The sequence below is a fragment of the Petromyzon marinus genome, unplaced genomic scaffold (assembly GCF_048934315.1).
Source record: "Petromyzon marinus isolate PM22_M1 ecotype Great Lakes invasive population unplaced genomic scaffold, UKy_Petmar_22M1.pri1.0 PM_Scaffold_221, whole genome shotgun sequence".
Classification (NCBI taxonomy): Eukaryota; Metazoa; Chordata; class Hyperoartia; order Petromyzontiformes; family Petromyzontidae; genus Petromyzon; species Petromyzon marinus.
In genome coordinates this window covers 5,821-77,909 of record NW_027423193.1, presented here as the reverse complement: position 1 = coordinate 77,909, position 72,089 = coordinate 5,821, and the positions used below count along the sequence as shown (strand labels likewise).

At 45.3% G+C, this 72,089-nt stretch overlaps 1 protein-coding gene across 1 annotated transcript in view; it reads right to left on the bottom strand.

The window, feature by feature from the left end:
• Positions 1 to 261, bottom strand: part of LOC142922934 (uncharacterized) — a 3,349-nt gene extending 3,088 nt beyond the window's left edge. Inside the window, exon 1 of the mRNA XM_076063872.1 lies at positions 1 to 261. This exon is cut by the window's left edge and continues 6 nt beyond it. The gene's annotated coding sequence lies outside the window, so the exon portion shown is untranslated.
• Between the last annotated feature and the right edge of the window lie 71,828 nt (positions 262 to 72,089).

Below are 72,089 nucleotides of genomic sequence, written 5' to 3'. Positions count from 1 at the left end.
CTACTACTACACTACTACTACTACACTCACTACTACTACTACACTCACTACTACTACTACACTCACTACTACTACTACACTCACTACTACTACTACACTCACTACTACTACACTCACTACTACTACTACACTCACTACTACTACTACACTCACTACTACTACTACACTCACTACTACTACTACACTCACTACTACTACTACACTCACTACTACTACTACACTCACTACTACTACTACACTCACTACTACTACTACACTCACTACACTACTACTACTACTACACTCACTACTACTACTACACTCACTACTACTACTACACTCACTACTATTACTACACTCACTACTACTACTACTACACTCACTACTACTACTACACTCACTACTACTACACTCACTACTACTACTACCGCTGAGCCTTACTACTACACTACTACTACTACACTCACTACTACTACTACACTCACTACTACTACTACACTCACTACTACTACTACTACACTCACTACTACTACACTCACTACTACACTCACTACTACTACTACACTCACTACTACTACACTCACTACTACTACTACTACACTCACTACTACTACTACACTCACTACTACTACTACACTCACTACTACTACTACACTCACTACTACTACTACACTCACTACTACTACTACACTCACTACTACTACTACACTCACTACTACACTCACTACTACTACTACACTCACTACTACTACTACACTCACTACTACTACTACACTCACTACTACTACTACACTCACTACTACTACTACACTCACTACTACTACACTCACTACTACTACTACTACACTCACTACTACTACACTACTACTACTACTACACTCACTACTACTACTACACTCACTACTACTACACTCACTACTACTACACTCACTACTACTACACTCACTACTACTACTACACTCACCACTACTACTACACTCACTACTACTACACTCACTACTACTACTACACTCACTACTACTACACTCACTACTACTACTACTACACTCACTACTACTACTACACTCAATACTACTACTGCTACACTCACTACTACTACTACACTCACTACTACTACTACACTCACTACTACTACACTCACCACTACTACTACACTCACTACTACTACTACACTCACTACTACTACTACACTCACTACTACTACTACACTCACTACTACTACTACACTCACTACTACTACTACACTCACTACTACTACTACACTCACTACTACTACTACACTCACTACTACTACTACACTCACTACTACTACTACACTCACTACTACTACTACACTCACTACTACTACACTCACTACTACTACTTACACTCACTACTACTGACTACTAACTCACTACTACTACTACACTCACTACTACTACTACACTCACTACTACTACTACACTCACTACTACTACACTCACTACTACACTACTACTCACTACTACTACTACACTCACTACTACACTACACTCACTACTACTACTACACTCACTACTACTACTACACTCACTACTACTACACTCACTACTACTACACTCACTACTACTACACTCACTACTGACTACTACACTCACTACTACTACTACACTCACTACTACTACTACTACACTCACTACACTCACTACTTCTACACTCACTACTACTACTACACTCACTACTACTACACTCACTACTACTACTACACTCACTACTACTACTACACTCACTACTACTACTACACTCACTACTACTACTACACTCACTACTACTACTACACTCACTACTACTACTCACTACACTCACTACTACTACTACACTCACTACTACACTCACTACTACTACTACACTCACTACTACTACTCACTCTACTACTACTACACTCACTACTACACTACTACTAACACTCACTACTACTACTACACTCACTACTACTACACTCACTACTACTACTACTACACACACACTACTACTCACGACACTCACTACTACTACCACTCACTACTACTACTACACTCACTACTACTACTACTACACTACTACTACTACCACACTCACTACTACTACACACTACTACTACTACACTCACTACTACTAACTCACTACACTACTACACTCACTACTACTACCTCACTACTACTACTACACTCACTACTACTACTACACTCACTACTACTACACCTCACTACTACACTACACTCACTACTACTACTACTCACTACTACTACTACACTCACTACTACTACTACACTCACTACTACTACTACACTCACTACTACTACTACACTCACTACTACTACTACACTCACTACTACTACTACACTCACTACTACTACTACACTCACTACTACTACTACACTCACTACTACTACTACACTCACTACTACTACTACTACTCACTACTACTACTACACTCACTACTACTACACTCACTACTACTACTACACTCACTACTACTACTACACTCACTACTACTACTACACTCACTACTACTACTACACTCACCTACTACACTCACTACTACTACTACACTCACTACTACTACTACACTCACTACTCACTACTACACCACTACTACTACTACACACTACTACACTCACTACTACTACTACACTCACTACTACTACACTCACTACTACTACACTCCTACTACTACACACTCACTACTCACTCACTACTACTACTACACTCACTACTACTACACTACTACTACTACTACACTCACTACTACTACTACACTCACTACTACTACTACACTCACTACTACTACTACCACACTCACTACTACTACCTCACTACTACTACTACACTCACTACTACTACAACTCACTACTACTACTACACTCATACTACTACACTCACTACTACTACACTCCTACTACTACACTCACTACTACTACTACTACCTCACTACTACTACTACACTCACTACTACTACTACACTCACTACTACACTACACTCACTACTACTACTACACTCACTACTCTACTACACTCACTACTACTACTACACTCACTCTACTACTACACTCACTACTACTACTACACTCACTACTACTACTACACTCACTACTACACTCACTACTACTACACTCACTACTACTACTACACTCACTACTACACTCACTACTACTACTACACTCACTACTACTACTACACTCACTACTACTACTACACTCACTACTACTACTACTACACTCACTACTACTACTACACTCACTACTACTACTACACTCACTACTACTACTACACTCACTACTACTACTACACTCAACTACTACTACACTCACTATACTACTACACTCACTACTACTACCTCACTACACTACACTCACTACTACTACTACACTCACTACTACTACTACACTCACTACTACTACTACACTCACTACTACTACTACACTCACTACTACTACTACACACTCACTACTACTTACTACACTCACTACTACTCACACTCACTACTACTACTACACTCACTAACTACACTCCTACTACTACTACACTCACTACTACTACTCACTCACTACTACTACTACTCACTCACTACTACTACTACACTCACTACTACTACTACACTCACTACTACTACTACACTCACTACACTACTACACACTACTACACTACTACACTCACTCACTACTACACTACTACACTACTACTACACTCACTACTACACTCACTACTACTACTACACTCACTACTACTACTACACTCACTACTACTACTACACTCACTACTACTACTACACTCACTACTACTACTACACTCACTACTACTACTACACTCACTACTACTACTACACTCACTACTACTACACTCACTACTACACTACACTCACTACTACTACCTACACTCACTTACTACTACACTCACTACTACTACTACACTCACTACTACTACTACCCCTCACTACTACTACTACACTCACTACTACTACTACACTCACTACTACTACTACACTCACTACTACTACTACACTCACCACTACTACTACACTCACTACTACTACTACACTCACTACTACTACTACACTCACTACTACTACTACACTCACACTACTACACTCCTACTACTACTACACTCACTACTACTACTACACTCACCACTACTACACTCACCACTACACTCACCACTCCTCACCACTCCTCACCACTCCTCACCACTTCTCTCACCACCGCTGCCTCTCCCAGGGTAAGAAGAAGAAGAGAAAACGGACAAACAACAGGGAGACGCCTCTGGTGAGTACACAACATCATCAACAACTCTACTACTACAACAACTACAACTACAACAACTACTACAACAACATTAACAACTACAACATTAACAACATCATCAACATCAACTACTACTACAACAACATTAACTACATTAACAACAACAACATCAACTACTACTACTACAACATCAACTACTACTACAACATTAACTACATTAACAACAACAACATCAACTACTACTACTACAACATCAACTACTACTACAACAACATTAACTACATTAACAAACAACAACATCAACTACTACTACAACAACATCAACTACTACTACAACAACATTAACTACATTAACAACAACAACATCAACTACTACTACACAACATCAACTACTACTACAACAACATTAACTACATTAACAACAACATCAACACTACTCTACTACAACATCAACTACTACTACTACAACAACATTAACTACATTAACAAACAACAACAACATCAACTACTACTACTACAACATCAACTACTACTACAACAACATTAACTACATTTAACAACAACAACATCAACTACTACTACTACAACATCAACTACTACTACAACAACATTAACTACATTAACAACAACAACATCAACTACTACTACTACAACATCAACTACTACTACAACAACATTAACTACATTAACAACAACAACATCAACTACTACTACAACAACATCAACTACTACAACAACATTAACTACATTAACAACAACAACATCAACTACTACTACTACAACATCAACTACTACTACAAACATTAACTACATTAACAACAACAACATCAACTACTACTACTACAACATCAACTACTACTACAACAACATTAACTACATTAACAACAACAACAACATCAACTACTACTACTACAACATCAACTACTACTACAACATTAACTACATTAACAACAACAACATCAACTACTACTACTACAACATCAACTACTACTACAACAACATTAACTACATTAACAACAACAACATCAACTACTACTACAACAACATCAACTACTACAACAACATTAACTACATTAACAACAACAACATCAACTACTACTACTACAACATCAACTACTACTACAACAACATTAACTACTACTACAACATTAACTACATTAACAACAACAACATCAACTACTACTACTACAACATCAACTACTACTACAACAACATTAACTACATTAACAACAACATCAACTACTACTACAACAACATTAACTACATTAACAACAACATCAACTACTACTACTAAACATCAACTACTACTACTACAACAACATTAACTACATTAACAACAACAACAACATCAACTACTACTACTACAACATCAACTACTACTACAACAACATTAACTACATTAACAACAACAACAACATCAACTACTACTACAACAACATCAACTACTACAACAACATTAACTACATTAACAACAACAACATCAACTACTACTACTACAACATCAACTACTACTACAACAACATTAACTACATTAACAACAACAACAACATCAACTACTACTACAACAACATCAACAACATCAACAACAACATCATCAACATCAACAACATCAACAACATCAACAACAACATCATCAACAACATCAACAACAACATCAACATCATCAACAACAACTACAACATTAACAACAACAACATCAACAACAACAACATCAACAACATCAACAACAACATCATCAACAACAACAACAACAACAACATCATCAACATCAACAACAACATTAACAACAACAACTACTACAACAACAACATCAACAACAACAACATCAACTACAACAACTACTACAACAACAACATCAACAACAACATCAACAACATCAACAACATCAACAACAACATCAACAACAACATCAACAACATCAAACAACAACAACAACAACAACATCAACAACAACATCACAAACACACAAACAACAACATCAACAACAACATCAACATCATCAACATCATCAACATCAATCAATAACATCAACAACATCAACAACAACATCAACAACAACATCAACAACATCAACAACAACAACATCATCAACAACATCAACAACAACATCATCAACAACATCATCAACAACATCAACATCAACATCATCAACAACATCATCAACAACATCAACATCATCAACATCAACAACATCAACATCATCAATAACATCAACAACATCAACAACAACATCAACAACAACATCAACAACATCAACAACAACAACATCAACAACATCATCAACAACAACATCATCAACAACATCATCAACAACATCAACATCAACATCATCAATAACATCAACAACAACATTAACTACAACAACAACAACTTAAACATCAACAACTACAACATTAACTACAACAACAACAATAATAACAACAACATTAACAACTACAACATTAAAAACAACAACATCAACAACAACAACATCAACATCATCATCAACATCAACAACAACATCAACAACAACAACATCAACAACATCAACAACAACAACAACACTCACAACAACACGTAGTGTGTGTCACTGTGTGTGTGTGTCTCTGTGTGTATGTGTGTATCACTGTGTGTGTATCACTGTGTGTGTATCACTGTGTGTGTATCACTGTGTGTGTATGTGTCACTGTGTGTGTGTGTCACTGTGTGTATCACTGTGTGTGTCTCTGTGTGTGTGTCACTGTGTGTGTCTCTGTGTGTCTGTGTGTATCACTGTGTGTGTGTGTCACTGTGTGTGTGTATCACTGTGTGTGTATCACTGTGTGTGTATCACTGTGTGTGTGTCACTGTGTGTGTGTATCACTGTGTGTATCACTGTGTGTGTATCACTGTGTGTATGACTGTCTGTGTGTGTCTCTGTGTGTGTGTGTGTGTGTCTCTGTGTGTCTGTGTGGATCACTGTGTTTGTATCACTGTGTGTGTGTGTCACTGTGTGTGTATCACTGTGTGTGTGTCTCTGTGTGTCTGTGTGTATCACTGTGTGTGTATCACTGTGTGTGTGTGTCACTGTGTGTGTGTCACTGTGTGTGTGTCTCTGTGTGTCTGTGTGTATCACTGTGTGTGTATCACTGTGTGTGTGTGTCACTGTCTCTGTGTGTGTGTATCTCTGTGTGTGTATCACTGTGTGTGTATCACTGTGTGTGTGTCACTGTGTGTGTCTCTCTGTGTGTGTATCTCTGTGTGTGTATCTCTGTGTGTGTGTATCACTGTGTGTGTCTCTGTGTGTGTATCACTGTATGTGTATCACTGTGTGTGTATCACTGTGTGTGTCACTGTGTGTATCACTGTGTGTATCACTGTGTGTGTATGACAGTCTGTGTGTGTCACTGTGTGTGTGTATCACTGTGTGTGTATCACTGTGTGTATCACTGTGTGTGTGTGTATCACTGTGTGTGTATCACTGTGTGTGTGTGTGTTACTGTGTGTATCACTGTGTGTATCTCTGTGTGTGTATCACTGTATGTGTGTATCACTGTGTGTGTATCTCTGTGTGTGTATCACTGTGTGTGTATCACTGTGTGTGTCACTGTGTGTATCACTGTGTGTATCACTGTGTGTGTATCACTGTGTGTGTATCACTGTGTGTGTATCACTGTGTGTGTGTCACTGTGTGTGTATCACTGTCTGTGTATCACTGTGTGTATCACTGTGTGTGTGTATCACTATGTGTGTGTCACTGTGTGTGTGTATCACTGTGTGTGTATCACTGTGTGTGTATCACTGTGTGTGTATCTCTGTGTGTGTATCACTGTGTGTGTATCTCTGTGTGTGTATCACTGTGTGTGTATCTCTGTGTGTGTATCACTGTGTGTGTATCACTGTGTATGTGTCACTGTGTGTGTATCTCTGTGTGTGTATCACTGTGTGTGTATCTCTGTGTGTGTATCACTGTGTGTGTATCTCTGTGTGTGTATCACTGTGTGTGTATCACTGTGTATGTGTCACTGTGTGTGTATCTCTGTGTGTGTATCACTGTGTGTGTATCTCTGTGTGTGTATCACTGTGTGTGTATCACTGTGTGTGTATCTCTGTGTGTGTATCACTGTGTGTGTGTGTCACTGTGTGTGTATCACTGTGTGTGTGTGTATCACTGTGTGTGTGTATCACTGTGTGTGTATGACTGTGTGTGTATCACTGTGTGTGTATCACTGTGTGTGTCTCTGTTTGTCTGTGTGTATCACTGTGTGTATCACTGTGTGTGTGTGTGTGTTACTGTGTGTATCACTGTGTGTATCACTGTGTGTGTATCACTGTGTGTGTATGACTGTCTGTGTGTGTATCACTGTGTGTGTATCTCTGTGTGTCTATCACTGTGTGTGTATCACTGTGTATGTGTCACTGTGTGTGTATCTCTGTGTGTGTATCACTGTGTGTGTATCTCTGTGTGTGTATCACTGTGTGTGTATCACTGTGTGTGTATCTCTGTGTGTGTATCACTGTGTGTGTGTGTCACTGTGTGTGTATCACTGTGTGTGTGTGTATCACTGTGTGTGTGTATCACTGTGTGTGTATGACTGTGTGTGTATCACTGTGTGTGTATCACTGTGTGTGTCTCTGTTTGTCTGTGTGTATCACTGTGTGTGTATCACTGTGTGTGTGTGTGTGTTACTGTGTGTATCACTGTGTGTATCACTGTGTGTGTATCACTGTGTGTGTATGACTGTCTGTGTGTGTATCACTGTGTGTGTATCACTGTGTATGTGTCACTGTGTGTGTATCTCTGTGTGTGTATCACTGTGTGTGTATCTCTGTGTGTGTATCACTGTGTGTGTATCACTGTGTGTGTATCTCTGTGTGTGTATCACTGTGTGTGTGTGTCACTGTGTGTGTATCACTGTGTGTGTGTGTATCACTGTGTGTGTGTATCACTGTGTGTGTATGACTGTGTGTGTATCACTGTGTGTGTATCACTGTGTGTGTCTCTGTTTGTCTGTGTGTATCACTGTGTGTGTATCACTGTGTGTGTGTGTGTTACTGTGTGTATCACTGTGTGTATCACTGTGTGTGTATCACTGTGTGTGTATGACTGTCTGTGTGTGTATCACTGTGTGTGTATCTCTGTGTGTGTATCACTGTGTGTGTATCACTGTGTATGTGTCACTGTGTGTGTATCTCTGTGTGTGTATCACTGTGTGTGTATCTCTGTGTGTGTATCACTGTGTGTGTATCACTGTGTGTGTATCTCTGTGTGTGTATCACTGTGTGTGTGTGTCACTGTGTGTGTATCACTGTGTGTGTGTGTATCACTGTGTGTGTATCACTGTGTGTGTATCACTGTGTGTGTCACTGTGTGTATCACTGTCTGTGTGTATCTCTGTGTGTTGCAGACGATTCCAATTTGGCTAAGAAGTGCCGGGCGATGTTCGGCTTGGAACAGCAAACCATGTGGTGTAACCCTTGCAGGTACCTGGTCTCTGTGAGTCTCTGTGGGTCTCTGTGAGTCTCTGTGAGTCTCTGTGGGTCTCTGGAGTGTCTGTGAGTCTCTGTGAGTGTCTGTGAGTCTCTGGGAGTGTCTGTGGGTCTCTGTGAGTCTCTGTGGGTCTCTGTGTGTCTCTGGAGTGTCTGTGAGTCTCTGTGTGTCTCTGTGGGTCTCTGGAGTGTCTGTGGGTCTCTGTGTGTCTCTGGGAGTGTCTGTGGTGTAACCCTTGCAGGTACCTGGTCTCTGTGAGTCTCTGTGAGTCTCTGTGAGTCTCTGTGGGTCTCTGTGAGTCTCTGTGAGTCTCTGTGAGTCTCTGTGGGTCTCTGTGGGTCTCTGTGGGTCTCTGTGAGTCTCTGGAGTGTCTGTGAGTCTCTGTGGGTCTCTGTGAGTCTCTGTGGGTGTCTGTGAGTCTCTGGGAGTGTCTGTGAGTCTCTGTGTGTCTCTGTGTGTCTCTGTGGGTCTCTGTGAGTCTCTGTGGGTGTCTGTGAGTCTCTGGGAGTGTCTGTGAGTCTCTGTGTGTCTCTGTGAGTCTCTGTGTGTCTCTGTGTGTCTCTGTGTGTCTCTGTGTGTCTCTGTGTGTCTCTGTGGGTCTCTGTGAGTCTCTGTGGGTCTCTGTGGTGTAACCCTTGCAGGTACCTGGTCTCTGTGGGTCTCTGTGGGTCTCTGTGGGTCTCTGTGGGTCTCTGTGAGTCTCTGGAGTGTCTGTGGGTCTCTGTGTGTCTCTGGGAGTGTCTGTGGTGTAACCCTTGCAGGTACCTGGTCTCTGTGGGTCTCTGTGGGTCTCTGTGGGTCTCTGTGGGTCTCTGGAGTGTCTGTGAGTCTCTGTGAGTCTCTGTGTGTCTCTGTGGGTCTCTGTGAGTCTCTGTGGGTCTCTGTGAGTCTCTGTGTGTCTCTGTGGGTCTCTGTGGGTCTCTGTGAGTCTCTGTGAGTCTCTGTGAGTCTCTGTGGGTCTCTGTGAGTCTCTGTGAGTCTCTGTGAGTCTCTGTGGGTCTCTGTGAGTCTCTGTGGGTCTCTGTGAGTCTCTGTGGGTCTCTGTGAGTCTCTGTGGGTCTCTGTGAGTCTCTGTGAGTCTCTGTGGGTCTATGTGAGTCTCTGTGGGTCTCTGTGGGTCTCTGTGAGTCTCTGTGGGTCTCTGTGAGTCTCTGTGGGTCTCTGTGAGTCTCTGGGAGTGTCTGTGTGTCTCTGTGAGTCTCTGTGGGTCTCTGTGGGTGTCTGTGAGTCTCTGTGTGTCTCTGTGTGTCTCTGTGGTGTAACCCTTGCAGGTACCTGGTCTCTGTGGGTCTCTGTGGGTCTCTGTGAGTCTCTGTGTGTCTCTGTGAGTCTCTGTGAGTCTCTGTGAGTCTCTGTGGGTCTCTGTGTGTCTCTGTGGTGTAACCCTTGCAGGTACCTGGTCTCTGTGGGTCTCTGTGGGTCTCTGTGGGTCTCTGTGAGTCTCTGTGGGTCTCTGTGGGTCTCTGTGAGTCTCTGTGAGTCTCTGTGAGTCTCTGTGGGTCTCTGTGAGTCTCTGTGAGTCTCTGTGGGTCTCTGTGAGTCTCTGTGGGTCTCTGTGAGTCTCTGTGGGTCTCTGTGAGTCTCTGTGGGTCTCTGTGAGTCTCTGTGAGTCTCTGTGGGTCTATGTGAGTCTCTGTGGGTCTCTGTGGGTCTCTGTGAGTCTCTGTGAGTCTCTGTGGGTCTCTGTGAGTCTCTGTGGGTCTCTGTGAGTCTCTGGGAGTGTCTGTGTGTCTCTGTGAGTCTCTGTGGGTCTCTGTGGGTGTCTGTGAGTCTCTGTGTGTCTCTGTGTGTCTCTGTGGTGTAACCCTTGCAGGTACCTGGTCTCTGTGGGTCTCTGTGGGTCTCTGTGAGTCTCTGTGTGTCTCTGTGAGTCTCTGTGAGTCTCTGTGGGTCTCTGTGTGTCTCTGTGGTGTAACCCTTGCAGGTACCTGGTCTCTGTGGGTCTATGTGGGTCTCTGTGGGTCTCTGTGAGTCTCTGGAGTGTCTGTGGGTCTCTGTGTGTCTCTGGGAGTGTCTGTGGTGTAACCCTTGCAGGTACCTGGTCTCTGTGGGTCTCTGTGAGTCTCTGTGGGTCTCTGTGAGTCTCTGTGGGTCTCTGTGAGTCTCTGTGGGTCTCTGTGAGTCTCTGTGAGTCTCTGTGTGTCTCTGTGAGTCTCTGGAGTGTCTGTGGGTCTCTGTGAGTCTCTGTGGGTCTCTGTGAGTCTCTGTGGGTCTCTGGAGTGTCTGTGAGTCTCTGTGGGTCTCTGTGAGTCTCTGTGGGTCTCTGTGAGTCTCTGTGGGTCTCTGTGAGTCTCTGTGTGTCTCTGTGGGTCTCTGTGAGTGTTTGTGAGTTTCTGTGGGTCTCTGTGTGTCTCTGTGGGTCTCTGTGAGTGTTTGTGAGTTTCTGTGGGTCTCTGTGGGTCTCTGTGAGTGTTTGTGAGTTTCTGTGGGTCTCTGTGGGTCTCTGTGAGTCTCTGTGTGTCTCTGTGTGTCTCTGTGAGTCTCTGTGGGTCTCTGTGGGTCTCTGTGAGTGTCTGTGAGTCTCTGTGAGTCTCTGTGGGTGTCTGTGAGTCTCTGTGTGTCTCTGTGGGTCTCTGTGAGTCTCTGTGGGTCTCTGTGGGTCTCTGTGAGTCTCTGTGGGTCTCTGTGAGTCTCTGTGGGTCTCTGGAGTGTCTGTGAGTCTCTGTGGGTCTCTGTGAGTCTCTGTGGGTCTCTGTGAGTCTCTGTGGGTCTCTGTGAGTCTCTGTGTGTCTCTGTGGGTCTCTGTGTGTCTCTGTGGGTCTCTGTGAGTCTCTGTGGGTCTCTGTGGGTCTCTGGGAGTATCTGTGAGTCTCTGTGAGTCTCTGTGAGTCTCTGTGGGTCTCTGTGAGTCTCTGTGGGTCTCTGTGAGTCTTTGTGGGTCTCTGTGAGTCTCTGTGGGTCTCTGTGGGTGTCTGTGGGTCTCTGTGAGTCTCTGTGAGTCTCTGTGGGTCTCTGTGAGTCTCTGTGTGTCTCTGTGGGTCTCTGTGAGTCTCTGTGTGTCTCTGTGGGTCTCTGTGGGTCTCTGTGAGTCTCTGTGGGTCTCTGTGAGTCTCTGTGTGTCTCTGTGGGTCTCTGTGAGTCTCTGTGGGTCTCTGTGTGTCTCTGTGGGTCTCTGTGAGTCTCTGTGGGTCTCTGTGAGTCTCTGTGTGTCTCTGTGAGTCTCTGTGAGTCTCTGTGGGTCTCTGTGGGTCTCTGTGGGTCTCTGTGAGTCTCTGTGGTGTAACCCTTGCAGGTACCTGGTCTCTGTGAGTCTCTGTGGGTCTCTGTGAGTCTCTGTGGGTCTCTGTGGTGTAACCCTTGCAGGTACCTGGTCTCTGTGAGTCTCTGTGGGTCTCTGTGAGTCTCTGTGGGTCTCTGTGGTGTAACCCTTGCAGGTACCTGGTCTCTGTGAGTCTCTGTGGGTCTCTGTGAGTCTCTGTGGGTCTCTGTGGTGTAACCCTTGCAGGTACCTGGTCTCTGTGAGTCTCTGTGGGTCTCTGTGGGTCTCTGTGAGTCTCTGTGAGTCTCTGTGTGTCTCTGTGTGTCTCTGTGGGTCTCTGTGAGTCTCTGTGAGTCTCTGTTGGTCTCTGTGAGTCTCTGTGGGTCTCTGTGAGTCTCTGTGTGTCTCTGTGTGTCTCTGTGGGTCTCTGTGGGTCTATGTGAGTCTCTGTGAGTCTCTGTGAGTCTCTGTGGGTCTCTGTGAGTCTCTGTGTGTCTCTGTGAGTCTCTGTGGGTCTCTGTGAGTCTCTGTGTGTCTCTGTGTGTCTCTGTGAGTCTCTGTGGGTCTATGTGAGTCTCTGTGAGTCTCTGTGGGTCTCTGTGAGTCTCTGTGGGTCTCTGTGAGTCTCTGTGTGTCTCTGTGGGTCTCTGTGGGTCTCTGTGAGTCTCTGTGGGTCTCTGTGAGTCTCTGTGAGTCTCTGTGAGTCTCTGTGGGTCTCTGTGAGTCTCTGTGGGTCTCTGTGGGTCTCTGTGTGTCTCTGTGGGTCTCTGTGAGTCTCTGTGGGTCTCTGTGAGTCTCTGTGGGTCTCTGTGAGTCTCTGTGAGTCTCTGTGTGTCTCTGTGAGTCTCTGGAGTGTCTGTGAGTCTCTGTGAGTCTCTGTGGGTGTCTGTGGGTCTCTGGAGTGTCTGTGAGTCTCTGTGGGTCTCTGTGAGTCTCTGTGAGTCTATGTGGGTGTCTGTGGGCCTCTGTGAGTCTCTGTGGGTCTCTGTGAGTCTCTGTGGGTCTCTGTGAGTCTCTGTGAGTCTCTGTGGGTGTCTGTGGGTCTCTGGGAGTCTCTGTGGGTCTCTGTGAGTCTCTGTGGGTCTCTGTGAGTCTCTGTGAGTCTATGTGGGTGTCTGTGGGTCTCTGTGAGTCTCTGTGGGTCTCTGTGAGTCTCTGTGGGTCTCTGTGAGTCTCTGTGAGTCTCTGTGGGTCTCTGTGAGTCTCTGTGGGTCTCTGTGAGTCTCTGTGGGTCTATGTGTGTCTCTATGAGTCTCTGTAGGTCTCTATGGGTCTCTGTGAGTCTCTGTGAGTATCTGTGGGTCTCTGTAGGTCTCTGTGGGTCTCAGTGAGTGTCTGTGAGTCTCTGTGAGTGTCTGTGAGTCTCTGTGTGTCTCTGTGTGTCTCTGTGGGTCTCTGTGAGTGTCTATGAGTCTCTGTGGGTCTCTGTGGGTCTCTGTGAGTCTCTGTGTGTCTCTGTGAGTCTCTGTGTGTCTCTGTGAGTCTCTGTGAGTCTCTGTGGGTCTCTGTGGGTCTCTGGGAGTCTCTGTGAGTCTCTGTGGGTCTCTGTGTGTCTCTGTGAGTCTCTGTGAGTCTCTGTGTGTCTCTGTGAGTCTCTGTGTGTCTCTGTGTGTCTCTGTGGGTGTCTGTGAGTCTCTGTGGGTCTCTGTGGGTCTCTGTGAGTGTCTGTGAGTCTCTGGGAGTGTCTGTGAGTCTCTGTGTGTCTCTGTGAGTCTCTGTGGGTCTCTGTGAGTCTCTGTGTGTCTCTGTGGGTCTCTGTGAGTCTCTGTGTGTCTCTGTGTGTCTCTGTGGGTGTCTGTGAGTCTCTGTGGGTCTCTGTGGGTCTCTGTGAGTGTCTGTGAGTCTCTGTGAGTGTCTGTGAGTCTCTGTGTGTCTCTGTGAGTCTCTGTGAGTCTCTGTGGGTCTCTGTGAGTCTCTGTGGGTCTCTGTGAGTCTCTGTGTGTCTCTGTGGGTCTCTGTGAGTCTCTGTGGGTCTCTGTGGGTCTCTGGGAGTGTCTGTGGGTCTCTGTGAGTCTCTGTGGGTGTCTGTGAGTCTCTGTGTGTCTCTGTGGGTCTATGTGGGTGTCTGTGGGTCTCTGTGTGAGTCTCTGTGGGTCTCTGTGAGTCTCTGTGGGTCTCTGTGAGTCTCTGTGAGTCTCTGTGGGTCTCTGTGAGTCTCTGTGGGTCTCTGTGAGTCTCTGTGGGTCTATGTCTGTCTCTATGAGTCTCTGTAGGTCTCTATGGGTCTCTGTGAGTCTCTGTGATTATCTGTGGGTCTCTGTAGGTCTCTGTGGGTCTCTATGAGTCTCTGTAGGTCTCTGTGGGTCTCTGTGGGTCTCTGGGAGTCTCTGTGAGTCTCTGTGGGTCTCTGTGTGTCTCTGTGAGTCTCTGTGAGTCTCTGTGTGTCTCTGTGAGTCTCTGTGTGTCTCTGTGTGTCTCTGTGGGTGTCTGTGAGTCTCTGTGGGTCTCTGTGGGTCTCTGTGAGTGTCTGTGAGTCTCTGGGAGTGTCTGTGAGTCTCTGTGTGTCTCTGTGAGTCTCTGTGGGTCTCTGTGAGTCTCTGTGTGTCTCTGTGGGTCTCTGTGAGTCTCTGTGTGTCTCTGTGTGTCTCTGTGGGTGTCTGTGAGTCTCTGTGGGTCTCTGTGGGTCTCTGTGAGTGTCTGTGAGTCTCTGTGAGTGTCTGTGAGTCTCTGTGAGTCTCTGTGGGTCTCTGTGAGTCTCTGTGGGTCTCTGTGAGTCTCTGTGTGTCTCTGTGGGTCTCTGTGAGTCTCTGTGGGTCTCTGTGGGTCTCTGGGAGTGTCTGTGGGTCTCTGTGAGTCTCTGTGGGTGTCTGTGAGTCTCTGTGTGTCTCTGTGGGTCTATGTGGGTGTCTGTGGGTCTCTGTGAGTCTCTGTGGGTCTCTGTGAGTCTCTGTGGGTCTCTGTGAGTCTCTGTGGGTCTCTGTGAGTCTCTGTGGGTCTATGTCTGTCTCTATGAGTCTCTGTAGGTCTCTATGGGTCTCTGTGAGTCTCTGTGATTATCTGTGGGTCTCTGTAGGTCTCTGTGGGTCTCAGTGCGTTACTATGGGTCTAGCACTTTCATCGTGTAGAGTATAGTGTAGTGTATAGTGTAGTGTATAGTGTAGTGTATAGTGTAGTGTATAGTGTAGCGTATAGTGTAGTGTATAGTGTAGTGTATAGTGTATAGTAGTGTAGTGTATAGTGTAATGTATAGTAGTGTAGTGTATAATGTAACGTATAGTAGTGTAGTGTATAGTAGTGTAGTGTTTAGTGCAGTGTATAGTGTAGTGTATAATGTAGTGTATAGAAGTGTAGTGTGTAGTAGTGTAGTCTATAGTGTAGTGTATAGTGTAGTGTATAGTAGTGTAGTGTATAGTAGTGTTGTCTATAGTGTAGTGTATAGTAGTGTAGTGTATAGTAGTGTAGTGTATAGTAGTGTATAGTGTAGTGTATAGTAGTGTAGTGTATAGTAGTGTTGTCTATAGTGTAGTGTATAGTAGTGTAGTGTATAGTAGTGTAGTGTATAGTAGTGTATAGTGTAGTGTATAGTAGTGTAGTGTATAGTGTAGTGTAGTCTATAGTGTAGTGTATAGTAGTGTAGTGTATAGTAGTGTAGTCTATAGTGTAGTGTATAGTAGTGTAGTGTATAGTAGTGTAGTGTATAGTATAGTGTAGTGTATAGTAGTGTAGTGTATAGTAGTGTAGTCTATAGTGTAGTGTATAGTAGTGTAGTGTATAGTAGTGTAGTGTATAGTGTAGTATATATTAGTGTAGTGTATAGCGTATTGTATAGTAGTGTAGTGTATAGCAGTGTAGTGTATAGTGTAGTATATAGTAGTGTAGTGTATAGCGTATTGTATAGTAGTGTAATGTATAATGTAGTGTATAGTAGTGTAGTGTATAATGTAGTGTATAGTGTAGTGTATAGTAGTGTAGTGTATAATGTAGTGTATAGTGTAGTGTATAGTAGTGTAGTGTATAGTGTAGTGTATAATGTAGTGTATAATGTAGTGTATAGTGTAGTGTATAGTAGTGTAGTGTATAATGTTGTTTATAATGTAGTGTATATTGTAGTGTATAGTAGTGTAGTGTATAATGTAGTGTATAGTAGTGTAGTGTATAATGTAGTGTATAGTGTAGTGTATAGTAGTGTCGTGTATAGTAGTGTAGTGTATAGTGTAGTGTATAGTGTAGTGTATAGTAGTGTAGTGTATAGTGTAGTGTATAATGTAGTGTATAATGTAGTGTATAGTGTAGTGTATAGTAGTGTATACTAGTGCAGTGTATAGTGTAGTGTATAGTAGTATAGTGTATAATGTAGTGTATAGTGTAGTATATAGTAGTGTAGTGTATAGTAGTGTATAATGTAGTGTATAATGTAGTGTATAGTAGTGTAGTGTATAGTAGTGTAGTGTATAGTGTATAGTAGTGTATAATGTAGTGTATAGTGTAGTGTATAGTAGTGTATAATGTAGTGTATAATGAAGTGTATAGTGTATAGTAGTGTAGTGTATAATGTAGTGTATATTAGTGTAGTGTAGTGTATAATGTAGTGTATAATGTAGTGTATAGTGTAGTGTATACTGTAGTGTATAGTAGTGTAGTGTATAGTAGTGTAGTGTATAAAGTAGTGTATAATGTAGTGTATAATGTAGTGTATAATGTAGTGTATAGTAGTGTAGTGCATAATGTAGTGTATAATGTAGTGTATAATGTAGTGTATAGTGTAGTGTATAATGTAGTGTAGTGTATAGTGTTGTTTATAATGTAGTGTATATTGTAGTGTATAGTAGTGTAGTGTATAATGTAGTGTATAGTAGTGTAGTGTATAATGTAGTGTATAGTGTAGTGTATAGTAGTGTCGTGTATAGTAGTGTAGTGTATAGTGTAGTGTATAGTGTAGTGTATAGTAGTGTAGTGTATAGTGTAGTGTATAATGTAGTGTATAATGTAGTGTATAGTGTAGTGTATAGTAGTGTATAGTAGTGCAGTGTATAGTGTAGTGTATAGTAGTATAGTGTATAATGTAGTGTATAGTGTAGTATATAGTAGTGTAGTGTATAGTAGTGTATAATGTAGTGTATAATGTAGTGTATAGTAGTGTAGTGTATAGTAGTGTAGTGTATAGTGTATAGTAGTGTATAATGTAGTGTATAGTGTAGTGTATAGTAGTGTATAATGTAGTGTATAATGAAGTGTATAGTGTATAGTAGTGTAGTGTATAATGTAGTGTATATTAGTGTAGTGTAGTGTATAATGTAGTGTATAATGTAGTGTATAGTGTAGTGTATACTGTAGTGTATAGTAGTGTAGTGTATAGTAGTGTAGTGTATAAAGTAGTGTATAATGTAGTGTATAATGTAGTGTATAATGTAGTGTATAGTAGTGTAGTGCATAATGTAGTGTATAATGTAGTGTATAATGTAGTGTATAGTGTAATGTATAATGTAGTGTATAGTGTAGTGTATAATGTAGTGTATAATGTAGTGTATAATGTAGTGTATAATGTAGTGTATAATGTAGTGTAGTGTATAGTGTAGTGTATAATGTAGTGTATAATGTAGTGTATAGTAGTGTAGTGCATAGCAGTGTAGTGTATAATGTAGTGTACGGTTGTAGGATTCATGCCCACACGCTTTTCACGCGATGTCTGTGTCTCCCTCTTGGTTAGCAGCGCCAGAGTTTACACACTTCACTACGAAGGCAACGACCTCAGTTCAATTCCCGGCCAGGGCTAATAGAAGTGGTGAGTGAGACTCAAACCGGGCCTGGCATTGAGCACAAACCTTGTCACACTGCATCCCTCACGTCCACTCCATTCAACCCACCCAAAGAGATGTTGACCACCTCGCCTGGTCTACAGGAGGTCGTGGGTTCAATACCAGACCCTGGGAGATGTTGACCACCTCGCCTGGTCTACAGGAGGTCGTGGGTTCGATCCCCAGACACTGGAAGAGATGTTGACTACCTCGCCTGGTCTACAGGAGGTCGTGGATTCAATCCCAGACCCTAAAGAGATGTTGACTACCTCGCCTGGTATACAGGAGGTCGTGGGTTCGATCCCCAGACACTGGAAGATGTTGACCACCTCGCCTGGTCTACAGGAGGTCGTGGATTCAATCCCAGACCCTAAAGAGATGTTGACTACCTCGCCTGGTATACAGGAGGTCGTGGGTTCAATCCCAGACCGTAAAGAGATGTTGACCACCTCGCCTGGTCTACAGGAGGTCGTGGGTTCAATCCAATACCCTGTGAGATGTTGACCACCTCGCCTGGTCTACAGGACGTCGTGGGTTCGATCCCCAGACACTGGGAGATGTTGACTACCTCGCCTGGTATACAGGAGGTCGTGGGTTCATTCCCCAGACACTGGAAGATGTTGACCACCTCGCCTGGTCTACAGGAGGTCGTGGGTTCGATCCCAGACCCTGGGAGATGTTGACTATCTCGCCTGGTCTACAGGAGGTCGTGGGTTCAATCCCAGTCCCTGTGAGATGTTGACTACCTCGCCTGGTCTACAGGAGGTCGTGGGTTCAATCCCAGACCCTAAAAAGATGTTGACTACCCCGCTTGGTCTACAGGAGGTCGTGGGTTAATTCCCCAGACACTGGGAGATGTTGACTACCTCGCCTGGTCTACATGAGGTCGTGGGTTCAATCCCAGACACTGGGAGATGTTGACTACCTCGCCTGGTCTACAGGAGGTCGTGCGTTCGATCCCAGTCCCTGTGAGATGTTGACTACCTCGCCTGGTCTACTGGAGGGCGTGGGTTCAATCCCAGACCCTAAAGAGATGTTGACTACCTCGCTAGGTATACAGGAGGTCGTGGGTTCAATCCCAGACCCTAAAGAGATGTTGACTACGTCGCCTGGTCTACAGGAGGTCGTGGGTTCGATCCCAGACCCTGGGAGATGTTGACTACCTCGCCTGGTATACAGGAGGTCGTGGGTTCAATCCCAGACCCTAAAGAGATGTTGACTACCTCGCTAGGTCTACAGGAGGTCGTGGGTTCATTCCCAGACCCTGGGAGATGTTGACCACCTCGCCTGGTCTACAGGAGGTCGTGGGTTCGATCCCAGACCCTGGGAGATGTTGACTACCTCGCCTGGTATACAGGAGGTCGTGGGTTCAATCCCCAGACACTGGAAGATGTTGACTACCTCGCCTGGCTACAGGAGGTCTTGGGTTCAATCCCAGACCATAATGAGATGTTGACCACCTCGCCTGGTCTAGAGGAGGGCGTGGGTTCGATCCCAGACCCTCTGAGATGTTGACCACCTCGCCTGGCTACAGGAGGTCGTGGGTTCAATCCCCAGACACTAAAGAGATGTTGACCACCTCGCCAGGTCTACAGGAGGTCGTGGGTTCATTCCCCAGACCATTAGAGATGTTGACTACCTCGCCTGGTCTACAGGAGGTCGTGGGTTCAATCCCCAGACACTGGGAGATGTTAACTACCTCGCCTGGTATACAGGAGGTCGTGGGTTCATTCCCCAGACACTGGTAGATGTTGACTACCTCGGCTGGTCTACAGGAGGTCGTGGGTTCATTCCCAGACCCTGTGAGATGTTGACTACCTCGCCTGGTCTACAGGAGGTCGTGGGTTCAATCCCCAGACACTGGGAGATGTTAACTACCTCGCCTGGTATACAGGAGGTCGTGGGTTCATTCCCCAGACACTGGTAGATGTTGACTACCTCGGCTGGTCTACAGGAGGTCGTGGGTTCAATCCCAGTCCCTGTGAGATGTTGACCACCTCGCCTGGTCTACAGGAGGTCGTGGGTTCGATCCTAGACCCTGGGAGATGTTGACTACCTCGCCTGGTCTACAGGAGGTCGTGGGTTCAATCCCCAGACACTGGTAGATGTTGACTACCTCGCCTGGTCTACAGGAGGTCGTGGGTTCAATCCCCAGACACTGGAAGATGTTGACTACCTCGCCTGGTCTACAGGAGGTCGTGGGTTCAATCCCCAGACACTGGAAGATGTTGACTACCTCGCCTGGCTACAGGAGGTCTTGGGTTCAATCCCAGACCATAATGAGATGTTGACCACCTCGCCTGGTCTACAGGAGGTCGTGGATTCGATCCCAGACCCTGTGAGATGTTGACCACCTCGCCTGGTATACAGGAGGTCGTAGGTTCAATCCCAGAACCTAATGAGATGTTGACTACCTCGCCTGGTCTACAGGAGGTCGTGGGTTCGATCCCCAGACACTGGAAGATGTTGACCACCTCGCCTGGTCTACTGGAGGTCGTGAGTTCAATCCCCAGACCATTAGAGATGTTGACTACCTCGCCTGGTCTACTGGAGGTCGTGGGTTCAATTCCAGACCCTAAAGAGATGTTGACCACCTCGCCTGGTGTACTGGAGGTCGTGGGTTCAATCCCAGACCCTGGGAGATGTTGACTACCTCGCCTGGTGTACAGGAGGTCGTGGGTTCAATCCCCAGACACTGGGAGATGTTAACTACCTCGCCTGGTATACAGGAGGTCGTGGGTTCATTCCCCAGACACTGGTAGATGTTGACTACCTCGGCTGGTCTACAGGAGGTCGTGGGTTCATTCCCAGACCCTGTGAGATGTTGACTACCTCGCCTGGCCTACAGGAGGTCGTGGGTTCGATCCCAGTCCCTGTGAGATGTTGACCACCTCGCCTGGTATACAGGAGGTCGTAGGTTCAATCCCAGAACCTAATGAGATGTTGACTACCTCGCCTGGTCTACAGGAGGTCGTGGGTTCGATCCCAGACCCTGTGAGATTTTGACTACCTCGCCTGGTCTAGAGGAGGGCGTGGGTTCGATCCCAGACCCTGTGAGATGTTGACTACCTCGCCTGGTCTACAGGAGGTCGTGGGTTCGATCCCAGACCCTGTGAGATGTTGACTACCTCGCCTGGTCTACAGGAGGTCGTGGGTTCGATCCCAGACCCTGTGAGATGTTGACTATTTCGCCTGGTCTACAGGAGGCCGTGGGTTCGTATTTGACACCCTGTGAGATGTTGACTACCTCGCTTGGTCTACAGGAGGTCGTGTGAATCCACCACCTCCTGTAGACCAGGCGAGGTAGGTAACATTTCCCAGCCAGTGCTATGGGTCTCTTTGAGTATGGGTCTTTATGGGTCTCTATGGGTCTCTGTGGGTTTCGATGTCATCTCTGTGGTTATATGGGTCTCTGTGGGTCTCTGTGAGTCTATGTGGGTCTCTGTGGGTATCTGTGAGTCTCTGTGGGTCTCTGTGAGTCTATGTGGGTCTCTGTGGGTCTCTGTGGGTCGCTGTGCGTCTCTGTGAGTCTCTGTGAGTCTGTGTGAGTCTCTTTGGGTCTCTGTGGGTGTCTGTGTGTCTCTGTGAGTCTCTGTGGGTCTCTGTGAGTCTCTGTGTGTCTCTGTGGATCTCTGTGAGTCTCTGTGAGTCTCTGTGTGTCTCTGTGTGTCTCTGTGAGTCTCTGTGTGTCTCTGTGTGTCTCTGTGAGTCTCTGTGTGTCTCTGTGGGTCTCTGTGAGTCTCTGTGGGTCTATGTCTGTCTCTATGAGTCTATGTAGGTCTCTATTGGTCTCTGTGAGTCTCTGGGAGTGTCTGTGGGTGTCTGTGAGTCTCTGTGAGTATCTGTGGGTCTCTTTGGGTCTCTGTCTGTCTCTGTGAGTCTTTGTGGGTCTCTGTGAGTGTCTGTGAGTCTCTGTGGGTCTCTGTGGGTCTCTGTGAGTCTCTGTGGGTCTCTGTGAGTCTCTGTGTGTCTCTGTGGGTCTCTGTGAGTCTCTGTGGGTGTCTGTGAGTCTCTGTGGGTCTCTGTGGGTCTCTGTGAGTCTCTGTGTGTCTCTGTGGGTCTCTGGGAGTGTCTGTGAGTCTCTGTGAGTGTCTGTGAGTCTCTGTGTGTCTCTGTGGGTCTCTGTGTGTCTCTGTGGGTCTCTGTGGGTCTCTGTGGGTCTCTGTGAGTCTCTGTGAGTCTCTGTGGGTCTCTGTGTGTCTCTGTGGGTCTCTGTGAGTCTCTGTGAGTCTCTGTGGGTCTCTGTGGGTCTCTGTGGGTCTATGTCTGTCTCTATGAGTCTATGTCGGTCTCTATTGGTCTCTGTGAGTCTCTGGGAGTGTCTGTGGGTGTCTGTGAGTCTCTGTGAGTATCTGTGGGTCTCTTTGGGTCTCTGTCTGTCTCTGTGAGTCTTTGTGGGTCTCTGTGGGTCTCTGTGAGTCTCTGTGGGTCTCTGTAGGTCTCTGTGAGTGTCTGTGAGTCTCTGGGAGTGTCTGTGAGTCTCTGTGGGTGTCTGTGAGTCTCTATGTGTCTCTGTGGGTCTTTGTAGGTCTCTATGGGTCTCTGTGAGTCTCTGGGAGTATCTGTGAGTCTCTGTGGGTCTCTGTGGGTCTTTGGGAGTCTCTGTGTGTCTATGTGTGTCTCTGTGAGTTTCTGTGTGTCTCTGTGGGTGTCTGTGAGTCTCTGTGGGTCTCTGTGGGTCTCTGTGAGTGTCTGTGAGTCTCTGGGAGTGTCTGTGAGTCTCTGTGAGTCTCTGTGAGTCTCTGTGAGTCTCTGTGGGTCTCTGTGGGTCTCTGTGAGTCTCTGTGGGTCTCTGTGTGTCTCTGTGGGTCTCTGTGAGTGTCTATGAGTCTCTGTGGGTCTCTGTGGGTCTCTGTGAGTTTCTGTGTGTCTCTGTGAGTCTCTGTGAGTCTCTGTGGGTCTCTGTGAGTCTCTGTGTGTCTCTGTGGGTCTCTGGGAGTGTCTGTGAGTCTCTGTGAGTCTCTGTGGGTCTCTGTGGGTCTCTCTGAGTCTCTGTGGGTCTCTGTGGGTCTCTGTGAGTGTCTGTGAGTCTCTGGGAGTGTCTGTGAATCTCTGTGGGTCTCTGGGAGTGTCTGTGAGTCTCTGTGGGTCTCTGTGTGTCTCTGTGTGTCTCTGTGGGTGTCTGTGAGTCTCTGGGAGTGTCTGTGAGTCTCTGTGGGTCTCTGGGAGTGTCTGTGAGTCTCTGTGGGTCTCTGTGTGTCTCTGTGTGTCTCTCTGAGTCTCTGTGAGTCTCTGTGAGTCTCTGTGGGTCTCTATGAGTCTCTGTGAGTCTCTGTGTGTCTCTGTGAGTCTTTGTGTGTCTCTGTGGGTCTCTGTGGGTCTCTGTGGGTGTCTGTGAGTCTCTGGGAGTGTCTGTGAGTCTATGTGAGTCTCTGTGAGTCTCTGTGAGTCTCTGTGGGTCTCTGTGAGTCTCTGTGAGTCTCTGTGGGTCTTTGGGAGTCTCTGTGGGTCTCTGTGGGTCTCTGTGTGTCTCTGTGGGTCTCTGTGAGTCTCTGTGAGTCTCTGTGGGTCTCTGTGGGTCTCTGTGAGTCTCTGTGGGTCTCTGTGAGTGTTTGAGTGTCTGTGAGTCTCTGGGAGTGTCTGTGAGTCTCTGTGTGTCTCTGTGAGTCTCTGTGGGTCTCTGTGAGTCTCTGTGTGTCTCTGTGGGTCTCTGTGAGTCTCTGTGTGTCTCTGTGTGTCTCTGTGGGTGTCTGTGAGTCTCTGTGGGTCTCTGTGGGTCTCTGTGAGTGTCTGTGAGTCTCTGTGAGTGTCTGTGAGTCTCTGTGTGTCTCTGTGAGTCTCTGTGAGTCTCTGTGGGTCTCTGTGAGTCTCTGTGGGTCTCTGTGAGTCTCTGTGTGTCTCTGTGGGTCTCTGTGAGTCTCTGTGGGTCTCTGTGGGTCTCTGGGAGTGTCTGTGGGTCTCTGTGAGTCTCTGTGGGTCTCTGTGAGTCTCTGTGGGTCTCTGTGAGTCTCTGTGGGTCTCTGTGAGTCTCTGTGAGTCTCTGTGGGTCTCTGTCAGTCTCTGTGGGTCTCTGTGAGTCTCTGTGGGTCTATGTCTGTCTCTATGAGTCTCTGTAGGTCTCTATGGGTCTTTGTGAGTCTCTGTGATTATCTGTGGGTCTCTGTAGGTCTCTGTGGGTCTCAGTGCGTTACTATGGGTCTAGCACTTTCATCGTGTAGAGTATAGTGTAGTGTATAGTGTAGCGTATAGTGTAGTGTATAGTGTAGTGTATAGTGTAGCGTATAGTGTAGTGTATAGTGTAGTGTATAGTGTATAGTAGTGTAGTGTATAGTGTAATGTATAGTAGTGTAGTGTATAATGTAACGTATAGTAGTGTAGTGTATAGTAGTGTAGTGTTTAGTGCAGTGTATAGTGTAGTGTATAATGTAGTGTATAGAAGTGTAGTGTGTAGTAGTGTAGTCTATAGTGTAGTGTATAGTGTAGTGTATAGTAGTGTAGTGTATAGTAGTGTTGTCTATAGTGTAGTGTATAGTAGTGTAGTGTATAGTAGTGTAGTGTATAGTAGTGTATAGTGTAGTGTATAGTAGTGTAGTGTATAGTAGTGTTGTCTATAGTGTAGTGTATAGTAGTGTAGTGTATAGTAGTGTAGTGTATAGTGTAGTGTATAGTAGTGTAGTGTATAGTGTAGTGTAGTCTATAGTGTAGTGTATAGTAGTGTAGTGTATAGTAGTGTAGTCTATAGTGTAGTGTATAGTAGTGTAGTGTATAGTAGTGTAGTGTATAGTATAGTGTAGTGTATAGTAGTGTAGTGTATAGTAGTGTAGTCTATAGTGTAGTGTATAGTAGTGTAGTGTATAGTAGTGTAGTGTATAGTGTAGTATTTAGTAGTGTAGTGTATAGCGTATTGTATAGTAGTGTAGTGTATAGCAGTGTAGTGTATAGTGTAGTATATAGTAGTGTAGTGTATAGCGTATTGTATAGTAGTGTAGTGTATAATGTAGTGTATAGTGTAGTGTATAGTAGTGTAGTGTATAATGTAGTGTATAGTGTAGTGTATAGTAGTGTAGTGTATAGTGTAGTGTATAATGTAGTGTATAATGTAGTGTATAGTGTAGTGTATAGTAGTGTAGTGTATAGTAGTGCAGTGTATAGTGTAGTGTATAGTAGTATAGTGTATAATGTAGTGTATAGTGTAGTATATAGTAGTGTAGTGTATAGTAGTGTATAATGTAGTGTATAGTAGTGTAGTGTATAGTAGTGTAGTGTATAGTGTATAGTAGTGTATAATGTAGTGTATAGTGTAGTGTATAGTAGTGTATAATGTAGTGTATAATGAAGTGTATAGTGTATAGTAGTGTAGTGTATAATGTAGTGTATATTAGTGTAGTGTAGTAGTGTAGTGTATAAAGTAGTGTATAATGTAGTGTATAATGTAGTGTATAATGTAGTGTATAGTAGTGTAGTGTATAATGTAGTGTATAATGTAGTGTATAATGTAGTGTATAGTGTAGTGTATAATGTAGTGTAGTGTATAGTGTAGTGTATAATGTAGTGTATAATGTAGTGTATAGTAGTGTAGTGTATAGCAGTGTAGTGTATAATGTAGTGTATAGTGTAGTGTATAATGTAGTGTATAATGTAGTGTATAGTAGTGTAGTGTATAGCAGTGTAGTGCATAATGTAGTGTACGGTTGTAGGATTCATGCCCACACGCTTTTCACGCGATGTCTGTGTCTCCCTCTTGGTTAGCAGCGCCAGAGTTTACACACTTCACTACGAAGGCAACGACCTCAGTTCAATTCCCGGCCAGGGCTAATAGAAGTGGTGAGTGAGACTCAAACCGGGCCTGGCATTGAGCACAAACCTTGTCACACTGCATCCCTCATGTCCACTCCATTCAACCCACCCAAAGAGATGTTGACTACCTCGCCTGGTATACAGGAGGTCGTGGGTTCGATCCCCAGACACTGGAAGAGATGTTGACTACCTCGCCTGGTCTACAGGAGGTCGTGGGTTCAATCCCAGACCCTGGGAGATGTTGACCACCTCGCCAGGTGTACTGGAGGTCGTGGGTTCAATCCCAGACCCTGGGAGATGTTGACTACCTCGCCTGGTGTACTGGAGGTCGTGGGTTCAATCCCAGACCCTGGGAGATGTTGACTACCTCGGCTGGTCTACAGGAGGTCGTGGGTTCAATCCCAGACCCTGGGAGATGTTGACCACCTCGCCTGGTATACAGGAGGTCGTGGGTTCAATCCCCAGACCCTGGGAGATGTTGACTACCTCGCCTGGTCTACTGGAGGTCGTGGGTTCAATTCCAGACCCTGAAGAGATGTTGACTACCTCGCCTGGTGTACTGGAGGTCGTGGGTTCAATCCCAGACACTGGAAGATGTTGACTACCTCGGCTGGTCTACAGGAGGTTGTGGGTTCGATCCCAGACCCTGGGAGATGTTGACTACGTCGCCTGGTCTACAGGAGGTCGTGGGTTCGATCCCAGACACTGGGAGATGTTGACTACATCGCCTGGTATACAGGAGGTCGTGGGTTTAATCCCAGACCCTAAAGAGATGTTGACCACCTCGCCTGGTCTACAGGAGGTCGTGGGTTCAATCCAATACCCTGTGAGATGTTGACCACCTCGCCTGGTCTACAGGACGTCGTGGGTTCGATCCCCAGACACTGGGAGATGTTGACTACCTCGCCTGGTATACAGGAGGTCGTGGGTTCATTCCCCAGACACTGGAAGATGTTGACCACCTCGCCTGGTCTACAGGAGGTCGTGGGTTCGATCCCAGACCCTGGGAGATGTTGACTATCTCGCCTGGTCTACAGGAGGTCGTGGGTTCAATCCCAGTCCCTGTGAGATGTTGACTACCTCGCCTGGTATACAGGAGGTCGTGGGTTCAATCCCAGAACCTGTGAGATGTTGACCACCTCGCCTGGTCTACAGGAGGACGTGGGTTCAATCCCCAGACACTGGAAGATGTTGACTACCTCGCCTGGTCTACAGGAGGTCGTGGGTTCAATCCCCAGACACTGGAAGAGATGTTGACTACCTCGCCTGGTCTACAGGAGGTCGTGGGTTCAATCCCCAGACCCTAAAGAGATGTTGACTACCTCGCCTGGTCTACAGGAGGTCGTGGTTTCATTCCCCAGACCATTAGAGATGTTGACCACCTCGCCTGGTCTACAGGAGGTCGTGGGTTTATTCCCCAGACACTGGGAGATGTTGACTACCTCGCCTGGTCTACATGAGGTCGTGGGTTCAATCCCCAGACACTGGAATATGTTGACTACCTCGCCTGGTCTACAGGAGGTCGTGGGTTCATTCCCCAGACACTGGAAAATGTTGACCACCTCGCCTGGTCTACAGGAAGTCGTGGGTTCAATCCCAGACCCTGTGAGATGTTGACCACCTCGCCTGGTCTACAGGAGGTCGTGGGTTCGATCTCCAGACACTGGAAGATGTTGACCACCTCGCCTGGTATACAGGACGTCGTGGGTTCGATCCCAGACCCTAAAGAGATGTTGACCACCTCGCCTGGTCTACATGAGGTCGTGGGTTCAATCCCTAGACACTGGAAGATGTTGACCACCTCGCCTGGTCTACAGGAGGTCGTGGGTTCAATCCCCAGAAACTGGTAGATGTTGACTACCTCGCCTGGTATACTGGAAGTCGTGGGTTCAATCCCAGTCCCTGTGAGATGTTGACCACCTCGGCTGGTCTATAGGAGGTCCTGGGTTCAATCCCAGACCCTAAAGAGATGTTGACTACCTCGCCAGGTACACAGGAGGTCGTGGGTTCATTCCCAGACCCTATGAGATGTTGACCACCTCGCCTGGTCTACAGGAGGTCGTGGGTTCGATTCCCAGACCCAGTGAGATGTTGACTACCTCGCCTGGTATACAGGAGGTCGTGGGTTCAATCCCAGACCCTGTGAGATGTTGACCACCTCGGCTGGTCTACAGGAGGTCGTGGGTTCAATCCCAGACCCTGTGAGATGTTGACCACCTCGCCTGGTCTACAGGAGGTCGTGGGTTCAATCCCAGACCCTGTGAGATGTTGACCACCTCGCCTGGTCTACAGGAGGTCGTGGGTTCAATCCCCAGACACTGGAAGATATTGACCACCTCGCCTGGCCTACAGGAGGTCGTGGGTTCAATCCCCAGACACTGGAAGATATTGACCACCTCGCCTGGTCTACAGGAGGTCGTGGGTTCATTCCCCAGACACTGGAAAATGTTGACTACCTCGCCTGGTCTACAGGAGGTCGTGGGTTCAATCCCAGACCCTGTGAGATGTTAACTACCTCGCCTGGTATACAGGAGGTCGTGGGTTCATTCCCCAGACACTGGTAGATGTTGACTACCTCGGCTGGTCTACAGGAGGTCGTGGGTTCATTCCCAGACCCTGTGAGATGTTGACTACCTCGCCTGGTCTACAGGAGGTCGTGGGTTCGATCCCAGTCCCTGTGAGATGTTGACCACCTCGCCTGGTCTACAGGAGGTCGTGGGTTCGATCCTAGACCCTGGGAGATGTTGACTACCTCGCCTGGTCTACAGGAGGTCGTGGGTTCAATCCCCAGACACTGGAAGATGTTGACTACCTCGCCTGGCTACAGGAGGTCTTGGGTTCAATCCCAGACCATAATGAGATGTTGACCACCTCGCCTGGTCTACAGGAGGTCGTGGGTTCGATCCCAGACCCTGTGAGATGTTGACCACCTCGCCTGGTATACAGGAGGTCGTAGGTTCAATGCCAGAACCTAATGAGATGTTGACTACCTCGCCTGGTCTACAGGAGGTCGTGGGTTCGATCCCAGACCCTGTGAGATGTTGACTACCTCGCCTGGTCTAGAGGAGGGCGTGGGTTCGATCCCAGACCCTGTGAGATGTTGACTACCTCGCCTGGTCTACAGGAGGTCGTGGGTTCGATCCCAGACCCTGTGAGATGTTGACTACCTCGCCTGGTCTACAGGTGGTCGTGGGTTCGATCCCAGACCCTGTGAGATGTTGACTATTTCGCCTGGTCTACAGGAGGTCGTGGGTTCGATCCCAGACCCTGTGAGATGTTGACTATTTCGCCTGGTCTACAGGAGGCCGTGGGTTCGTATTTGACACCCTGTGAGATGTTGACTACCTCGCCTGGTCTACAGGAGGTCGTGTGAATCCACCACCTCCTGTAGACCAGGCGAGGTAGGTAACATTTCCCAGCCAGTGCTATGGGTCTCTTTGAGTATGGGTCTTTATGGGTCTCTATGGGTCTCTGTGGGTCTCGATGTCATCTCTGTGGTTATATGGGTCTCTGTGGGTCTCTGTGAGTCTATGTGGGTCTCTGTGGGTATCTGTGAGTCTCTGTGGGTCTCTGTGAGTCTATGTGGGTCTCTGTGGGTCTCTGTGGGTCGCTGTGCGTCTCTGTGAGTCTCTGTGAGTCTCTTTGGGTCTCTGTGGGTGTCTGTGTGTCTCTGTGAGTCTCTGTGGGTCTCTGTGAGTCTCTGTGTGTCTCTGTGGATCTCTGTGAGTCTCTGTGAGTCTCTGTGTGTCTCTGTGAGTCTCTGTGAGTCTCTGTGCGTCTCTGTGGGTCTCTGTGCGTCTCTGTGGGTCTCTCTTGAGTCTCTGTTGGTCTCTGTGGGTCTCTGTGAGTCTCTTTGTGTCTCTGTGTGTCTCTGTAAGTCTCTGTGAGTTTCTGTGAGTCTCTGTGTGTGAGTCTCTGTGAGTCTCTGTGTGTGAGTCTCTGTGAGTCTCTGTGTGTCTCTGTGTGTCTCTGTGAGTCTCTGTGTGTCTCTGTGTGTCTCTGTGTGTCTCTTTGTGTCTCTGCAGGTCTCTGTGAGTCTCTGTGGGCTCTATAAGTCAATAACAAATGCAATGTATACTCAGCGTCTGTGTGTGTCTGTGTGTGTGTGTCTGTCTGTGTGTCTGTGTGTGTGTCTGTGTGTGTCTGTGTGTGTGTGTCTGTGTGTCTGTGTGTGTGTCTGTGTGTGTGTCTGTGTCTGTGTGTGTCTGTCTGTGTCTGTCTGTGTGTGTCTCTCACTGTGCAGTCTTTGAATCTGGAAGGTTTGGAATTGATGGTAAATACTCACACAGACACACACACAGACACACAGACAGACACACACACACACACAGACACATACATACACAACAACAACCGCCATTCACCGCTAACTGGCGGTGACGTCACCACGACGCTTGTGCCAGGCTATGTGCACCCTGAGGCCACGTGAAGTGTCGAACGCCCGCTGGCAGGAGGTCACTGGGCAGACCCAGGTGCCACGGGTCGACTGACTGAGATGACTGGCTGATGCACCACCTGTGCCCCCTACTGTGCCAACCTGCTGTGCTTTAGCCACCCGGCGCTCCGCTCGTTGTTGTGAGCGTCGCTCCTCCGCCCTCCGTTGTTGTTGGAGGGCGACTGCCTCCAACTGCCCAGTAGCGTCCTTCACGAGCCTCCTCCACAGAGGCCGATCTTGACACCGCTGGTACCAGTCATCGGCAAGTCCGCTCAGCTCCACGTCCTCCTGTACCACATCACTCCATCTCTTCTCTAGCCCGTGCCGCGCCCGTTTAGCCCCCTCGATCCGGCCGAACAAAAGCTGTTTCGGCATGCGGTGGCTGGGCATGCGGGCTACATGACCCAGCCATCGCAGCCTTGCCTGCCGGAGGAGCTCACCGATGGGACTGTGCCCAGATCTTTCAAGGATTTGTGAGCTCCTCACACATTCCAGCCTGGTTAAACCCAGGATAGATCGTAGGCAGGCCAGCCTAAATGTTTCTAAACGGCGAAGATGTTCCATTAGGGGGGTCCACGTTTCGCAAGCATAGAGAAGGGAGGGAATGACCGTGGCCGAGAAGACCTGAAGCTTAGTGCGGAGCGACAGACCAGGTAGCTTCCACACAGCGTTATGCAACCGATGAAAAGATATTGCCGCTCGACTGATTCGGAGTGAGACCTCTGCTGTTAAACTGGAGCCGGTAATAAGCACACTGCCCAGGTATGGGAAACTCTCCACTCTCTCCACAACTGCCCCATCACCGATTGGGAGTTGTGGGGGTGGAGTGTCCGATGGTACAAAATACCCAGGCAGGTGCTTAGTTTTGGTGGGGCTGATGGTAAGGCCCCATCTCTTAGTGGCACGCTCCAGTCTCAGCAGCAGCGTCTCCAACTCCTCCTCTGAATGAGCAGCTATTATCAAATCATCGGCATACATAACGTGGTTGAGCAATAGGGAGCCATCCCTTGACCGCACCCAGGCATCGATCAGCCTCCCATTGTATCTGTACCAGATGGAGATTCCCCCGGTACAGCTATTGAAGGCTTCACGAACTACGTGGTCAAAATAGATGTTAAATAATGTGGGAGCCAGAGGACATCCCTGTCGCACCCCAAGGTGAACAGGGAATGGCTCTGACTCCCGGCCACGTAGTTTTACCCGGGCCCGCTCACCCTTCATGAAGGTCCTTAATGATCGTGAGCAGAGGGTCAGGTACTCCAAAAGCACGAAGAACAACCCAGAGCCCAGGCCTAGTGATGGTATCATAGGCCTTGACCAGGTCAATAAAGCAGAGATGTAGGTTGCTGAGGAGATGGAGTCTGCCTCAGTGGCCCGTGATCACAAATCTCTATTTAACTCCATCAAAAAAGTAACCTGCAGCGCCACACCTATTACCATCATTAGGGGGAAAAACGGTGATCCAATCTCCGACCCCCAGGAACAGGTTCGCAGATTTGCTGAGCATTTCTGTGAGGTCCTGGGGGAGGGGAAATCCCTCAGCCAGGAAAACATCGTGGCACAAAGTGAGGATGACCCTGCTGAGGCTGCGGTGCCTCAAATATTGGAAGAAGTCACCCCCTGTGAGTGGCTGGCTGAGGTGCCATCTGCTGAGGAAGTACTGAAGGCGATCCGGAGTCTGAGACCAGGAAAGGCACCGGGCTAGAGATGATCTCCCAAGCGAAATCCTGAGGGAGGGTGGCGTTTGTGCACAGACTGCCCTATATGACATCATAACAACAGTCTGGACCACTGGACGGGTTCCGCAGGATTGGAAGGATGCCCTGGTGGTCCCCCTTTTTAAGAAGGGGGACCGCACAGACTGTAACAACTACAGGGGCATCTCACTCCTCAGTGTGCCGGGAAAGGTCCTGGCAAGGATTATTCAGCATCGCCTTGCCAGGCACGCTGAGGAGAGGCTTGCGGAGCCCCAATGCGGTTTCAGGAAAGGGCGGTCCTGCACAGATGCCATATTCTCTGTCCGTCTGCTACAGCAGAGGTGTAGGGAATTCCAACAGACACACCCAGATAAACACACACGGACACACAGACAGACACAAAGACACACACACAGACACACACACAGACACACACAAAGACGCACACACAGACACACACCCAGATACACACAGAAACACACACACACAGACACACCCAGATACATACACAGACACACACACAAAGACAAAGATCCCCTGTATAGCCTTAACAGACTGTAGGGGCAAGTGCTGTTAGCGAGCACCTATGAAGGCCAGAACGGTACACGAGGGGGTGGGTGGCCAGCACCACGCCCGACCGCCTTTGTCTCCCCAGTGGCAATGTTTACACACCGCACCAGGTACTCGTTTGAGGCTGAGTCGACCTAGGGGAGGCCCGGGACCGGTTCAGATAATCGTCACTGGTGTTGGCCGTGAGCGGGAATCGAACCCGGGTCGCCAGGTTCATAGCACAGCGTAGCGCTAACCACTACACACACACACACACAGACACACACACACACACAAAGACACACACAGACACACCCAGATACACACACAGACAGACACACAGACACACACACACAGACACACAAAGACACACAAAGATACACACAGACACACATACAGACACACACTCAGACACACACACAGACAAACCCAGATACACACAGACACACAGACACACATACAGACACACACACAGTCACACAGACACACATACAGACAAACACAGACACACACAAAGACACACAAAGACACACACAAAGACACACAGACACACACAGACACACACAAAGACACACACACAAAGACACACAAAAACACAAACACACAGACACACACAGACAGACACACCCAGATACACACACAGACAGACACACAGACACACACACACAGACACACAAAGACACACAAAGACACACAAAGACACACACACAGACACACATACAGACACACACACAGACACACACACAGACAAACCCAGATACACACAGACACACAGACAGACACAAAGACACACACACAGACACACACACAGATACACACACAGACACACACACAGACACACACAAAGACACACACACAGACACACACACACAGACACACACACAGACACACAGACACAAAGACACACAAACAGACACACAGACACACACACACAGATACACACACAGACACACACACACAAAGACACACAAAGACACACACACAGACACACCCAGATACACACACAGACAGACACACAGACACACACACAGACACACAGACACAGACACACACACAGATACACACACAGACACACATACAGACACACACACAGACACACACACAGACACACACAGACACACATACAGACACACACACACAGACACACACACACAGACACACACACAGACACACACACACAGACACACACACACACAGACACACACATACAGACACACACACAGACACACATACAGACACACACACACAGACACACATACAGACACACACACACAGACACACATACAGACACACACACAGATACACACACAGACACACACACACACAAAGACACACACACACACAAAGACACACACACAGACACACACACACACACAGACAGATACACACACAAAGACACACACACAGACACACACACAGACACACAGACACACACAAAGACACACACAGAGACACACACAGACAGACAAACCCAGATACACACACAGACACAAAGACACACACAGACACACACAAAGACACACACACACAGACACACACAGACACACACACAGACAAACCCAGATACACACACACAGACAGACACAAAGACACACACACAGACACACACATACACGGACACACACAGATACCACCATCACAACCATCACCACCACCATCATCACCATCACTACCATCACCATCATTATTATGATGGACAGAACTTAAACTGTCTCTGTGTCTCTGTCTCTGTGTATCTGTGTCTCTCTGTGTCTCTCTGTGTCTCTCTGTCTCTCTGTGTGTCTCTCTGTGTCTCTCTGTGTCTCTCTGTCTCTCTCTGTCTCTCTGTGTCTCTCTGTGTCTCTCTGTGTCTCTGTGTATCTGTGTCTCTCTCTGTCTCTCTGTGTCTCTGTGTCTCTGTGTCTCTCTGTGTCTCTCTGTCTCTCTGTGTCTCTGTGTCTCTCTGTGTCTATCTGTCTCTGTGTCTCTGTGACTCTGTGTGTGTGTCTCTGTCTCTGTGTCTCTCTCTGTCTCTCTGTCTCTCTGCGTCTCTGTGTCTCTGTGTCTGTCTCTCTGTGTCTCTGTGTGTCTGTGTCTCTGTCTCTGTGTCTCTGTCTCTGTGTCTCTCTCTGTCTCTCTGTCTCTCTGCGTCTCTGTGTCTCTGTGTCTGTCTCTCTGTATCTCTGTGTGTCTGTGTCTCTGTCTCTGTGTCTCTGTGTCTCTCTGTCTCTCTGTGTCTGTGTCTCTGTCTCTCTGTGTCTCTGTGTCTCTGTGTCTCTGTGTCTCTCTGTCTCTCTGTGTCTGTGTCTCTGTCTCTCTGTGTCTCTGTGTGTCTGTGTCTCTGTCTCTGTCTCTGTGTCTCTGTGTCTCTGTGTCTCTGTGTCTGTGTCTCTGTGTCTCTGTCTCTGTGTCTCTGTGTGTCTGTGTCTCTGTGTCTCTCTGTCTCTCTGTGTCTCTGTCTCTGTGTCTCTCTGTGTCTGTGTCTCTGTGTCTCTGTGTCTCTCTGTCTCTCTGTGTCTCTGTGTCTGTGTCTCTCTGTGTCTCTGTGTCTGTGTCTCTCTGTGTCTGTGTCTCTCTGTCTCTGTGTCTCTCTGTCTCTCTGTGTCTCTGTGTCTGTGTCTCTCTGTGTCTCTGTGTCTGTGTCTCTCTGTGTCTGTGTCTCTCTCTGTCTCTGTGTCTCTGTGTCTCTGTGTCTCTGTCTCTGTCTCTGTGTCTCTGTGTCTGTCTCTGTCTCTCTCTCTCTCTGTGTCTGTGTCTCTGTGTCTGTGTCTCTGTGTCTCTCTGTGTCTCTGTGTCTCTGTCTCTGTGTCTCTGTGTCTCTCTGTGTCTCTCTGTGTCTGTGTCTCTGTGTCTGTGTCTCTGTCTCTGTCTCTGTGTCTCTCTGTGTCTCTCTCTGTGTCTCTGTCTCTGTGTCTCTGTCTCTCTCTGTGTCTCTGTCTCTGTGTCTCTCTGTGTCTCTCTGTGTCTCTGTGTCTCTGTCTGTGTCTCTCTGTCTCTGTCTCTGTGTGTCTCTGTGTCTATGTCTCTGTCTCTGTCTCTCTCTGTGTCTCTGTCTCTGTGTCTCTGTGTCTCTGTCTCTGTCTCTGTGTCTCTCTCTGTGTCTCTCTGTGTCTCTGTCTGTGTCTCTATGTCTCTCTGTCTCTGTCTCTCTGTGTCTCTGTCTCTGTGTCTCTGTCTCTGTGTGTCTCTGTCTCTCTCTCTCTCTCTGTCTCTGTGTCTCTCTCTCTGTCTCTCTCTGTGTCTGTGTCTCTGTGTCTCTGTCTCTGTCTGTGTCTCTGTCTCTGTGTCTCTGTGTCTCTCTCTCTGTCTCTGTGTCTGTGTCTCTGTGTCTCTCTCTCTGTCTCTGTGTCTCTCTCTGTGTCTCTGTCTCTGTGTCTCTGTCTCTGTGTCTCTCCAGTGTCTCTCTCTCTGTCTCTGTGTCTCTCTCTGTGTCTCTGTCTCTCTGTCTCTGTCTCTGTGTCTCTGTGTCTATGTCTCTGTCTCTGTGTCTCTCTGTCTGCAGGCAGTAAATCCCTCAACCTGTGCACGATGACCCCCTAGCCCGCGACGAGAGAACCTCAGAATCCCTCCACAACCCCCTACCATCACACACAGCACATACACACAGCACACACAGTATACACACATAGCTTACACACACACACAGCACACACACAGCACACACACATAGCTTACACACACACACAGCACACACACAGCACACACACATAGCTTACACACACACACAGCACACACACACAGCACACACATACATAGCTTACACACAGCTTATACACACAGCACACACACAGCACACACACATAGCTTACACATAGCACACACATAGCATACACATACATAGCTTACACATAGCACACACATACAGCACACACACACATAGCTTATACACACAGCACACACACATAGCTTATACACACACACACAGCACACACATAGCTTATACACACACACACAGCACACACACATAGCTTACACACACATAGCACACACACACATAGCTTATACACACAGCACACACACATAGCTTATACACACACACACAGCACACACATAGCTTATACACACACACACAGCACACACATAGCTTATACACACACACACAGCACACACACACATAGCTTATACACACAGCACACACACACACAGCACACACACACATAGCACACACAGTATACACACAGCACACACACACAGCACACACACATAGCTTATACACACAGCACACACACACAGCTTACACTCAGCACAAACACACAGCACACATACACACACACAGCTTACACACACAGCTTATACATACAGCACACACACCACACACACATAGAACACACACAGTACTATCGGTCTCTGTGTAGTGGTGAGTCTTTGGGTTTCTGTGTAGTGGTGAGTCTTTGGGTTTCTGTGTAGTGGTGAGTCTATGGGTCTCTGTGTAGTGGTGGTGAGTCTATGGGTCTCTGTGTGGTGGTGGTGGTGAGTCTATGGGTCTCTGTGTAGTGGTGAGTCTATGGGTCTCTGTGTAGTGGTGGTGAGTCTATGGGTCTCTGTGTAGTGGTGGTGAGTCTATGGGTCTCTGTGTAGTGGTGGTGAGTCTATGGGTCTCTGTGTAGTGGTGGTGAGTCTATGGGTCTCTGTGTGGTGGTGGTGGTGAGTCTATGGGTCTCTGTGTAGTGGTGAGTCTATGGGTCTCTGTGTAGTGGTGGTGAGTCTATGGGTCTCTGTGTAGTGGTGAGTCTATGGGTCTCTATGTAGTGGTGAGTCTATGGGTCTCTGTGTGGTGGTGGTGAGTCTATGGGTCTCTGTGTAGTGGGTCTATGGGTCTCTGTGTAGTGGTGAGTCTATGGGTCTCTGTGTAGTGGTGAGTCTATGGGTCTCTGTGTAGCAGTGGTGAGTCTATGGATCTCTGTGTAGTGGTGGTGAGTCTATGGGGCTCTGTGTAGTGGTGAGTCTATGGGTCTCTGTGTAGTGGTGGTGAGTCTGTGGGTCTCTGTATGGTGGTGAGTCTATGGGTCTCTGTGTAATGGTGAGTCTATGGGTCTCTGTGTAATGGTGAGTCTATGGGTCTCTGTGTAGTGGTGAGTCTATGGGTCTCTGTGTGGTGGTGGTGAGTCTATGGGTCTCTGTGTAGTGGGTCTATGGGTCTCTGTGTAGTGGTGAGTCTATGGGTCTCTGTGTAGTGGTGAGTCTATGGGTCTCTGTGTGGTGGTGGTGAGTCTATGGGTCTCTGTGTAGTAGTGGTGAGTCTATGGGTCTCTGTGTAGTGGTGAGTCTATGGGTCTCTGTGTAGTGGTGAGTCTATGGGTCTCTGTGTGGTGGTGGTGACACTATGGTTCTACCCATAGACTCACCACACAGAGACCCACAGACTCACCACACAGAGACCCTTAGACTCACCACTATACAGATACCCATAGACTCAGCACTGCACCATAGACTTAGCACTGAGACCCATAGATTCACCACACAGAGACCCATAGACTCACCACACAGAGACCCATAGAATCACCACATCGAGACCCATAGACTCACCACCCAGAGACCCATAGACTCACCACACAGAGACCCATAGACTCACAACACAGAGACCCATAGACTCACCACACAGAGACCCATAGACTCACCACACAGAGAGCCATAGACTCACCACACAGACCCATAGACTCACCACACAGAGACCCATAGACTCACCACTACACAGAGACCCATAGCCTCACCACAACACAGAAACCCATAGACTCACCACACAGAGACCCATAGACTCACCACACAGAGACCCATAGACTCACCACACAGAGACCCATAGACTCACCAGACAGAGACCCATAGACTCACCACACAGAGAGCCATAGACTCACCACTACACAGAGACCCATAGCCTCACCACCACACAGAAACCCATAGACTCACCACACAGAGACCCATAGACTCACCACACAGAGACGCATAGACTCACCACACAGAGACCCATAGACTCACCATACAGAGACCCATAGACTCACCATACAGAGACCCATAGATTCACCAGTGCACAGAGACCCATAGATTCACCACACAGAGACCCATAGACTCACCACACAGAGACCCATAGATTCACCACACAGAGACCCATAGATTCACCACACAGAGACCCACAGACTCACCACACAGAGACCCATAGACTCACCACACAGAGAGCCATAGACTCACCACACAGAGACCCATAGACTCACCATACAGAGACCCATAGATTCACCAGTGCACAGAGACCCATAGACTCACCACACAGAGACCCATAGACTCACCACACAGAGACCCATAGATTCACCACACAGAGACCCATAGATTCACCACACAGAGACCCACAGACTCACCACACAGAGACCCATAGACTCACCACACAGAGAGCCATAGACTCACCACACAGAGACCCATAGACTCACCATACAGAGACCCATAGATTCACCACACAGAGACCCATAGACTCACCACACAGAGACCCATAGATTCACCACACAGAGACCCATAGACTCACCACTACACAGAGACCCATAGATTAACCACACAGAGACCCATAGACTCACCATACAGAGACCCATAGATTCACCACACAGAGACCCATAGACTCACCACACAGAGACCCATAGATTCACCACACAGAGACCCATAGACTCACCACTACACAGAGACCCTTAGATTCACCACACAGAGACCCATAGACTCACCACTACACAGAGACCCATAGACTCACAACACAGAGACCCATAGACTCACCACACAGAGACCCATAGACTCACCACACAGAGACCCATAGATTCACCACACAGAGACCCATAGACTCACCACTACACAGAGACCCATAGATTCACCACACAGAGACCCATAGACTCACCACTACACAGAGACCCATAGACTCACAACACAGAGACCCATAGACTCACCACACAGAGACCCATAGACTCACCACACAGACCCACAGACTCACCACACAGAGACCCATAGACTCAGCACTGCACCATAGACTTAGCATTGAGACCCAAAGACTCACCACACAGAGACCCATAGACTCACCACACAGAGACCCATAGACTCACCACTACACAGAGACCCATAGACTCACAACACAGAGACCCATAGACTCACCACACAGAGACCCATAGACTCAGCACTGCACCATAGACTTAGCATTGAGACCCAAAGACTCACCACTATACAGACCCCCATAGACTCACAACACAGAGACCCATAGACTCACCACAACACAGAGACCCATAGACTCACCACACAGAGACCCATAGATTCACCACTACACAGAGACCCATAGACTCACAACACAGAGACCCATAGACTCACCACACAGAGACCCATAGATTCACCACACAGAGACCCATAGATTCACCACACAGAGACCCATAGACTCACCACACAGAGACCCATAGACTCACCACTACACAGAGACCCATAGACTCACAACATATAGACTCACAACACAGAGACCCATAGACTCACCACATAGAGACCCATAGACTCACCACACAGAGACCCATAGACTCACCACACAGAGACCCATAGACTCACCACACAGAGACCCATAGACTCACCACACAGAGACCCATAGACTCACCACACAGATACCCATAGATTCACCACTACACAGAGACCCATAGACTCACAACACAGAGACCCATAGACTCACCACACAGAGACCCATTAGACTCACCACACAGAGACCCATAGACTCACCACACAGAGACCCACAGACTCATCACACAGAGACCCATAGACTCACCACTACACAGAGACCCATAGACTCACAACACAGAGACCCATAGACTCACCACACAGAGACCCATAGACTCACCACTACACAGAGACCCATAGACTCACAACACAGAGACCCATAGATTCACAACACAGAGACCCATAGACTCACCACTACACAGAGACCCATAGACTCACCACACAGAGACCCATAGACTCACCACTACACAGAGACCCATAGACTCACCACACAGAGACCCATAGATTCACCACACAGAGACCCATAGACTCACCACTACACAGAGACCCTTAGATTCACCACACAGAGACCCATAGACTCACCACTACACAGAGACCCATAGACTCACAACACAGAGACCCATAGACTCACCACACAGAGACCCATAGACTCACCACACAGAGACCCATAGATTCACCACACAGAGACCCATAGACTCACCACTACACAGAGACCCATAGATTCACCACACAGAGACCCATAGACTCACCACTACACAGAGACCCATAGACTCACAACACAGAGACCCATAGACTCACCACACAGAGACCCATAGACTCACCACACAGAGACCCACAGACTCACCACACAGAGACCCATAGACTCAGCACTGCACCATAGACTTAGCATTGAGACCCAAAGACTCACCACACAGAGACCCATAGACTCACCACACAGAGACCCATAGACTCACCACTACACAGAGACCCATAGACTCACAACACAGAGACCCATAGACTCACCACACAGAGACCCATAGACTCAGCACTGCACCATAGACTTAGCATTGAGACCCAAAGACTCACCACTATACAGACCCCCATAGACTCACAACACAGAGACCCATAGACTCACCACAACACAGAGACCCATAGACTCACCACACAGAGACCCATAGATTCACCACTACACAGAGACCCATAGACTCACAACACAGAGACCCATAGACTCACCACACAGAGACCCATAGATTCACCACACAGAGACCCATAGATTCACCACACAGAGACCCATAGACTCACCACACAGAGACCCATAGACTCACCACTACACAGAGACCCATAGACTCACAACATATAGACTCACAACACAGAGACCCATAGACTCACCACATAGAGACCCATAGACTCACCACACAGAGACCCATAGACTCACCACACAGAGACCCATAGACTCACCACACAGAGACCCATAGACTCACCACACAGAGACCCATAGACTCACCACACAGATACCCATAGATTCACCACTACACAGAGACCCATAGACTCACAACACAGAGACCCATAGACTCACCACACAGAGACCCATTAGACTCACCACACAGAGACCCATAGACTCACCACACAGAGACCCACAGACTCATCACACAGAGACCCATAGACTCACCACTACACAGAGACCCATAGACTCACAACACAGAGACCCATAGACTCACCACACAGAGACCCATAGACTCACCACTACACAGAGACCCATAGACTCACAACACAGAGACCCATAGATTCACAACACAGAGACCCATAGACTCACCACTACACAGAGACCCATAGACTCACCACACAGAGACCCATAGACTCACCACTACACAGAGACCCATAGACTCACAACACAGAGACCCATAGACTCACCACACAGAGACCCATAGACTCACCACACAGAGACCCATAGACTCACCACACAGAGACCCATAGACTCACCACTACACAGAGACCCATAGACTCACAACACAGAGACCCATAGACTCACCACACAGAGACCCATAGACTCACCACACAAGAGACCCATAGACTCACCACTACACAGAGACCCATAGACTCACAACACAGAGACCCATAGACTCACAACACAGAGACCCATAGACTCACCACACAGAGACCCATAGACTCAGCACTGCACCATAGACTGTAGACACTATACAGACCCCGATAGACTCAGCATTGCCTCTGAGAATGCAGTCATCTTTGTAGGGGGATAATGGTGGGGGGAGCCATCTTGGTAAGGGGTGTTAATTGGGGGGGGGGGCTGGGGAAGCCATCTTTGTAAGTGGATGGGGGAGCCATCTTGCTAAGGGGTGGGGCAGCCATCTTGGTAAGGGGGGGTTAATGGGGGGTAGCCATCTTGATAAGGGTGTGGCGAAGCTATCTTTTTAAGGGGCTGGGGGAACCATCTTGCTAAGGGGGTGGGGTAGCCATCTTGGTTAGGGAGGGGGGTCTGTGTGTTGTAGTTCAAAGTTTTAACCGCCATCTTCGTAAAATGTTAATATTGAGCCGCCATCTTGGTAAGGAATTTTGTGTGGTGATCGTGGCGGCCGCCATTTTGATAAGGCGGGTTGGTGGCGACGGCCATCGTCGTAAGGGATGTGTGTTGGGGGCGGCCGCCATCTTGATAAGGGGCGTGGTGTGCTGTGGCGGCCGCCATCTTAACAAGGGGGCGTGGTGTGCTGTGGCGGCCGCCATCTTGGCAAGGGGCGTGATATGTCGGCGACTGCCGCCATCTTGGTAAAGTGAAATGTGGTGTTTGTTGTGGCGGCCGCCATCTTAGTAAGGGGCGCGTGCCTATCTCCCCCGGGGGGACCACGTGTTATTATTGTTGTTGTTAGTGTTGTTATTTATTGTTGTTGTTTATTGTTCTTGTTTATTGTTGTTGTTTATTGTTGTTGTATATTGTTGTTGTTGTTTATTGTTGTTGTTGATGTTGTTGATGTTGTTTATTGTTGTTGTTGTCGGTCCGGACATTGTTCCGTGACGGGGAGAGGAGTTTGTGAGGTAGTGGATTCACACAAAACAACATCGACTAAACATCGACTAAACATCTACCTAACATCTACTGCACATCTACTACTACTAAACATCTACAACTAAACATCTACTGCACATCTACTACTACTAAACATCTACTACACATCTACTACACATCTACTAAACATCTACTAAACATCTACTACTACTACTAAACATCTACAACTAAACATCTACTAAACATCTACTACTAAACATCTACTGCACATCTACTACTACTAAACATCTACTACTAAACATCTACTGCACATCTACTACTACTAAACATCTACTGCACATCTACTACTACTAAACATCTACAACTAAACATCTACTGCACATCTACTACTACTAAACATCTACTACACATCTACTAAACATCTACTAAACATCTACTACTACTAAACATCTACTAAACATCTACTACTAAACATCTACAACTAAACATCTACTGCACATCTACTACTACTAAACATCTACTACACATCTACTACACATCTACTAAACATCTACTAAACATCTACTACTACTAAACATCTACTAAACATCTACTACTAAACATCTACAACTAAACATCTACTGCACATCTACTACTACTAAACATCGACTACACATCTACTACACATCTACTAAACATCTACTAAACATCTACTAAACATCTACTACACATCTACTACACATCTACTACTACTAAACATCTACTACTAAACATCTACTACACATCTACTACTACTAAACATCTACAACTAAACATCTACTGCACATCTACTACTACTAAACATCTACTACACATCTACTACACATCTACTACACATCTACTAAACATCTACTACTACTAAACATCTACAACTAAACATCTACTAAACATCTACTACTAAACATCTACTACACATCTACTACTACTAAACATCTACTACTAAACATCTACTACACATCTACTACTACTAAACATCTACTACTAAACATCTACTACACATCTACTACTACTAAACATTTACCACACATCTACTAAACATCTACTACTAAACATCTACTACTACTAAACATCTACTAAATATCTACTAAACATCTACTACTACACATCTACTACTACTACTACACATCTACTACTACTACACATCTACTACTACTACTACACATCTACTACTACTACTACATCTACTACTACTACTACACATCTACTACTACTACACATCTACTACTACTACTACACATCTACTACTACTACACATCTACTACTACTACTACACATCTACTACTACTACACATCTACTACTACTACTACACATCTACTACTACACATCTACTACTACTACACATCTACTACTACACATCTACTACTACTACTACACATCTACTACTACTACTACATCTACTACTACTACTACACATCTACTACTACTACACATCTACTACTACTACTACACATCTACTACTACTACACATCTACTACTACTACTACACATCTACTACTACTACACATCTACTACTACTACTACACATCTACTACTACTACACATCTACTACTACTACTACACATCTACTACTACTACACATCTACTACTACTACACATCTACTACTACACATCTACTACTACTACTACACATCTACTACTACTACACATCTACTACTACTACTACACATCTACTACTACACATCTACTACTACTACTACTACATCTACTACTACTACACATCTACTACTACTACTACACATCTACTACTACTACACATCTACTACTACTACTACACATCTACTACTACTACACATCTACTACTACACATCTACTACTACTACTACACATCTACTACTACTACACATCTACTACTACTACACATCTACTACTACTACACATCTACTACTACTACACATCTACTACTACTACTACACATCTACTACTACTACTACACATCTACTACTACTACACATCTACTACTACTACTACACATCTACTACTACTACACATCTACTACTACTACTACACATCTACTACTACTACTACATCTACTACTACTACTACACATCTACTACTACTACACATCTACTACTACTACTACACATCTACTACTACTACACATCTACTACTACTACTACACATCTACTACTACTACACATCTACTACTACTACTACACATCTACTACTACACATCTACTACTACTACACATCTACTACTACACATCTACTACTACTACTACACATCTACTACTACTACTACATCTACTACTACTACTACACATCTACTACTACTACACATCTACTACTACTACTACACATCTACTACTACTACACATCTACTACTACTACTACACATCTACTACTACTACACATCTACTACTACTACTACACATCTACTACTACTACACATCTACTACTACTACTACACATCTACTACTACTACACATCTACTACTACTACACATCTACTACTACACATCTACTACTACTACTACACATCTACTACTACTACACATCTACTACTACTACTACACATCTACTACTACACATCTACTACTACTACTACTACATCTACTACTACTACACATCTACTACTACTACTACACATCTACTACTACTACACATCTACTACTACTACTACACATCTACTACTACTACACATCTACTACTACACATCTACTACTACTACTACACATCTACTACTACTACACATCTACTACTACTACACATCTACTACTACTACACATCTACTACTACTACACATCTACTACTACTACTACACATCTACTACTACTACTACACATCTACTACTACTACACATCTACTACTACTACACATCTACTACTACTACTACACATCTACTACTACTACACATCTACTACTACTACTACACATCTACTACTACTACACATCTACTACTACTACACATCAACTACTACTACACATCTACTACTACTACTACACATCTACTACTACTACACATCTACTACTACTACTACACATCAACTACTACTACTACACATCTACTACTACTACTACACATCTACTACTACTACTACACATCTACTACTACACATCTACTACTACTACACATCTACTACTACTACTACACATCTACTACTACTACACATCTACTACTACTACTACACATCTACTACTACTACTACACATCTACTACTACTACTACACATCTACTACTACACATCTACTACTACTACACATCTACTACTACTACTACACATCTACTACTACTACACATCTACTACTACTACATCTACTACTACTACACATCTACTACTACTACTACACATCTACTACTACTACTACACATCTACTACTACTACTACACATCTACTACTACACATCTACTACTACTACTACACATCTACTACTACTACACATCTACTACTACTACTACACATCTACTACTACTACTACACATCTACTACTACTACTACACATCTACTACTACTACACATCTACTACTACTACATCTACTACTACACATCTACTACTACTACACATCTACTACTACTACACATCTACTACTACTACACATCTACTACTACTACTACACATCTACTACTACTACTACACATCTACTACTACTACACATCTACTACTACTACACATCTACTACTACTACTACACATCTACTACTACTACACATCTACTACTACACATCTACTACTACTACTACATCTACTACTACTACACATCTACTACTACACATCTACTACTACTACTACACATCTACTACTACTACTACACATCTACTACTACTACACATCTACTACTACTACTACACATCTACTACTACTACTACACATCTACTACTACTACACATCTACTACTACTACTACACATCTACTACTACTACACATCTACTACTACTACACATCTACTACTACTACACATCTACTACTACTACTACACATCTACTACTACTACACATCTACTACTACTACACATCTACTACTACTACTACACATCTACTACTACTACTACACATCTACTAAACATCTACTAAACATCTACTACTACTACACATCTACTACTACTACTACACATCTACTACTACTACACATCTACTACTACACATCTACTACTACACATCTACTACTACTACACATCTACTACTACTACACATCTACTACTACTACACATCTACTACTACTACACATCTACTACTACTACACATCTACTACTACTACTACACATCTACTACTACTACACATCTACTACTACTACTACACATCTACTACTACTACACATCTACTACTACTACACATCTACTACTACTACTACACATCTACTACTACTACTACACATCTACTACTACTACACATCTACTACTACTACACATCTACTACTACTACACATCTACTACTACTACTACACATCTACTACTACTACTACACATCTACTACTACTACTACATCTACTACTACTACTACACATCTACTACTACTACACATCTACTACTACTACTACACATCTACTACTACTACTACACATCTACTACTACTACTACACATCTACTACTACTACTACTACACATCTACTACTACTACACATCTACTACTACTACACATCTACTACTACTACTACACATCTACTACTACACATCTACTACTACTACTACACATCTACTACTACTACTACACATCTACTACTACTACACATCTACTACTACTACATCACATCTACTACTACTACACATCTACTACTACTACACATCTACTACTACTACACATCTACTACTACTACTACACATCTACTACTACTACTACACATCTACTACTACTACTACTACACATCTACTACTACTACATCTACTACTACTACTACACATCTACTACTACTACACATCTACTACTACTACACATCTACTACTACTACTACACATCTACTACTACTACACATCTACTACAACTAGTACTACTACTACTACTACACATCTACTACTACTACACATCTACTACTACCACTACTACTACTACTACTACACATCTACTACTACTACACATCTACTACTACTACACATCTACTACTACCACTACTACTACTACTACACATCTACTACTACTACTACACATCTACTACTACTACTACACATCTACTACTACTACACATCTACTACTACTACTACACATCTACTACTACACATCTACTACTACTACTACACATCTACTACTACTACACATCTACTACTACTACACATCTACTACTACTACATCTACTACTACTACTACACATCTACTACTACTACTACACATCTACTACTACTACTACACATCTACTACTACTACACATCTACTACTACTAGACTACTACTACTACTACTACACATCTACTACTACTACACATCTACTACTACTACTACCACTACTACTACTACTACACATCTACTACTACTACTACACATCTACTACTACTACTACACATCTACTACTACTACTACACATCTACTACTACTACTACACATCTACTACTACTACTACACATCTACTACTACTACACATCTACTACTACTACTACACATCTACTACTACTACTACACATCTACTACTACTACTACACATCTACTACTACTACACATCTACTACTACTACTACACATCTACTACTACACATCTACTACTACTACACATCTACTACTACTACACATCTACTACTACTACACATCTACTACTACTACACATCTACTACTACTACATCTACTACTACTACTACTACACATCTACTACTACTACTACTACACTTCTACTACTACTACACATCTACTACTACACATCTACTACTACTACACATCTACTACTACTACTACACATCTACTACTACTACACATCTACTACTACTACACATCTACTACTACTACTACACATCTACTACTACTACTACACATCTACTACTACTACACATCTACTACTACTACACATCTACTACTACTACTACACATCTACTACTACTACACATCTACTACTACTACACATCTACTACTACTACACATCTACTACTACTACTACACATCTACTACTACTACACATCTACTACTACTACTACACATCTACTACTACTACTACTACACATCTACTACTACACATCTACTACTACTACACATCTACTACTACTACTACACATCTACTACTACTACTACACATCTACTACTACTACACATCTACTACTACTACTACACATCTTCTACTACTACTACTACTACACATCTACTACTACTACTACACATCTACTACTACTACACATCTACTACTACTACACATCTACTACTACTACTACACATCTACTACTACTACACATCTACTACTACTACTACACATCTACTACTACTACTACACATCTACTACTACTACTACACATCTACTACTACTACTACACATCTACTACTACTACTACACATCTACTACTACACATCTACTACTACACATCTACTACTACTACATATCTACTACTACTACACATCTTCTACTACTACTACTACACATCTACTACTACTACTACACATCTACTACTACTACACATCTACTACTACTACACATCTACTACTACTACTACACATCTACTACTACTACACATCTACTACTACTACTACACATCTACTACTACTACTACTACACATCTACTACTACTACACATCTACTACTACTACTACACATCTACTACTACTACACATCTACTACTACTACTACACATCTACTACTACTACACATCTACTACTACTACACATCTACTACTACCTACACATCTACTACTACTACTACACATCTACTACTACTACTACACATCTACTACTACACATCTACTACTACTACTACACATCTACTACTACTACTACACAACTACTACTACACATCATACTACTACTACTACACATCTACTACTACTACTACACATCTACTACTACTACACATCTACTACTACTACACATCTACTACTACTACACATCTACTACTACTACTACACATCTACTACTACTACTACACATCTACTACTACTACACATCTACTACTACTACTACACATCTACTACTACTACACATCTACTACTACTACTACACATCTTCTACTACTACTACTACTACACATCTACTACTACTACTACACATCTACTACTACTACACAACTACTACTACTACACATCTACTACTACTACACATCTACTACTACACATCTACTACTACTACACATCTACTACTACTACTACACATCTACTATACTACTACACATCTACTACTACTACACATCTACTACTACTACTACACATCTACTACTACTACTACACATCTACTACTACTACTACACATCTACTACTACTACTACACATCTACTACTACTAATACACATCTACTACTACTACTACACATCTACTACTACTACTACACATCTACTACTACTACTACATCTACTACTACTACTACACATCTACTACTACTACACATCTACTACTACTACTACACATCTACTACTACTACACATCTACTACTACTACACATCTACTACTACTACACATCTACTACTACTACACATCTACTACTACACAACTACTACTACTACTACACATCTACTACACAACTACTACTACTACTACACATCTACTACTACACATCTACTACTACACATCTACTACTACTACTACACATCTACTACTACTACACATCTACTACTACTACACATCTACTACTACTACTACACATCTACTACCCCCTCTCCTACACCACCCTCTCCCACTCCACCACCACCACACCACACACCACACCCATCCACCAACACACACCTACCCCCCTACTACACACACTACTATTACACAACACCACACTACTACACATCTACTACTACTACACATCTACTACTACACATCTACTACTACACACATCTACTAACTACTACACATCTACTACTACTACTACACATCTACTACTACACTCTACTACTACTACACATCTACTACTACTACACATCTACTACTACTACTACACATCTACTACTACTTACTACTACACAACTACTACACATCTACTACTACTACACATCTACTACTACTACACATCACTACTACTACTACACATCTACTACTACTACACTACTACTACTACTACACTCACTACTACTACACTACTACTACTACTACTACACTCACTACTACTACTACACTCACTACTACTACTACACATCTACTACTACTACTACACATCTACTACTACTACACATCTACTACTACTACTACACATCTACTACTACTACCATCTACTACTACTACTACACATCTACTACTACTACTACACATCTACTACTACACATCTACTACCTACTACTACACATCTACTACTACTACTACACATCTACTACTACTACTACACATCTACTACTACTACTACACATCTACTACTACTACACATCTACTACTACTACACATCTACTACTACTACACATCTACTACTACTACTACACATCTACTACTACTACATCTACTACTACTACATCTACTACTACTACATCTACTACTACTACCATCTACTACTACTACTACACATCTACTACTACTACTACATCTACTACTACTACACATCTACTACTACTACACATCTACTACTACACATCTACTACTACTACTACACATCTACTACTACTACACATCTACTACTACTACTACACATCTACTACTACTACTACACATCTACTACTACTACATCTACTACTACTACACATCTACTACTACTACTACTACACATCTACTACTACTACACATCTACTACTACTACACATCTACTACTACTACTACACATCTACTACTACTACTACACATCTACTACTACTACACATCTACTACTACTACACATCTACTACTACTACTACACATCTACTACTACTACTACACATCTACTACACATCTACTACTACTACACATCTACTACTACTACACATCTACTACTACTACTACTACTACATCTACTACTACTACACATCTACTACTACACATCTACTACTACTACTACACATCTACTACTACTACACATCTCTACTACTACACATCTACTACACATCTACTACTACTACACATCTACTACTACACATCTACTACTACTACTACTACATCTACTACTACTACACATCTACTACTACACATCTACTACTACTACTATACACATCTACTACTACTACTACACATCTACTACACATCTACTACTACTACACATCTACTACTACTACTACATCTACTACTACTACTACACATCTACTACTACTACACATCTACTACTACTACACACATCTACTACTACACATCTACTACTACTACTACACATCTACTACTACTACACATCTACTACTACTACACATCTACTACTACACATCTACTACTACTACTACACATCTACTACTACTACTACACATCTACTACTACTACACATCTACTACTACACATCTACTACTACTGCTACACATCTACTACTACTACACATCTACTACTACTACACATCTACTACTACTACTACACATCTACTACTACTACTACACATCTACTACTACTACACATCTACTACTACTACTACACATCTACTACTACTACTACACATCTACTACTACTACCACACATCTACTACTACTACTACACATCTACTACTACTACTACACATCTACTACTACACATCTACTACTACTACTACACATCTACTACTACACATCTACTACTACTACACATCTACTACTACTACTACACATCTACTACTACTACACATCTACTACTACTACTACACATCTACTACTACTACTACACATCTACTACTACACATCTACTACTACTACTACACATCTACTACTACTACACATCTACTACTACTACACATCTACTACTACTACTACACATCTACTACTACTACTACACATCTACTACTACTACTACACATCTACTACTACTACACATCTACTACTACTACTACACATCTACTACTACTACTACACATCTACTACTAATACTACACATCTACTACTACTACCACACATCTACTACTACTACTACACATCTACTACTACTACTACTACTACATCTACTACTACTACTACACATCTACTACTACATCACATCTACTACTACTACTACACATCTACTACTACTACTACACATCTACTACTACACATCTACTACTACTACTACACATCTACTACTACTACACATCTACTACTACTACACATCTACTACTACTAGTACTACACATCTACTACTACTACACATCTACTACTACTAAACATCTACTACTAAACATCTACTACACATCTACTACTACTAAACATCTACTACTAAACATCTACTACACATCTACTACTACTAAACATCTACTACTAAACATCTACTACACATCTACTACTACTAAACATCTACTACTAAACATCTACTACACATCTACTACTGCTAAACATCTACTACTAAACATCTACTACACATCTACTACTACTAAACATTTACCACACATCTACTAAACATCTACTACTAAACATCTACTACTACTAAACATCTACTAAATATCTACTAAACATCTACTACTACTACACATCTACTACTACTACTACACATCTACTACTACTACACATCTACTACTACTATTACACATCTACTACTACTACACATCTACTACTACTACACATCTACTACTACTACACATCTACTACTACTACTACACATCTACTACTACTACACATCTACTACTACTACTACATCTACTACTACTACACATCTACTACTACTACACATCTACTACTACTACTACACATCTACTACTACTACACATCTACTACTACTACTACACATCTACTACTACTACTACACATCTACTACTACACATCTACTACTACTACTACACATCTACTACTACTACTACACATCTACTACTACTACATCTACTACTACTACTACACATCTACTACTACTACTACACATCTACTACTACTACACATCTACTACTACTACACATCTACTACTACTACTACACATCTACTACTACTACTACACATCTACTACTACTACTACACATCTACTACTACTACTACACATCTACTACTACACATCTACTACTACACATCTACTACTACTACTACACATCTACTACTACTACTACACATCTACTACTACTACACATCTACTACTACTACTACTACACATCTACTACTACTACTACACATCTACTACTACTACTACACATCTACTACTACTACTACACATCTACTACTACTACATCTACTACTACTACACATCTACTACTACTACTACACATCTACTACTACTACACATCTACTACTACTACTACACATCTACTACTACTACTACACATCTACTACTACTACTACATCTACTACTACTACACATCTACTACTACTACTACACATCTACTACTACTACACATCTACTACTACTACTACATCTACTACTACTACTACACATCTACTACTACTACACAACACATCTACTACTACTACTACACATCTACTACTACTACTACACATCTACTACTACTACACTCACTACTACTACACATCTACTACTACTACTACACATCTACTACTACTACTACATCTACTACTACTACTACACATCTACTACTACTACACATCTACTACTACTACTACTACACATCTACTACTACTACATCTACTACTACTACTACTACACATCTACTACTACTACACATCTACTACTACTACTACTACACATCTACTACTACTACACATCTACTACTACTACACATCTACTACTACTACTACACATCTACTACTACTACTACACATCTACTACTACACATCTACTACTACTACACATCTACTACTACTACTACACATCTACTACTACTACTACACATCTACTACTACTACACATCTACTACTACTACTACACATCTACTACTACTACTACACATCTACTACTACTACACATCTACTAACTACTACTACACATCTACTACTACTACACATCTACTACCTACTACTATACATCTACTACTACTACTACACATCTACTACTACTACTACACATCTACTACTACCACACATCTACTACTACACATCTACTACTACTACACCTCAACTACTACTACACATCTACTACTACTACACATCTACTACTACTACACATCTACTACTACTACTACACACATCTACTACTACTACACATCTACTACTACTACTACACATCTACTACTACTACTACACATCTACTACTACTACACATCTACTACTACTACACATCTACTACTACTGCTACACATCTACTACTACTACACATCTACTACTACTACACATCTACTACTACTACTACACATCTACCACTACTACTACACATCTACTACTACTACACATCTACTACTACTACACATCTACTACTACTACTACTACACATCTACTACTACACATCTACTACTACTACACATCTACTACTACTACTACACATCTACTACTACTACACATCTACTACTACTACACATCTACTACTACTACTACACATCTACTACTACTACTACACATCTACTACTACTACACATCTACTACTACTACTACACATCTACTACTACTACACATCTACTACTACTACTACACATCTACTACTACTACACATCTACTACTACTACTACACATCTACTACTACTACTACACATCTACTACTACTACTACACATCTACTACTACTACTACACATCTACTACTACTACACATCTACTACTACTACACATCTACTACTACTACTACACATCTACTACTACTACACATCTACTACTACTACTACACATCTACTACTACTACTACACATCTACTACTACTACTACACATCTACTACTACTACACATCTACTACTACTACACATCTACTACTACTACATATCTACTACTACTACTACACATCTACTACTACTACTACACATCTACTACTACTACTACACATCTACTACTACTACACATCTACTACTACTACTACACATCTACTACTACTACACATCTACTACTACACATCTATACTACTACTACACATCTACTACTACTACACATCTACTACTACTACACATCTACTACTACTACTACATCTACTACTACTACACATCTACTACTACTACTACACATCTACTACTACTACACATCTACTACTACTACTACACATCTACTACTACTACACATCTACTACTACTACTACACATCTACTACTACACATCTACTACTACTACACATCTACTACTACTACACATCTACTACTACTACACATCTACTACTACTACTACACATCTACTACTACACATCTACTACTACTACACATCTACTACTACTACACATCTACTACTACTACACATCTACTACTACTACTACTACACATCTACTACACATCTACTACACATCTACTACTACTACTACACATCTACTACTACTACACATCTACTACTACTACTACACATCTACTACTACTACACATCTACTACTACTACACATCTACTACTACTACACATCTACTACTACTACACATCTACTACTACTACTACACATCTACTACTACTACTACACATCTACTACTACTACACATCTACTACTACTACTACACATCTACTACTACTACTACACATCTACTACTACTATACATCTACTACTACTACTACACATCTACTACTACACATCTACTACTACTACACATCTACTACTACTACACATCTACTACTACTACACATCTACTACTACTACACATCTACTACTACTACTACACATCTACTACTACTACACATCTACTACTACTACACATCTACTACTACTACACATCTACTACTACTACACATCTACTACTACTACTACTACACATCTACTACACATCTACTACACATCTACTACTACTACTACACATCTACTACTACTACACATCTACTACTACTACTACACATCTACTACTACTACACATCTACTACTACTACTACACATCTACTACTACTACACATCTACTACTACTACTACACATCTACTACTACTACACATCTACTACTACTACTACACATCTACTACTACACATCTACTACTACTACTACTACACATCTACTACTACTACTACACATCTACTACTACTACTACACATCTACTACTACTACTACACATCTACTACTACTACTACACATCTACTACTACTACTACCACATCTACTACTACTACTACACATCTACTACTACTACACATCTACTACTACTACTACTACACATCTACTACTACTACACATCTACTACTACTACACATCTACTACTACTACACATCTACTACTACTACTACTACACATCTACTACTACTACACATCTACTACTACTACACATCTACTACTACACATCTACTACTACTACACATCTACTACTACTACTACACATCTACTACTACACATCTACTACTACTACTAAACATCTACTACTACTACTACACATCTACTACTACTACACATCTACTACTACTACTACACATCTACTACTACTACACATCTACTACTACTACTACACATCTACTACACATCTACTACACATCTACTACTACTACTACACATCTACTACTACTACACATCTACTACTACTACACATCTACTACTACTACACATCTACTACTACTACTACACATCTACTACTACTACTACACATCTACTACTACTACACATCTACTACTACTACTACATCTACTACTACTACACATCTACTACTACACAACATACTACTACTACATCTACTAACTACAACATATACTACATCTACTACTACAACTACAACTACTACTACAACCTACTAACTACACATCTACTACTACTACACATCTACTACTACTACTACACATCTACTACTACACATCTACTACTACTACACATCTACTACTACTACACATCTACTACTACTACTACACATCTACTACTACTACTACACATCTACTACTACTACTACACATCTACCACTACTACTACACATCTAGTACTACTACTACACATCTACTACTACTACTACACATCTACTACTACTACTACACATCTACTACTACTACTACACATCTACTACTACTACTACACATCTACTACTACACATCTACTACTACTACTACACATCTACTACTACTACACATCTACTACTACTACACATCTACTACTACTACTACACATCTACTACTACACATCTACTACTACTACTACACATCTACTACTACTACTACACATCTACTACTACTACTACTACACATCTACTACTACACATCTACTACTACTACTACACATCTACTACTACACATCTACTACTACTACACATCTACTACTACTACACATCTACTACTACTACACATCTACTACTACTACACATCTACTACTACTACACATCTACTACTACTACTACACATCTACTACTACTACTACACATCTACTACTACTACTACTACTACACATCTACTACTACACATCTACTACTACTACACATCTACTACTACTACACATCTACTACTACTACACATCTACTACTACTACACATCTACTACTACTACTACACATCTACTACTACTACACAACTACTACTACTACACATCTACTACTACTACACATCTACTACTACTACTACACATCTACTACTACTACACATCTACTACTACTACACATCTACTACTACTACACATCTACTACTACTACATCTTCTTTCAACTCTAAATGTGAAGTTGTTTTATTAATGGGAGCAGGAGTTCAGGGGGCTGTGTACATTGTGAGTGTGTGTACATGTGTGTCTGTGTGTCTATGTCTGTGTGTACATGTGTGTGTATCTGTGTGTCTGTCTGTGTCTGTGTGTGTCTATGTGTCTCTCTGTGTCTGTGTGTCTATGTGTGTGTGTGTACATGTGTGTATCTGTGTGTCTGTGTATGTGTCTATGTCTGTGTGTCTGTGTGTGTGTCTGTGTGTGTCTATGTCTGTGTGTGTGTCTATGTCTGTGTGTGTGTGTCTATGTCTGTGTGTGTGTGTCTATGTGTGTGTCTATGTGTGTGTATGTCTGTGTGTTGTGGGGAGCGGTAGTGTAGCAGGTAGCGCTACGCTGCACTATTGAACCCGGCAACCCAGGTTCGATTCCCGCTCACAGCCAACACCACCAGTGACGATTACCTGAACCGGTCCCGGGCCTCCCTTAGGTCGACTCAGCCTCAAACGCGTACCTGGTGTAGCGGTGGTGTAGTAAACATCGCCACTGGGGAGACAAAGGCGGCCGGGCGTGGTTGCTGGCTACCCACCCCCTCGTGTACCGTTCCGGCCTTCATAGGTGCTCGCTAACAGCACTTGCCCCTACAGTCTGTTAAGGCTACACGGGGGATCTTTGTCTTTGTGTTAGGTGCTCGCTAACGGCACTTGCCCCTACAGTCTGTTACAGGCTACACGGGGGATCTTTGTCTTTGTGTTAGGTGCCCGCTAACGGCACTTGCCCCAACATTCTGTCCAGGCTATATGGGGGATCTTTGTCTTTGTGTTAGGTGCCCGCTAACGGCACTTGCCCCTACAGTCTGTTAAGGCTACACGGGGGATCTTTGTCTTTGTGTTAGGTGCCCGCTAACGGCACTTGCCCCAACATTCTGTCCAGGCTACATGGGGGACCTTTGTCTTTGTGTTAGGTGCCCGCCAACGGCACTTGGCCCTACAGTCTGTCACAGGCTACACGGGGGATCTTTGACTTTGTGTGAGTGTATTTAAGTTATTTAATCGTAAGTTATTGAGGGAACCCTTGGTTGGTGGCGTTGACGGGAGGCCGCTCGTCGAACTGGGGCATCCCTCCGCTAGACTAAGCGTCGTGATGGCAAACACGAGTTGTAATTCGTGAGATGTGTAAAGTGTGTGTGTGTGTATCACAGCTCTCTCTCTGTCTGTCTCTCATTCATCATCCACAGCTGTCTCATTCATCCACAGCTCTCTCCTTCACCCACAGCTCTCTCCTTCATCACCCATGGCTCTCTCCTTCATCCACAGCTCTCTCCTTCACCACCCACAGCTCTCTCTCTGTCTCTCATTCATCACCCACAGCTCTCTCCTTCATCATCATCCACAGCTCTGTGCTTCACCCACAGCTCTCTCCACCCACAGCTCTCTCCTTCATCACCCACAGCTCTCTCCACCCACAGCTCTCTCCTTCATCATCCACAGCTCTCTCCTTCATCACCCACAGCTCTCTCCTTCATCACCCACAGCTCTCTCCTTCACCCACAGCTCTCTCCTTCATCATCCACAGCTCTCTCCTTCACCACCCACAGCTCTCTCCTTCACCCACAGCTCTCTCCTTCATCACCCACAGCTCTCTCCATCATCACCCACAGCTCTCTCCTTCACCCACAGCTCTCTCATTCACCCACAGCTCTCTCCATCATCACCCACGGCTCTCTCCATCATCACCCACGGCTCTCTCCTTCATCACCCACAGCTCTCTCCTTCATCACCCACGGCTCCCTCCTTCATCATCCACAGCTCTCTCCTTCACCCACAGCTCCCTCCTTCATCACCCACGGCTCCCTCCTTCATCACCCACGGCTCCCTCCTTCATCACCCACGGCTCTCTCCTTCACCCACAGCTCTCTCATTCATCACCCACAGCTCTCTCCTTCATCACCCACAGCTCTCTCCTTCACCCACAGCTCTCTCCTTCATCACCCACAGCTCTCTCCTTCATCCACAGCTCTCTCCTTCATCACCCACAGCTCTCTCCTTCATCACCCACAGCTCTCTCCATCATCACCCACAGCTCTCTCCTTCATCACCCACAGCTCTCTCCTTCACCACCCACAGCTCTCTCCTTCACCCACAGCTCTCTGCTTCATCACCCACAGCTCTCTCCTTCATCACCCACAGCTCTCTCCTTCATCACCCACGGCTCTCTCCTTCATCACCCACAGCTCTCTCCTTCATCACCCACAGCTCTCTCCTTCACCCACAGCTCTCTCCTTCATCACCCACAGCTCTCTCCATCACCCACAGCTCTCTGCTTCATCACCCACAGCTCTCTCCTTCATCACCCACAGCTCTCTCCTTCACCCACAGCTCTCTCCTTCACCCACAGCTCTCTCCTTCACCACCCACAGCTCCCTGCTTCATCACCCACGGCTCTCTCCTTCATCACCCACAGCTCTCTCCTTCATCACCCACAGCTCTCTCCTTCATCACCCACAGCTCTCTCCTTCACCCACAGCTCTCTCCTTCATCACCCACAGCTCTCTCCACCCACAGCTCTCTCCTTCACCCACGGCTCTCTCCTTCACCCACAGCTCTCTCCTTCACCCACAGCTCTCTCCTTCACCCACAGCTCTCTCCTTCACCCACAGCTCCCTGCTTCATCACCCACGGCTCTCTCCGTCTCTCGCTCTCTCGTAGACAAGCACGTGAATTCAAGATGCGACGTTTCAGTCGGCCCGCTCACAAACTCAAACTCCACGTGGCCGTCCACCCACCCACCTCACCCACCCACCCACCCACCTACCCCCCTGCTACTCCAGCCCCTCTCTCCCCTCCTGTGCATGCGTTTGTTGTTGTTGTTGTTGTTGCGTTGACACGGTCGCCTTGTCACGTGGTGTTGCCTTGCTGTGTTCTACTGTCCTTGTTGTTGTTGTTGTTGATGTTGTTGTTGATGTTGTTGTGGTGGTTGTGGTGGTGGTGGTGGTGTCTTTGATCTTGCGATGATTTACGGCTTCGACGATGGTGACGTTGATGATGATGATGATGACTTTGATGATGATGATGATGACGTGGAGGATGACGTTGATGATGACGCTGATGATGACTTTGATGATGATGATGATGACGTTGACGTGGAGGATGACGCTGATGATGACTTTGATGATGACGATGATGACGTTGATGATGACGTTGATGATGACGTTGATGATGACGCTGATGATAATGACGCTGATGATGATGATGATGATGACATTGATGACGTTGATGATGACGTTGATGATGACGCTGATGATGATCACGTTGATGATGACGTTGATGATGACGATAATGACAATGATGACGTTGATGACGATGATGACGTTAATGATGATGTTGACGTTAATGATGATGATGATGATGACGATGTTACCCTTATAAGCAACTTTAAACATCTTCCATTCGCGATGGTGAAGCCACGGTCGTCTTTCTCTGCGATGCAAAACTCTCACTCCCACTATGTGAATAATAAAACACACACAGTCACACATACACATACATACACACATACATACACACAGATACACATACATACACACATACATATATACATACATACACATACACACACAGACACACACACATACATACATACACATACACACACAGACACACACACATACATACACACACAACAACAACTCTCACTCCCACTATGTGAATAATAAAACACACAGTCACACACACACACATACATATACACATACATACACACATATACATACACACATACACATATATATACACACACATACACACAGACACACACATACACATACACACACACATACACACATACACATACACACACAACAACAACTCTCACTCCCACTATGTGAATAATAAAACACACAGTCACACACACACACATACATATACACATACATACACACATATACATACACACATACACATATATATACACACACATACACACAGACACACACATACACATACACACACACATACACACATACACATACACACACAACAACAACTCTCACTCCCACTATGTGAATAATAAAACACACAGTCACACACACATACATATACACATACATACACACATATACATACACACATACACATATATATACACACACATACACACAGACACACACATACATATAGATACACACATACATACACACAGATACACATACATACACACATACATATATACATACATACACACACACATACATACACACACACATACACATACATATATATAGATACATATATACATACATATACACACACATACATATACACATATATACATACACATACATATACACTAGACATACATATATACATACACACACAACAACAACTCTCACTCCCACTATGTGAATAATAAAACACACACTCACACATACACATACAGTCACATATACATATATACATACACACAGATACACACATACATATACACACACATACATACATATACACACACATTCATACATACACAACAACAACTCTCACTCCCACTATGTGAATAATAACACACACAGTCACACATACACATACATATACACATACATACACATACATACACATACACACACATACATACACATACACACAGACACACTAGACATACATACATACACATACACACACAGACACACACACATACATACACACACAACAACAACTCTCACTCCCACTATGTGAATAATAAAAAACACAGTCACAGATACACACACACATACATATACATATAGATACATACATACATGTATACATATATACATACACACATACACATACATACACACAGACACACACATACACACACAACAACAACTCTCACTCCCACTATGTGAATAATAAAAAACACAGTCACAGATACACACACACATACATATACATATAGATACATACATACATGTATACATATATACATACACACATACACATACATACATACACACACACACACATACACAACAACAACTCTCACTCCCACTGTGAATAATAAAAAACACAGTCACACATACACACACACATACATACACACATACATGCACATACATATATACATACATATACACACAGATACACACATACATATAGATACACATACACTAGACATACACACATACACACATACACATATACACAACAACAACAACAACCGCCATTCGCCACTAAGTGGCGGTGACGTCACCACGACGCTTGTGCCAGGCTATGTGCACCGTGAGGCCACGTGAAGTGTCGAACGCCCGCTGGCAGGAGGTCACGGGGCAGACCCAGGTGCCACGGGTCGACCGACTGAGATGACTGGGTGATGCACCACCTGTGCCCCCTACTGTGCCAACCTGCTGTGCTTTAGCCACCCGGCGCTCCGCTCGCTGTTGTGAGCGTCGCTCCTCCGCCCTTCGTTGTTGTTGGAGGGCGACTGCCTCCAACTGCCCAGTAGCATCCTTCACGAGCCTCCTCCACAGAGGCCGATCTTGACACCGCTGGTACCAGTCATCGGCAAGTCCACTCAGCTCCACGTCCTCCTGTACCACATCACTCCATCTCTTCTCTAGCCCGTGCCGCGCCCGCTTAGCCCCCTCAATCCGGCCAAACAAAAGCTGTTTCGGCATGCGGTGGCTGGGCATGCGGGCTACATGACCCAGCCATCGCAGCCTTGCCTGCCGGAGGAGCTCACCGATGGGACCCTGCCCAGATCTTTCAAGGATTTGTGAGCTCCTCACACAATCCAGTCTGGTTAAACCCAGGATGGATCGTAGGCAGGCCAGCCTAAATGTTTCCAACCGGCGAAGATGCTCCACCAGGGGGGTCCACGTTTCGCAAGCGTAGAGAAGGGAGGGAATGACCGTGGCCGAGAAGACCTGAAGCTTAGTGCGGAGCGACAGACCAGGTAGCTTCCACACAGCGTTACGCAACCGATGAAAAGATATTGCCGCTCGACTGATTCGGAGTGAGACCTCTGCTGTTAAACTGGAGCCAGTCATAAGCACACTGCCCAGGTATGGGAAACTCTCCACTCTCTCCACAACTGCCCCATCACCGATTGGGAGTTGTGGGGGTGGAGTGTCCGATGGTACAAAATACCCAGGCAGGTGCTTAGTTTTGGTGGGGCTGATGGTAAGGCCCCACCTCTTAGTGGCACGCTCCAGTCTCAGCAGCAGCGTCTCCAACTCCTCCTCTGACTGAGCAGCTATTACCAAGTCATCAGCATACATAACGTGGTTGAGCAATAGGGAGCCATCCCTTGACCGCACCCGGGCATCGATTAGCCTCCCATTATATCTGTACCATATGGAGATTCCCCCGGTACAGCTATTGAAGGCTTCACGAACTACGTGGTCAAAATAGATGTTAAATAATGTGGGAGCCAGAGGACATCCCTGTCGCACCCCAAGGTGTACAGGGAATGGCTCTGACTCCCGGCCACGTAGTTTTACCCGGGCCCGCTCACCATCATGAAGGTCCTTAATGATCGTGAGCAGAGGGTCAGGTACTCCAAAAGCACGAAGAACGACCCAGAGCCCAGGCCTACTGATGGTATCATAGGCCTTGACCAGGTCAATAAAGCAGAGATGTAGGTCTTGTTGGAATTCCCTACACCTCTGCTGTAGCAGACGGACAGAAAATATGGCATCTGTGCAGGACCGCCCTTTCCTGAAACCGCATTGGGGCTCCGCAAGCCTCTCCTCAGCGTGCCTGGCAAGGCGATGCTGAATAATCCTTGCCAGGACCTTTCCCGGCACACTGAGGAGTGAGATGCCCCTGTAGTTGTTACAGTCTGTGCGGTCCCCCTTCTTAAAAAGGGGGACCACCAGGGCATCCTTCCAATCCTGCGGAACCCGTCCAGTGGTCCAGACTGTTGTTATGATGTCATATAGGGCAGTCTGTGCACAAACGCCACCCTCCCTCAGCATTTCGCTTGGGAGATCATCTCTGCCCGCTGCCTTTCCTGGTCTCAGACTCCGGATCGCCTTCAATACTTCCTCAGCAGATGGCACCTCAGCCAGCCACTCACAGGGGATGACTTCATCCAATATTTGAGGCACCGCAGCCTCAGCAGGGTCATCCTCACTTTGTGCCACGATGTTTTCCTGGCTGTGGGATTTTCCCTCCCCCAGGACCTCACAGAAATGCTCAGCAAATCTGCGAACCTGTTCCTGGGGGTCGGAAATTGGATCACCGTTTTTTCCCCTAATGATGGTAATAGGTGTGGCGCTGCAGGTTACTTTTTTGATGGAGTTAAATAGCGATTTGTGATCACGGGCCACTGAGGCAGACTCCATCTCCTCAGCAACCCGCGACCACCACCCATCCTTGCAGCGCCTCACGGCTCTCCGAACCTCCGAGCGAAGGCTGCGGTAAGCCTCCTCATTCTCTGACGTGGGATTCTGTAGCCGATGACAGTGGGCCTGTCGCTTTTTCTCAACCATCCTGAACAACTCCTCTGTCATCCAGGGTGTCTGGGGAGGTCTGGACCACGTACCCAAAGCAGCCATTGCAGCTGCATGAGTCACAGTCCTAAACCTCGCCCATTTACCCTCGACATCAGGAGGAGTCGGGGACGATGCCAATCCCAGCCGCAAGCGATGATGAAATTCTCGCTTGCAACTTTCATCAGATAACTGAGACCAGGCCACTTTAGGTTGGAATGGGGTCCTGGGTGTACACCCACCACCGGAGTGGAAGAATGGCAGGCGCATCTTACAGATGACTAGTCGATGGTCAGAGGGCAGATCAGCTCCACGGTAGGTCCTGGTGTCAAGGACATGGGCTCGCATTCGCTGGTCCGTCACTATGTAGTCCAGCAGATGTTCTTGCTTGGACCCGGCATGCATCCATGATGTTGTGTGGATGCGCCGATGCCGGAACAGCGTGTTGGTAATTACAAGCCCATGGGCTGCACAAAAATCTAGCAGCCTCCTACCATTGTTATTGAGCTGATCTGGCCCATGCCCTCCAATCACTCCAGACCAGGTGCCAGTATCATGACCAACTCGGGCATTGAAGTCACCCAACATGATGACTCTATCCCGAGGGGCCACTTTAGCCAGCACCTGTGACAGGAGGTCATAGAAGGCATCTGACTCATCGGCTTTGCCTGCATCCCTCCACGGATGTTCATCTTCGGTGGGGGCATAAGTAACCACGACCACCATTCCTCGCCTCCGGTTGATGGGAAGGCGAGCCCAAAGTAGCCTGGGGCTTACAGCTTCCCACACCTCACCGCCACGCTCCCACGCCCCCTTCATTCTTTTGTTCAAAAGAAGACCCACACCCTGTTGTTTGGCAGTCTGCTGCCCCGAGTAGAAGACTGTCCACCCCTCATGGTGGCAGGAGCCAGAGCCGGTCCACCGGACCTCCTGAATGCCGCATAGATCCAGGCGGTACCGGTCCAGCTCCCGACAGAGGAGTGGCAGCCTCTCCTCTGCAGTGAGCGTTCGAACATTCCACGTGGCCACCCGTAGTGGCTTTTCGTTGTTTCTGGAGTAGCCCCGAGGGTAGGTATTCAATCTCCTGGCTCCGCCAATTGGGGTTTGGCCAGGAGACGTCATAGACGCCTGGCCCCCCGGGGCCTCCGGCACAAGCTTAGTTGTTACAACTTTAATTCGTGGTTTTGTGGTAATTAATTGAAGGTGGAGGGGTTACCAGCCCCTCGCACCCGTCCAGAGCCCCCGTTTAGCCCCTGTGGTGGACACATATGCCATGAGGGGAGGAGCCAATCAAAATTGGAACTCCCCCCACAGCACTGTCCACGACAGAGTTGCCCGTCCGGCACCGCGAGGAGGTAGGGGGTTGTTTTGCCGGACACACACATATACACACATACACACACACATACACATACAACAACAACTCTCACTCCCACTATGTGAATAATAAAAAAACACAGTCACATATACACACATACATACATAAATACACAGACACACACATACATATACATACACACACAGACACACACATACATATACACATATACATACATACATACACACATACATATACACACACATACATACACACACAACAACAACTCTCACTCCCACTATGTGAATAATAAAAAACACACAGTCACAGATGCACACACATACATATATACACACACACAGACATACACATACATATACACACATACATATAGATACACATACACACAGACACACATACATACACACACAACAACAACTCTCACTCCCACTATGTGAATAATAAAAAACACACTCACATATACATACACACACAGACATACACATACATATACACACAGATACACACACACATACATATACACACATATATACACACAGGCATACACATACATAGATACACAGTCACACACATAGTGAAACACACACACAGTCACATACATACACACAGTCACACACACACACATACACAGACATACATACACATACATACACATACACACAGTAATACATACACACAGACACATACACACACACTAGACACACACAGACACACACACAGACACACAGTTACACACACAGACACACACACACATACACACACACATACACACAGACACACACACACATACACACACAACAACAACCGCCATTCGCCACTAAGTGGCGGTGACGTCACCACGACGCTTGTGCCAGGCTATGTGCACCCTGAGGCCACGTGAAGTGTCGAACGCCCGCTGGCAGGAGGTCACGGGGCAGACCCAGCAGGTGCCACGGGTCGACTGACTGAGATGACTGAGATGACTGAGATGACCGGCTGATGCAACACCTGAGCGTGAGCAGAGGGTCAGGGACTCCAAAAGCACGAAGAACAACCCAGAGCCCAGGCCTACTGATGGCATCATAGGCCTTGAACAGGTCAATAAAGCAGAGATGTAGGTCTTGCTGGAATTCCCTACACCTCTGCTGTAGCAGACGGACAGAGAATATGGCATCTGTGCAGGACCGCCCTTTCCTGAAACCGCATTGGGGCTCCGCAAGCCTCTCCTCAGGGTGCCTGGCGAGGCGATGTTGAATAATCCTTGCCAGGACCTTTCCCGGCACACTGAGGAGTGAGATGCCCCTGTAGTTGTTACAGTCTGTGCGGTCCCCCTTCTTAAAAAGGGGGACCACCAGGGCATCCTTCCAATCCTGCGGAACCCGTCCAGTGGTCCAGACTGTTGTTATGATGTCATATAGGGCAGTCTGTGCACAAACGCCACCCTCCCTCAGAATTTCGCTTGGGAGATCATCTCTGCCCGCTGCCTTTCCTGGTCTCAGACTCCGGATCACCTTCAATACTTCCTCAGCAGATGGCACCTCAGCCAGCCACTCACAGGGGGTGACTTCTTCCAATATTTGAGGCACCGCAGCCTCAGCAGGGTCATCCTCACTTTGTGCCACGATGTTTTCCTGGCTGAGGGGTTTCCCCTCCCCCAGGACCTCACAGAAATGCTCAGCAAATCTGCAAACCTGTTCCTGGGGGTCAGAGATTGGATCACCGTTCTTTCCCCTAATGATGGTAATAGGTGTGGCGCTGCAGGTTACTTTTTTGATGGAGTTAAACAGAGATTTGTGATCGCGGGCCACTGAGGCAGACTCCATCTCCTCAGCAACCCGCGACCACCACCCATCCTTGCAGCGCCTCACGGCTCTCCGAACCTCCGAGCGAAGGCTGCGGTAAGCCTCCTCATTCTCTGACGTGGGATTCTGTAGCCGATGAGAGTGGGCCTGTCGCTTTATCTAAACCATCCTGAACAACTCCTCTGTCAGCCAGGGTCTCTGGGGAGGTCTGGACCGCGTACCCAAAGCAGCCATTGCAGCTGCATGAGTGACGGTCCTAAACCTCGCCTATTTACCCTCAACATCAGGAGGAGTCGGGGACGATGCCAATCCCAGCCACAAGCGATGATGAAATTCTCGCTTGCAACTTTCATCAGATAACTGAGACCAGGCCACTTTAGGTTGGAATGGGGTCCTGGGTGTACACCCACCACCGGAGTGGAAGAATGGCAGGCGCATCTTACAGATGACTAGTCGATGGTCAGAGGGCAGATCAGCTCCACGGTAGGTCCTGGTGTCAAGGACATGGGCTCGCATTCGCTGGTCCGTCACTATGTAGTCCAGCAGATGTTCTTGCTTGGACCCGGCATGCATCCATGATGTTGTGTGGATGCGCCGATGCCGGAACAGCGTGTTGGTAATTACAAGCCCATGGGCTGCACAACAATCTAGCAGCCTCCTACCGTTGTTATTGAGCTGATCTGGCCCATGCCCACCAATCACTCCAGACCAGGTACCAGCATCATGACCAACTCGGGCATTGAAGTCACCCAACATGATGACTCTATCCCGAGGGGCCACTTTAGCCAGCACCAGTGACAGGTCATAGAAGGCATCTGACTCATCGGCCTTGCCTGCATCCCTCCACGGATGTTCGGCTTCGGTGGGGGCATAAGTAACCACGACCACCATTCCTCGCCTCCGGTTGATGGGAAGGCGAGCCCAAAGTAGCCTGGGGCTTACAGCTTCCCACACCTCACCGCCACGCTCCCACGCCCCCTTCATATGTTCAAAAGAAGAGCCACACCCTGTTGTTTGGCAGTCTGCTGCCCCGAGTAGAGGACTGTCCACCCCTCATGGTGGCAGGAGCCAGAACCGGTCCACCGGACCTCCTGAATGCCACAGAGATCCAGGCGGTACCGGTCCAGCTCCCGACAGAGGAGTGGCAGCCTCTCCTCCGCAGTGAGCGTTCGAACATTCCACGTGGCCACCCGTAGTGGCTTTTCGTTGTTTCTGGAGGAGCCTCGAGGGTAGAGAGATTCAATCTCCTGGCTCCGCCAATTGGGGTTTGGCCAGGAGACGTCATAGACGCCTGTCCCCCCGGGGCCTCCGGCACAAGCTTATTAGTTAGATATTTTAGACGTGGTTTAGTGGTAATTTAAACACACACACACAGACACACACAGACACACACACAGATACACACACAGACACACACACACAAACACACACAGACACACAGACACACACAGACACACAAACACACACAGACACACACACACAGACACACACACACACACAGACACACACACAGACACACACAGACACACACAGACACAAACACACACACAGACACACACACACAGACACATAATGATGTCCGCTCGTTGCATGATTGTTATCAAAGCTACGTCTGCTCGTTCGTCCGTTCGCAAGTATTTTAGTTTGTAGACGTGATGATGATGATGATGTTGTAGATCTCAGCGACGATGATGATGTTGTAGATGTCAGCGATGATGATGTTGTTGACAAAAGCGAAATTGCGTAAAATAAAATTGTGAAAAATCTCATCAGAAAAAAAAGCCTCTTCATGATGTGGCGGTGGTGGTAGTGGCGGTGATTGGTCGGTCTCTCTCCTTCACCCACAGCTCTCTCCTTCATCACCCACAGCTCTCTCCTTCACCCACAGCTCTCTCCTTCATCACCCACAGCTCTCTCCTTCACCCACAGCTCTCTCCTTCATCACCCACAGCTCTCTCCTTCATCCACGGCTCTTTCCTTCATCACCCACAGCTCTCTCCTTCATCACCCACAGCTCTCTCGTTCATCACCCACAGCTCTCTCCTGCATCACCCACAGCTCTCTCCTTCACCCACAGCTCTCTCCTTCATCACCCACAGCTCTCTCCTTCATCACCCACGGCTCTCTCCTTCACCCACAGCTCTCTGCTCCTTCACCCACAGCTCTCTCCTTCATCACCCACAGCTCTCTGCTTCATCACCCACAGCTCTCTCCTTCACCCACAGCTCTCTCCTTCATCACCCACAGCTCTCTCCTTCATCACCCACAGCTCTCTCCTTCATCACCCACAGCTCTCTCCTTCATCACCCACAGCTCTCTCCTTCATCACCCACAGCTCTCTCCTTCACCACCCACAG